We start from the raw sequence: 68,467 nt of genomic DNA on the forward strand, positions 1-68,467 counted from the left end.
CAGGTATTGAATAAAAACTGTTCAGGTATAAATAAAGAAATGTTTAGGTAACATCTTTAGCCGTAAAACAGACGGTTTGCAGAAAAGAGACCGTTTTTCACGTATCGAAGGAAACAAACGCATCTTACAGCTAAATGTTCTGGTATTTAAAATACATTTCGCAGGTCCATCCATCCATCCATCTTCTCCCGCTTATCCGTGGTCGGGTCGCGGGGGTAGCAGTTCCAGCAGAGAGCCCCAAACTTTCTTTTCCCTGGCGACATCAACCAGCTCTGACTGGGGGATCCCAAGGCGCTCCCAGGCCAGCGAAGAGATATAATCCCTCCACCTGGTCCTAGGTCTACCCCTTGGTCTCTTCCCAGCTGGACGTGCCTGGAACACCTCCCTAGGGAGGCGCCCAGGTGGCATCCTAACTAGGTGCCCGAACCACCTCAACTGGCTCCTTTCGACGCGAAGGAGGAGCGGCTCAACTCCGAGTCCCTCCCTGATGACCGAACTTCTCACCTTATCCCTAAGGGAGACACCAGCCACCCTGCGGAGAAAACCCATCTCGGCCGCTTGTATCCGCGATCTCGTTCTTTCGGTCATGACCCATCCTTCATGACCATAGGTGAGGGTAGGAACGAAAATGGCCCGGTAGACAGAGACCTTTGCCTTCTGGCTCAGCTCCCTTTTCGTCACAACGGTGCGGTAAAGCGACTGCAGTACCGCTCCCGCTGCTCCGATTCTCCGGCCCATCTCACGCTCCATTGTTCCCTCACTCGAGAACAAGACCCCGAGATACTTGAACTCCTTCACTTGGGGTAAGGACTCATTCCCTACTTGAAGTGGACAGTCCATCGGTTTCCTGCTGAGAACCATGGCCTCAGATTTGGAGGTGCTGATCCTCATCCCAGCCGCTTCACACTCGGTTGCGAACCGATCCAGTGAGTGCTGAAGGTCGCAGACCGATGAAGCCATTAGAACCACATCATCTGCAAAAAGCAGTGGTGCAATCCTTAGTCCACCGAACTGCAGACCCCCTCCCCCATGACTACGCCTCGAAATCCGATCCATGTATATTACAAACAGGATTGGTGACAAAGCGCAGCCCTGGCGGAGGCCAACCCTCACCGGAAATGGGTCCGACTTACTGCCGAGGACCCGGACACAGCTCTCGCTTTGGGAGTACAGAGATTGGATGGCCCTGAGTAGAGACCCCCTCACCCCATACTCCCGCAGCACCTCCCACAGTAACTCCCTGGGAACTCGGTCATACGCCTTCTCCAAGTCTACAAAACACATGTAGACCGGATAAGCGTACTCCCAGGCCCCCTCCAGGATCCTTGCGAGAGTAAAAAGCTGATCCGTCGTTCCACGACCAGGACGGAATCCGCATTGTTCCTCCTCAATCTGAGGTTCGACAATCGGCCTGACCCTCCTTTCGAGTAGCTTAGAGTAAACTTTCCCGGGGAGGCTGAGTAGTGTGATGCCTCTGTAATTGGCACACACCCTCTGATCCCCCTTTTTAAAAAGGGGAGCCACCACCCCGGTCTGCCACTCCTTCTGTACTGTTTCCGACTTCCACGCAACGTTGATGAGACGTGTCAACCATGACAGTCCCTCAACACCCAGAGCCTTCAGCATTTCCGGGCGGATCTCATCCACCCCCGGGGCTTTGCCACTGTGGAGTTGTTTGACGACCTCAGTGACCTCCCCCCGGGAGATTGGTGTTGATCCCCCGTCATACTCCAGCTCTGCCTCTAACATAGAGGGCGGAGTTGTCGGGGTCAGGAGTTCCTCAAAGTGTTCCTTCCAACGCCCTAACACTCCATCAATTGAGGTCAACAACGTCCCATCCTTACTGTACACAGCTTGGATGGTTCCCTGCTTCCCCCTCCTGAGGTGTCGGACAGTTTTCCAGAACAACTTTGGTGCCGCCCGAAAGTCCTTCTCCATGTCTTCTCCGAACTTCTCCCACACCCGCTGCTTTGCCTCGGCCACGGATGAGGCTGCTGCCCTTCGCGCCTGTCATTTTGCAGGTATTGAATAAAAACTGTTCAGGTATAAATTACGACATTTTTAGGCATTTAAATAAACATTTTTAGGTATAAAAGAGGCAGTTTGCATGTATTAAATAAATACTGTTCAGGTATAAATAAAGACATTTCTAAGCATTACATTTGTATGTATTTTAGAGACAGTTCATGTATTAAATTGGCCGTTTTGAGGTATAAATAAAGAAATGTCTATAGGCACAAAAGAGACAGGTGTCAAAGGGACATTCATTTCATTTCATTTCAAACCTTTATTTAGGTAGGTCCCTTGAGATCACGGATCTCTTTTACAAGGGAGACCTGCATCAATTTAGTTCCACATGAAACATAAAAACAACATCAAAACAAACAATAGAGGACATCATATTTACCAACACTTACAAACACCCATAGTGTCAGAAAGCATCTCGTGCAGACGTGCCTTAAAAACATTCAGAGAAATAAAATTGCTCAAATTCAATTTGGACTGTAGGCTGTTCCAAGCAAGTGGAGCTGCGCACATAAAAGCTGTCTTACCTAAAACAGTCCTTACTCTTGGTACATCTAACAAGACTACATCCTGCGATCTCAGACAATAGCTGCCTGCAACTTTCTGCTTTACCAGAGAACAGATGTAATACGGGAGTTTGCCCAACATAGCTTTATAAACAGAAGCATCTGACAGCTGCACTTTCTGGTATTTAAAATATGGCATCCTGTATTAAACATCCACTCGTCCTGCATGAGAGATGTGTTTCTCCTGCTCTCCTGGTTTTTACAGATTAGGGTGGAAGCTGTCATCGTAATGGTAATTCATAGCTGGGTCTCCATGGTGAAGCCCCCCCCCCTCTCCCTCTCTCCCTGCTGAATGCATTAGTCTAATGAGAATCTGCAGCCGGAGAGCAGCGGAGGATGGCTGTCTGCAGGAAAGCAGCTCTGTAGTTTCTGTGTCATCCACACTAAAGGGCTTGGCTCTTTGCTTTCACTACAGAAGACAGCAGGTACAACAAGAAAGAGAAATAACCCTCCTTCTCTTCATCATCATCCTCTTCCTCCTCCTCATGGCTGCCTTTGTGTTGTGATGCTGCTCTGCTAAATGCTGCATTGCTCCTCTCTGTAAAGGATGCTGTGTTGCTGACAGGAGGAGAGGGCATTGTTCTGTAGCATCTGTCTGTCTGCACATGATGCTCTGCGAGGAGGAGTGTGCATTACTGCTTAGCATGTATGTAGCTTAGTTCCCTTTAAACATGGTGCTAATGCATGGTGTGTTATAGAGGAGCACCAGGGGCATTGTGTTTGAGTATGTCTGTCTTTAAAGTAAGCTAATGCATGGTGTGGTATATACAGAGGAGGAGCATCAGGGTGCATTATTGTTTAGCATGTATGTAGCTCAGTTCCCTTTCTAAATGATGCTAAAGCATGCTGTGTTAGAGGAGGGGGATCACTGTAGCATTTCTACAGCTCAGTGTCCTCAACAAATGAAGCGAATGCATGCTGTGTTTTATAGAGGAGCATCAGTGGTGCTTCAGGATTCCGGTCTGTAAATGAAGCTAATTGCTGCTGTGTAACATATGGAGGAGGAGCATCATTATTGTTTAGCATGTGTGTAGCTCAGTTCCCTCTGTGTGTGAAGCTAATGCATGCTATGATGAAGCTAATAGCTGTGTGTGTGTGATATCGCGGAGTAGCATGGTGTGTTCTGCAGCTCTGCTCTTTGTCTCCAGATGAGTGTTCCTGCAGCAGCGGCTCAGAACCCAGACGACAGAGAGATGCAATCGGCTGCAGTGTCTCCCTCCTTCCTCCCCAGCCTGGGGGGCAAGATCCCGGGCAGAAAGAGAGGCCGACCCCCCCTCCGGAACAACGCCAAGATGGACTTCACAACAAGCCGCTACCCCGAGTCGCTGCCTCCACTCAAAGTGCCCAAAAAGAGGGGCAGAAAACCGGGATTCAAGGTGGGATACGCGAGGGGGAAGTGTGTGTGTGTGTGTGTGTGTGTGTGTGTGTGTGTGTGTGTGTGTGTGTGTGTGTGTGTGTGTGTGTGTGTGTGTGTGTGTGTGTGTGTGTGTGTGTGTGTGTGTGTGTGTGTGTGTGTGTGTGTGTGTGTGTGTGTGAGAGAGAGTGGGGGGGGGGGTGCAGTGTGTTTAAAAATGCATGTGTTGTACATAGGATCATGCCCTGCACATGTTGTGTTGTGTCAGAGAGATTGGGATCCAAAGGGATTTAATAATGTAAATATAGTCTGTTTTTGTACATAATATGCATGCTTCATTCTGCAGAAGGCTGTTTAAATGACATTATCTTAATACAGGATAATAGTGGCTACAGAAAGTCCACTCACATTACTAAGATATCTGTAGATGTGATAAATGTTATTGACATAAGTCGCTGCCTCACTGGTGCCCCAAAAGAGGGGGAAGAGTGAGGGGGAAGAGTGAGAGTGTGTGTGTGTGTGTGTGTGTGTGTGTGTGTGTGTTTAATAATGCATGTGTACATAGGATCATGCCCTGCACATGTTGTGTCAGAGAGGGGTCACATCTGCAGGCTTTGTTCAGATTTTAGGTTTTTTTTTAAAGCCCAAAAGGGATTTAATAATGTGAAGTCTGTTTTTGTACATAAAATGCATGTTAACTTCTACAGGATAAAGAAGGCCACTTATATTACCAAGACATCTGTCATAAAAGGTCCTTTCCTGCATGTTTTAATGATAAAGTGTGTGTAAATGAAAGGGTTACAAACAGAATCAATTCAAAGGTGTTATCATCAGATGCTCAGCAGAGCGGATACATGGCAATGACATCCTTCTGACCTGAGCTCCCACAATGCAACCTATATCATAAAATACAAAATAAAAATTGTCAGTAGAATATGGGATATGTACGGAGCCCCGGAGGGTTCATAGAGAAGAATAAATAAATTGCCGATTATTACGCCATATTATTAGTTTTATGAAGAAGATGTCCGGTCGCCAGGACGTGTGTGTGTGTGTGTGTTTGTGTGTGTATGTTTGTGTGCGTGTATGTGTGTTCTATTTCGTATATGGCTTCGCCCTGTAAGGCTATCGCTATTGGGTAATCCCCCTGCGCCCCCGCGCAGCACTGAAACACTTGTAGTCCACGGCACGCCCACCCGCAAGGTGGGCCCACCCTCGGGCCTCCTTCCGGTATAAATAGGAAGGAGGCCCGGCAATCTGCTCCCTCTTTTCTTCAGCAAACCAGCAGTTACTGAAGCACAGGAATTGAGTCATGAGCAACAACTGCGTCCGTGATTGTCCCTCATGTAAAACGGGTTATATCACGAGCTATGACCTACACGCGATATGCGAATCCTGCCTGGGGCCAGAGCACTCGGCTCTCAGCCAGCAGGTCGCTTGCTCGCATTGTGCCCGTCTCCCATCAGCCGACAGGAAGCGAAGAGCGGACGCTCTAGCGGCCGAGGAGGACGATTGGCCCGTCCAGGAGCACAGGGACGGCAGCCTGTCTCGGACGACTCCTACCCCGTCTCCCTCCATGGCTCGCCATGCGGCTCTCCCCTCCCCCTCTCCCCCGGACGGGGAGACGGAGTCGGTGCGGGTTTGGCGGCCGAGCACGCGGTCACCTTCTCCGTTGCCACGGCGCTGCCGGCGTTGGGTGGCATCATGCTGGAGATCCCGGGTTCAGACGGGCAGGAGTGACCCGGTCTGGCCGCGCTTCCCCGCCATTAGGAGGTACCAGGAGGGGGCGGCGGCAAACCCGAGGACCCTGAGGGCTCCGGTGGCCACCTTTGTTCCCTTCACTAAGGTGGAGGGATTCACGGAGGATGGTTTCCCAACCACCCCTGCTCTGGAGCCGAGCCTGACGGCGTTCTTTGGGGTTAGGCAGGCCAACTTGATCGCCGGACGACGCCCTACGTTGGCCTCCCCCAGGGACCAGTATGTCGCCTGCCAGGCTGACCGGGCGCACCAATGTGCGTTTCAGGCGTCGGCGGCGGCAAACAACATCGCGTTGCTGTCCAACTCGGTGGTTACGCTGGTGGAGCGGTCCACCACAGTGGCTCCAGAGGAGGCGGAGGAGATCGGCAAGGCGGCCAGCACGGCACTCACGCTGTGCGCATCCGTGGCTGTCTCCCAGGCGAGGATCGCTGCGTGGATGACGCAGATCCAGCGCCACCTATGGCTGCAACAGGCGGCTGTTACAGAGCCAGCCAGGAAGGTCTTGCTGGACGCTCCGATCAGCCCGGACGGGCTGTTTGGACCCCAGTTCCTAGCCATGGTGGAGTCCATGAAGGCGGCGGCGGAGCAGGCGGACGATATCCGCCAGCACGTTGGCTGGCTCCAGCCTGCAGCGAAGCCTCAGCGGCACCAGCGGCAGGCGAGGCGTCAGATTCGTCCGTCGGCAGGGGCACCGTCCCGCCCCTCCGCCCCCCCACCAGTGGGTGGTCAACGACGAGCGAGGTATTCCCGCTCGTCGTCTGCTCCACGAGAGCCGCCGAGGAAGCAGAGCCGGCCTTGACGGTTTGGGGGGGATTGTGAGGGAAATAAAGAGGAAGAAAGCTCATTTCCCAACCTTTTGTCTGAGTCATCAGTTTCAAATGTGTCTCACATATCCCCCACTCTGGGTGAACCAGCTGCCTATGACCTATCGGTTAATAGCCAGCAGGGTTCGTTACAAAAGACTGCAGGTTTTAATCTATCGGTTAATAAACTGCAGAGCGCGGTAACTACGCCAGCTGCCTCCAATCTGTTGATGAGTAGGCAGCAGGGTTCGCTGCAGAGGCCTGGTGGTTATAACTTTTTGGTTAATAACCTGCAGAGCTCGCGGCATTCCTCTGTCCGAGATACGCAGAGAGCTGCTGTTCCCCCTCTATGATCGCAGGGCAAGGTGGGACCTTCGTCTCTACTTTCTCACAGCGGTCGGTATGTATTGTTCCCAGCCTTCACCCCGTCGGGAAGACAGGCATGTTTTGCTATGTTCCAGGGACGGTGATGCGCCATTACGCATGGCACAACAGGCAGGGGGTGTTATTGAGCAGGTGTGTCTGTGCTTCTAGTGCTGGACGGACCCAGTGGGGCGCAGACTACATCATGCTTCGCCCTTAACCCAATAGCGATAGCCTTAGAGGGCGAAGCCATATACGAAATAGAACTGAGGTTACCTACTGTAACCCAGCTTCTATGAGTAAATGGCGCAGCCCTCTAAGCGCTGGGCCGCACTGGCTCTACGAATAGCTGAAGAAAAGTTATTTTGTATGGGAGCAGATTGCCGGGCCTCCTTCCTATTTATACCGGAAGGAGGCCCGAGGGTGGGGCCCACCTAGCGGGTGGGCGTGGACTACAAGTGTTTCAGTGCTGCGCGGGGCGCAGGGGGATTACCCAATAGCAATAGCCTTAGAGGGCGAAGCCATTTACTCATAGAAGCTGGGGTTACAGTAGGTAACGTGTGTGTGTGTGTGTGTGTGTGTGTGTGTGTGTGTGTGTGTGTGTGTGTGTGTGTGTGTGTGTGTGTGTGTGTGTGTGTGTGTGTGTGTGTGTGTGTGTGTGGTGTGTGTGTGTGTGTGTGTGTGTGTGTGTGTGTGTGTGTGTGTGTGTGTGTGTGTGTGTGTGTGTGTGTGTGTGTGTGTGTGTGTGTGTGTGTGTGTGTGTGTGTGTGTGTGTGTGTGTGTGTGTGTGTGTGCGCATGTGCGCACGTGTGCATTTGTTTTCAGAAGACATTATGATAGTGGCGTTCGTTCCGTTGCACTCCGACAGCATTTAGCACTCTAGCCTACATCGAGATTAAGAGTAAACGAACTTCTTTCACTTGGGAACACACAGATGGAGTTAGCCAGATGTGTGTAAATTACTGTTCATGGTCATTTGAAAACAAATGCCGGTGTCGGACACACACATACACCGAACACAACACACATCATGTAGCATTTCACGTTTCCATAGCAACAACAACTTCCTGTCAATATCGTAAACTCGCCTTCAAAATAAAAGCATCTAAATAAAACAGGAAGTTAACCTAAATTACATTTAAGATACAACTGCAACGAAAGTAACAAAAACAAAGTAATATCCTTGTCAGTTTTACAGAACACAAATTGGTTATTTACACATCACGCGCCCTGGAGACCGGACATCTCCTTCATAAAACGAGTAATAGGGGGAATAATGTGTGTGTTGTGTGTGTGTGTGTGTGTGTGTGTGTGTGTGTGTGTGTGTGTGTGTGTGTGTGTGTGTGTGTGTGTGTGTGTGTGTGTGTGTGTGTGTGTGTGTGTGTGTGTGTGTGTGTGTGTGTGTGTGTGTGTGTGTGTGTGTGTGTGTGTGTGTGTGTGTGTGTGTGTGTGTGTGTGTGTGTGTGTGTGTGTGTGTGTGTGTGTGTGTGTGTGTGTGTGTGTGTGTGTGTGTGTGTGTGTGTGTGTGTGTGTGTGTGTGTGTGTGTGTGTGTGTGTGTGTGTGTGTGTGTGTGTGTGTGTGTGTGTGTGTGTGTGTGTGTGTGTGTGTGTGTGTGTGGCTAAAACGTAGCAGCCTCGATCTCTGTTCTGAAGGTAAACACGATGAAGACACAGCTCTCTGCGCGCTGACAGCAGATACTGAGAGAGTCACGGACATGAATTCATAGATCAAGGCAGACTGGTTTACTCTCCTGTTTTGCGAATCCGGTGCTTGAACAAATAGCTCTACACCCCTGGCCGAAATGTCCCTAAAATGAAGTCGAGTTTGAAATATATCTCAAATAATGTATGCACTGCCATTTCCCACGTAAACATAACAGTCTGCAATGAAGGGTTGTCTCCTGTGCTCCTCTTCCTACTTGGCGCACCGGTAATCTCGTGCGCACAAAAAAGTATATCATGTGCACAAATGAATGAAACATGGCCTCGTTTTATTTATTTCTCTCTATGAACCCTCCAGGGCTCCGTAGATATGTACAAGAACAGAATATGAAATGAAATAATGTAAATGAAGACGATACGTTTGTGGATTTATCAATAATACGCCTGAAATACCAACAACAATGCGTACCCTTCTCTCCTGCAGCTGAAACCCCGGATGGTGATGACCCCACTGGCCGTCTCCCCCCCCAGCAGCACCCCCGAGCCCGACATGAGCTCCATCCCCCAGGACGCTGCCACCGTGCCGCACTCTGCCACCCCCCAGGTGCTCACAGGTAACAGGAACACACCAAATACACCTTTAATGCTGATCAGCAGTACCCTGTACCCAAGTGTATGTTTTTAAAATCAGAATCAGGTTTATCACCAGGTGGGTTGACACATACGAGAGATTTGACTTGATGTTGTGGTGCATACATCAAAAATAAAAACTCAGATAAATAACTATTTGAAGAAAATAACATTAAAAAACGATATTCCCTTTCCTGCGTTTACTCCTGGAACATAGTGACATCACTACAGAACACTCCTGCTCCATTTAAAACTGTTCAGGTTTAAATAAATACATTTTTAGGTTTTAGGTCTGCAGAGGCTAAAATCCCTGTTCCCTCCAAAGGGACTTCCCCCCCCCCCCCCTGCCTGAAACACCTCCATTGGACTCCTTTGTTAACTCCCGGAACATAGTGACATCACTAACGCTGGCGCTCCTATTGGCTAGCGCTCCAACACATTGTCTGTGATAGGCTAAGAGGCGGGACATCTCTAACGGCCCGTCCACACGGCGGCGTGCGTTGAAGCTTGCCGGCGGGCGTGTCTGAAACTCGACCAACAACCAATCACTTTAATCTCCCTGACACACAAGCAGCGGTTTGATTGGCTAGAGCTCGTACTGGCATATGATTCGACTGGCTGACGCTTCTGCCGAGGCTTCAAAAGTTGAACATTGCTCAACTTTTGCCGCGAGCTTCCCACAATGCAGTTCGGCTCAAAGTGACGTCACCCATTCAAAGTGAATGGTAAAGCTTTCAACGCACGCCGCTGTGTGGACGGGCCGTAAGAGGTTGACCAATCACAGCTAAGTTTTGATTTCACCCTGCTAGCACAACAGATATAGTGTACACTGATGTTCAAAGGACCCATAGGCTGTTTTGTAAGTCTTAGGCTCCTGCACCAAGGCTACATACAACATAAAAAGAAAAAAGTGCATCAAATATTGCAATAAAATTGTGCAAAAGCGTCCGCAGCAGAACATTGCTTAACATCACACACTTACAATTAACCTCATACAACTCCCTCAGAACATCCAACTGTTCCCATTAAGATCATTAAAGTAGTTCTCGGGTTCTACTCCAACCTGCGGACCCTAGCTGCATGTCTTTCTATCTCTTACCCTAAACTATAATCAAGTATCTCTTTCCCCTGTGTGTCCCTGCTCCAGTCTGCATCTACATCAACAAGCAAGCCAACACGGGTCCTAACTTGGACCGGAAGAAGATCCTCCAGCTGCCGGATCACTTCGGGCCGGACCGACCCTCCGTGGTGCTCCAGCAGGCCGTGCAGGGCTGCATCGACAGCGCCTTCCTGCAGAAAACCGTCTTCACGCTGCTCACCCAGGGCTACGGGGGAGAAAAGATATCAGGTGTTGTACAAAGACCTCCCTCAGGTGTTGCTTTCTATTCGTCCAACATCGTCTACCCCTTTGTTTACCACTGTACCTGAAAAGGCACTCATAGAGAATGAGGAGTTTGAGATATATAGTAAATTATGTAAAAAAAAAAAATCAACATTCACAAAAATAATACAGTTCTGATAAAAAGTCAAAATTCAAAAAATAAATCTGAATGAGAAAAAGTCACAAAAACAAATCAGAAAAAGTTACAATTCTGAGAAAAATATATAATGCTCACAAAGTTTGGAGGAGATTGCCCACTGAGACTCGAGGATAAACTGAGATTTTAGTGGTTTGATTCCATTTCCTCCCCAATATATGAAGAACGCCTTGAAATGACTTCAGACTTTGCACAAATCTTTACCTGGACATCAGGATGAACTGATAGGATTTCTATAGTGAAATATCTTTGTGACTTCTTCTTATTCTTGTAATATCCCAAAAATCCTTAAAATATTGGCACAAATTTCCACTTGGACTCGTCGGTGAACTTATGATTCAAGATTCAAAGGTCTTAATGTCAGCTTGCACATAAGCTACCGTGCTCTTCTGACCAGAGCTCCTTCAACGATACAACATGTATAATAAAATACAAATACAAAATAGTGCCAGAAGTCTATACATGTAAATAGAATATGATATGTACAAGAACAGAATGTAAAATGAAATATTGTACAGCAAGATTAAATGAAATACAGTTTATTAAGGTGATAACTATTTAGATAAATAAGTACATTGAAAGAGGACAAACAGATGAATGTTTATCGAGGCGCTTAACAGAGCTTATGCGTCAAGATGTGTTTACCGACTGTGTCAATTTGTTTTAAAGGTCCCATGTCATGCTTTTCCGGTTAGTACCCGTCCCCTTGTTGTTATGAAGGTTTTTATGCATGTAAACGGTGTGCAGAGTCAAAACCTTCAAAGTACACCCTGTAGCGAGTAAAACTCTAACACAGAAAATACCTCCCCAAAACGCCTCGTTGGAGATACGTCACTGTCCATTTGATTCTTCCGGGTACGCATGACGTCAACCGTACCTGGAACGAAATGGACCAATCCGTGGAACCGTTACGTTACGTCCGCGGAGCCGTTACGTTAAGCCCCCGCTGATTGGTCCAAATTGACCAATCCACGGACTTCCTCACACACTCAGTGCAGGCAGCTCTGCTGATCTCTCCTCCCTGGCTGCAGGCTGATAACAGACAGTTGGGATCGCGGCGAAATTCTCTCTGCAGACCCGTTCTCTCTGCAGACCCGTTCTCTCTGCAGACCCATTCTCTCTGCAGACCCATTCTCTCTACAGACCCATTCTCTCTACAGACCCGTTCTCTCTGCAGACCCGTTCTCTCTACAGACCCGTTCTCTCTGCAGACCCATTCTCTCTGCAGACCCATTCTCTCTGCAGACCCATTCTCTCTACAGACCCATTCTCTCTGCAGACCCATTCTCTCTACAGACCCATTCTCTCTCTCTGCAGACCCATTCTCTCTACAGACCCATTCTCTCTACAGACCCATTCTCTCTACAGACCCGTTCTCTCTGCAGACCCATTCTCTCTACAGACCCCATTCTCTCTACAGACCCATTCTCTCTGCAGACCCATTCTCTCTACAGACCCATTCTCTCTGCAGACCCATTCTCTCTACAGACCCATTCTCTCTACAGACCCATTCTCTCTACAGACCCATTCTCTCTCCAGACCCATTCTCTCTACAGACCCATTCTCTCTGCAGACCCATTCTCTCTACAGACCCGTTCTCTCTGCAGACCCATTCTCTCTGCAGACCCATTCTCTCTACAGACCCATTCTCTCTACAGACCCGTTCTCTCTGCAGACCCATTCTCTCTACAGACCCATTCTCTCTACAGACCCATTCTCTCTGCAGACCCATTCTCTCTACAGACCCATTCTCTCTGCAGACCCATTCTCTCTACAGACCCATTCTCTCTACAGACCCATTCTCTCTACAGACCCATTCTCTCTCACCGCAGACCCATTCTCTCTACAGACCCATTCTCTCTGCAGACCCATTCTCTCTACAGACCCGTTCTCTCTGCAGACCCATTCTCTCTGCAGACCCATTCTCACTGCAGACCCATTCTCTCTTCAGACCCATTCTCTCTGCAGACCCATTCTCTCTGCAGACCCGTTCTCTCTGCAGACCCATTCTCTCTACAGACCCATTCTCTCTGCAGACCCATTCTCTCTGCAGACCCATTCTCTCTACAGACCCATTCTCTCTACAGACCCATTCTCTCTGCAGATCCGTTCTCTCTGCAGACCCATTCTCTCTGCAGACCCATTCTCTCTGCAGACCCATTCTCTCTACAGACCCATTCTCTCTGCAGACCCGTTCTCTCTGCAGACCCATTCTCTCTGCAGACCCATTCTCTCTGCAGACCCATTCTCTCTGCAGACCCATTCTCTCTGCAAACCCATTCTCTCTGCAGACCCATTCTCTCTGCAAACCCATTCTCTCTGCAGACCCATTCTCTCTGCAGACCCGTTCTCTCTGCAGACCCATTCTCTCTGCAGACCCATTCTCTCTGCAGACCCATTCTCTCTGCAGACCCATTCTCTCTGCAGACCCATTCTCTCTGCAGACCCATTCTCTCTGCAGACCCATTCTCTCTGCAGACCCATTCTCTCTGCAGACCCATTCTCACAGCGTTTATCAACCCTTTTCTTTCTCAATATCAAGCCACACTTATTGTTTTTACTTCGGCTGTGACTTTGTGTGTGCTCAGGGTGAGTTTGGCTGTGTTTCGCTAAACAAGGAAACAACACCTCCACGGAGCTCAGCGCGATTCACAACGTCCCGACCAATCAGAGCACACTGTGCTCACAGGGAGGGTGGGGGCTGGAGCTATTGGAGCTACAACGAGCCGTTAAAGGCAGAGAGTGAAATTCAGTGAATACACGTAGTTTACAGAGATTCTGAGAAACCAATGTGAGTTTGGAAAATTGCACAATATAAATCTATTCTAGTAGAGCTCAACAATGGAACTATGATCAGTGGAAATGGCCATGACATGGGACCTTTAATTGTCATATTAAGCGTATTCATTCTTGTGTTATGGCCCAAAACGATTGTAGGGTTTTGCGAGGTCACACTGACCTCAGACCATAAACTATATCAGTTCAGCCTCGGGTCCAGGCTGACTTTCTGGCCAAATTTGAAGAAATTCCATTAATGAGTTCCCAAGATATTACCGTCACACGGATTGGGATGGATGTAACCTTTGACCTTCAAATTATAACAACTTCATCCTTAAGTCCAAGTCATTGGTGGTGCCCAATTATAAGAGATTCCGTCAAGGCGTTTCTGTCCTATTGGGTTAACGAGAAATGTAGTAGGGACAATTGGAGAATATAAACATGTACCACGGTTTTTGTTTGGTTTTGTCATGATGTTGTTGTTGTTGTTGTTGTTGTTGTTGTGTAGCATTAATGGACTAGGCAACAACTAATGATAATTGTTAGAATATTTTGTTGTTGTTGTTGTTATGCTATTGTACCTTCAGGGTTACAGACTACACCTCCAACTTCCTACAATCGCTTTTTGAGGGGTTTTCATTATCCAAAAAAAAGCATTGATGAAAGATTAACATAGAAGCGACACATTTTCAAACCTGCAAATATCGTGATGAAATCTTTTGGCCACATTTATCATATTTGTGATGTTGTTTAAAGTGTGTTTGTTTGTTTGCAGCCACGTTTGACGGGAAGCAGCACCTGCTCAGCCTCCCGGTGGTGAACAGCATCGACTACGTGCTGCGCTTCCTGAAGAAACTCTGCCGCTCTCTGCACTGCGAAAACCTGTTCAGCGATCAGCCAATCAGCACGGGCGCCTACGCCTCCGACGGTAGAGAGGATTCTGAAATTAAGAGAAACTTCATGAGGAAAATATTCAGACGTTAGGACAAATGTCAACATTCGGAAAAAGAATACCAATCTGATAAAAAACATTTAATTCAGAAGCAAAAAAGTCACATTTCTGAAAGAAAGTCAAAATTCTGAATTCTGAGAAAAGTAAAAATATTTTTTGGACAAATGAGTAAAAATTCGGAGAAAATATATAGTTCTGACAAAATGTTCAAATTCTAATAAAAAAAGACAGGATTCTGTAAACAAATCATAATTCTGAGAAAGATCCTTTCTTCAAAACCGATTCTTTGGATGGAAATTATTTCTAATGGTCTTTAATGTTTTAGTCTTATAAAAAAACTCCCATTCCCAATCTTTTGGCGCGTTCACACCGGAGTACTTTTCCCACAATAGTTCATCAGAACTCAGATATATTTGCTTTCACACCAAAAAGAGCCGGAACTAAATGAGTTCATCAGAACCATTTTTACCCCCTTTTCCGTCCCTGCTAGAGAGCAGGTACTTTCGTGGGAGAAAAAGGTTCCTATGCCTGATTGGCTGGGCGGATTGCAAACCACGCCCCGTAAAACTCCCAAAAAGTTTTGTGAAGCCGCCATTTTATTATCCTTGCATTAGCATTATTAGCATTAGCATTAGCCCAGCGCAGTAGAAGCATGGATGAGTACAGTCTGAAGCCAGTCCCCAACTCCGGGGACTTCCGGCCGGGGACTCCGGGTGGCAGTATACGCCGTGAAGTTGTTTGCGGCCTGCCAGTAAACCCAAAGCAGAAGAAGAAGAAGTGACGTCAGCGGCTTCATTTGCCTAATCCACCCCCAGGGACTTATTCCGGTGTGAACGCGATCTGTACTTAGTTCATGAGAACTAAAGAGTTCTCCTGACCTATTGTGGGAAAAGAACTTGGTGTGAACGCCCTAATAGTTTTTGAGGGAGTTCTGGCTAGGAGGAACTTCAATTAAGAAAACATGTCTTAATAATAATAATAATACATGATACTTGTTTTGCGCTTTTCTAGACACTCAAAGGCGCTTTGAGAGAGAATAAAAAACAACAACAAAAACAAAGAAAAATGCAAAAAGAGATTAACAGAAAATAGGGGGGGGGGGGGGTCAGTGGTTGAATGCAGTGTTGAACAGGTGGGTTTTGAGTGATGTTTTGAATGCTGTGAGGGAGGAAGAGTCTCTGATGGATTGGGGTAGTGAGCTCCAGAGGGTGGGTGCAGCAATGGAGAAGGCTCTGTCGCCCCAGGACTTGAGGTCGGTCCGGGTGGGGGGAGGGGGCAGGAGGTTGGCAGCAGCAGAGCGGAGGGAGCGAGTGGGAGTGTGTCTGTGGAGGAGGCCAGTCAGGTGGGGGGGCCAGGTTATGGAGGGCTTTGTACGTCATCAGGAGGATTTGGTACTGGATTATCTGGGGATGGGGAGCCAGTGGAGCTTGATGAGGATGGGGTGATGTGTTCACGGATTCGGGTGTGGGTGAGTAGACGGGCGGCGGAGTTCTGGATGTATTGAAGTTTGTTGAGGATTTCTGCAGGTGAACCGTAGAGGAGGCTGTTGCAGTGGTCCAGACGGGAGGTGATGAAGGCGTGGATGAGGGTTTCTGCAGGTGAACCGTAGAGGAGGCTGTTGCAGTGGTTCAGACGGGAGGTGATGAAGGCGTGGATGAGGGTTTCTGCAGGTGAACCGTAGAGGAGGCTGTTGCAGTAGTCCAGGCGGGAGGTGATGAAGGCGTGGATGAGGGTTTCTGCAGGTGAACCGTAGAGGAGGCTGTTGCAGTAATCCAGGCGGGAGGTGATGAAGGCGTGGATGAGGGTTTCTGCAGGTGAACCGTAGAGGAGGCTGTTGCAGTGGTTCAGACGGGAGGTGATGAAGGCGTGGATGAGGGTTTCTGCAGGTGAACCGTAGAGGAGGCTGTTGCAGTGGTTCAGACGGGAGGTGATGAAGGCGTGGATGAGGGTTTCTGCAGGTGAACCGTAGAGGAGGCTGTTGCAGTAATCCAGACGGGAGGTGATGAAGGCGTGGATGAGGGTTTCTGCAGGTGAACCGTAGAGGAGGCTGTTGCAGTAATCCAGACGGGAGGTGATGAAGGCGTGGATGAGGGTTTCTGCAGGTGAACCGTAGAGGAGGCTGTTGCAGTAGTCCAGGCGGGAGGGGATGAAGGCGTGGATGAGGGTTTCTGCAGGTGAACCGTAGAGGAGGCTGTTGCAGTAGTCCAGGCGGGAGGTGATGAAGGCGTGGATGAGGGTTTCTGCAGGTGAACCGTAGAGGAGGCTGTTGCAGTAATCCAGACGGGAGGTGATGAAGGCGTGGATGAGGGTTTCTGCAGGTGAACCGTAGAGGAGGCTGTTGCAGTAGTCCAGGCGGGAGGTGATGAAGGCGTGGATGAGGGTTTCTGCAGGTGAACCGTAGAGGAGGCTGTTGCAGTAGTCCAGGCGGGAGGTGATGAAGGCGTGGATGAGGGTTTCTGCAGGTGAACCGTAGAGGAGGCTGTTGCAGTAATCCAGGCGGGAGGTGATGAAGGCGTGGATGAGGGTTTCTGCAGGTGAACCGTAGAGGAGGCTGTTGCAGTAATCCAGGCGGGAGGTGATGAAGGCGTGGATGAGGGTTTCTGCAGGTGAACCGTAGAGGAGGCTGTTGCAGTGGTCCAGGCGGGAGGTGATGAAGGCGTGGATGAGGGTTTCTGCAGGTGAACCGTAGAGGAGGCTGTTGCAGTAATCCAGGCGGGAGGTGATGAAGGCGTGGATGAGGGTTTCTGCAGGTGAACCGTAGAGGAGGCTGTTGCAGTAATCCAGACGGGAGGTGATGAAGGCGTGGATGAGGGTTTCTGCAGGTGAACCGTAGAGGAGGCTGTTGCAGTAGTCCAGGCGGGAGGTGATGAAGGCGTGGATGAGGGTTTCTGCAGGTGAACCGTAGAGGAGGCTGTTGCAGTAGTCCAGGCGGGAGGGGATGAAGGCGTGGATGAGGGTTTCTGCAGGTGAACCGTAGAGGAGGCTGTTGCAGTAATCCAGACGGGAGGTGATGAAGGCGTGGATGAGGGTTTCTGCAGGTGAACCGTAGAGGAGGCTGTTGCAGTAATCCAGACGGGAGGTGATGAAGGCGTGGATGAGGGTTTCTGCAGCAGTGGGGGAGAGGGATGGACGTAGACGGGCAATGTTATTGAGGTTGAAGAGGGCTGTCTTGGTGATCTGTTTGATGTGTCGGTTGAAGGAGAGGGTTTGGGCAGATATGATGCCTAGGTTCCGGATGTGAGGGGAGGTTCGGACTGGGAAGCCGTCTATAGTGAGGGTGAAGTTATGGAGAGGTGTCGTGATAAAAGGTTCAGCAGCAAAGAGTTCTGGGTAGAACCTCAGCCCTTTAGCAAGATCCCTTACTATAAGCTTTTATAACGGACATGTTCTTTGATCTAACTTTCTGATCTCGTCTCTGAAACGGCCGATGATTTCCATTTAGACAGTCTGAGGGTAAAAGGTACATTTCGGAAAGAAAGTCAGAACTCTAAAAAAAAATCTGAATACTGGAAAAAGTCAAAATTATCTTTTAAAGAGTCCTCTCCTGATGATGTTCAGGTGTATATCAGTATGTAGTGTCTACTTTAAAGAGTCCTCTCCTGATGATGTTCAGGTGTATATCAGTATGTAGTGTCTCTACTTTAAAGAGTCCTCTCCTGCTGATGTTCAGGTGTATATCAGTATGTAGTGTCTCTACTTTAAAGAGTCCTCTCCTGCTGATGTTCAGGTGTATATCAGTATGTAGTGTCTCTACTTTAAAGAGTCCTCTCCTGCTGATGTTCAGGTATATCAGTATGTAGTGTCTCTACTTTAAAGAGTTCTCTCCTGCTGATGTTCAGGTATATCAGTACGTAGTGTCTCTACTTTAAAGAGTCCTCTCCTGCTGATGTTCAGGTATATCAGTATGTAGTGTCTCTACTTTAAAGAGTCCTCTCCTGATGATGTTCAGGTGTATATCAGTATGTAGTGTCTCTACTTTAAAGAGTCCTCTCCTGCTGATGTTCAGGTATATCAGTATGTAGTGTCTCTACTTTAAAGAGTCCTCTCCTGCTGATGTTCAGGTGTATATCAGTATGTAGTGTCTCTACTTTAAAGAGTCCTCTCCTGCTGATGTTCAGGTGTATATCAGTATGTAGTGTCTCTACTTTAAAGAGTCCTCTCCTGCTGATGTTCAGGTGTATATCAGTATGTAGTGTCTCTACTTTAAAGAGTCCTCTCCTGCTGATGTTCAGGTGTATATCAGTATGTAGTGTCTCTACTTTAAAGAGTCCTCTCCTGCTGATGTTCAGGTATATCAGTACGTAGTGTCTCTACTTAAAGAGTCCTCTCCTGCTGATGTTCAGGTATATCAGTATGTAGTGTCTCTACTTTAAAGAGTTCTCTCCTGCTGATGTTCAGGTATATCAGTACGTAGTGTCTCTACTTTAAAGAGTCCTCTCCTGCTGATGTTCAGGTATATCAGTATGTAGTGTCTCTACTTTAAAGAGTTCTCTCCTGCTGATGTTCAGGTGTGTATCAGTATGTAGTGTCTCTACTTTAAAGAGTTCTCTCCTGCTGATGTTCAGGTGTATATCAGTACGTAGTGTCTCTACTTTAAAGAGTCCTCTCCTGCTGATGTTCAGGTATATCAGTACGTAGTGTCTCTACTTTAAAGAGTCCTCTCCTGCTGATGTTCAGGTATATCAGTATGTAGTGTCTCTACTTTAAAGAGTTCTCTCCTGCTGATGTTCAGGTGTGTATCAGTATGTAGTGTCTCTACTTTAAAGAGTCCTCTCCTGCTGATGTTCAGGTGTATATCAGTATGTAGTGTCTCTACTTTAAAGAGTCCTCTCCTGCTGATGTTCAGTGTATATCAGTATGTAGTGTCTCTACTTTAAAGAGTCCTCTCCTGCTGATGTTCAGGTGTATATCAGTATGCAGTGTCTCTACTTTAAAGAGTCCTCTCCTGCTGATGTTCAGGTGTATATCAGTATGTAGTGTCTCTACTTTAAAGAGTCCTCTCCTGCTGATGTTCAGGTGTATATCAGTATGTAGTGTCTCTACTTTAAAGAGTCCTCTCCTGCTGATGTTCAGGTATATCAGTACGTAGTGTCTCTACTTTAAAGAGTCCTCTCCTGCTGATGTTCAGGTATATCAGTATGTAGTGTCTCTACTTTAAAGAGTTCTCTCCTGCTGATGTTCAGGTGTGTATCAGTATGTAGTGTCTCTACTTTAAAGAGTCCTCTCCTGCTGATGTTCAGGTATATATCAGTATGTAGTGTCTCTACTTTAAAGAGTCCTCTCCTGCTGATGTTCAGGTGTGTATCAGTATGTAGTGTCTCTACTTTAAAGAGTCCTGTCCTGCTGATGTTCAGTGTATATCAGTATGTAGTGTCTCTACTTTAAAGAGTCCTCTCCTGCTGATGTTCAGGTGTATATCAGTATGCAGTGTCTCTACTTTAAAGAGTCCTCTCCTGCTGATGTTCAGGTGTATATCAGTATGTAGTGTCTCTACTTTAAAGAGTCCTCTCCTGCTGATGTTCAGGTGTATATCAGTATGTAGTGTCTATACTTTAAAGAGTCCTCTCCTGGTGATGTTCAGGTGTATATCAGTATGTAGTGTCTCTACTTTAAAGAGTCCTCTCCTGCTGATGTTCAGGTGTATATCAGTATGTAGTGTCTATACTTTAAAGAGTCCTCTCCTGCTGATGTTCAGGTGTATATCAGTATGTAGTGTCTATACTTTAAAGAGTCCTCTCCTGCTGATGTTCAGGTGTATATCAGTATGTAGTGTCTCTACTATAAAGAGTCCTCTCCTGCTGATGTTCAGGTGTATATCAGTATGTAGAGTCTCTACTTTAAAGAGTCCTCTCCTGCTGATGTTCAGGTGTATATCAGTATGTAGAGTCTCTACTTTAAAGAGTCCTCTCAGTATCTTGTATTACGAACAATGGCCATATCCTCTGATCTAATTCTGCTTCTGATCTCGTCTCCAGCTGAAACGGCCGATGATTACCATCTCGATCAGTCCGATGGTAAACGGTACTCCATGGATCTCGGGGATTTCGGCTCCATCAGCTCTTCGTATTCTCCAAAGTCTTCGTACGGGTTTCGATCGTCGCAGCAGTTCTCCGGCGGCTCGATGAGCGTCTGCCGGCCGGCGTCAAGCAGCCCGAACTCTTTCATAGAGAGCAACCGCACAGGTGAGAGGAGAAACACGAAATAAAGATTACTACCAGTTACTAGAGATGGCAAAAGTACACACATCCTTTACTCAAGAAGAAGTACAGATACTTGTGTTTAAACATACTCTTCCAACATGAGAGTCACATGATAACAAAGGTACCCCAACTGTAGCTGTGAACATGACAGGATGTGTGATTACCTAGAAGAGCATCAGGACTGTTTGAGGCAGATGATAGCTATGTGATTAACATGATGATTCAGCCTCTATGGAGAGAGACATCAAGCATGCTCATTTCTGACGTGGAGCTAATCTGAAGTAAACATTGAATACTGCTTTCTACTCCTCCATCTTGTGACTGTGTAACTCCCTCTCTTGGATATCAGCATGTGAAGGACACTGTTCAGGAACTAGTCTCTGTATGGAGAGGATCACAGATGGATCCTGAGGCTGAAGCTCAAGCCGGGGACCAGGGAGAGTTTCCTAACGGTTCCTCTGATGGTTAATCTTTGTGTTGGTCTTACAGGAGGTTATAATGCATCTTCAGAACCACAGGAGTCCAAAGCCCCGCAGAATAAAGACCCCTCCTCCTGGTCTGTGGACGATGTGGTCTGGTTCATCAGAGACGCAGACCCTCAGGCCCTCGGACCGCACGCTGACGTCTTCAGGAAACACGTAAGGGGATTGTTTATTGTTTTCCATTCAACTTTTACTACAGATGTAATGAATATCCAGTGGAAACCACGTTGGAGGATCCATTAAAGCTCTCCTATTGTGCAAAATGCACTTCCTGATGTCTTCTCTACATCACCATGTGTCCCCGGTGTGTCCCCCCGGAGTGTCCCCGGAGTGTCCCGGTGTGTCCCCGTGTGTCCCTGTGTGTCCCCGGTGTGTCCCCGGTGTGTCCCCGTGTGTCCCCGGTGTGTCCCCGTGTGTCCCCTGTGTGTCCCCGTGTGTCCCGGTGTGTCCCCGTGTGTCCCCGTGTGTCCCCCCGGAGTGTCCCGGTGTGTCCCCGGTGTGTCCCCGGTGTGTCCCCGGTGTGTCCCGGTGTGTCCCCGTGTGTCCCCGTGTGTCCCCGTGTGTCCCCGGTGTGTCCCCGTGTGTCCCCGGTGTGTCAGGAAATAAACCCCTCTCTCTTTTCCTCCGTACCCACATCTCCAGATTTGCTGCGTCATGACCACATTACTAAAATGTGGGCGGGCTTTAGACCCACGGGCCAATCAGAAAGGTTGCTGTCAGAAACAATGAGACGTGTTCTGGAAGTGATCTGGTCTGTGTTCAAGCAAACATTCAATGTCAGCTTTCCAAAGACACTTATGATGTTTGGAAATGAAGTGGTGCGTCTTTTAGGCAAATGTGCATTTTTTCATAGACTTCCATAAAATCTGAGGTAGTAAATCAAGACAGTAGTCGGGCCAGTTCCTCAAAGACTTCGATACAACATGTGGTAATACATTAGGAAAGAGGTTAGAACATTTTAAATGTACGAAAGAGGACATCGCTTGTTGAAAGTAGTTATCAGGCAGAGATAATAAACCTGCTCATAATGTCTCTGAGATGGTTTATATTAATCAACAGTGATCGTTGTTGAATTAAATGGTTCCTTATAGCAGTGGTTCTCACATGGGGGTACGCGGACCCCTAGGGGTACGTTGGAGTACTGCAGGGGGTACGTGAGATTTATTTTTATGTTAATGAAGAAAAAAAATACCAATTTTAGGAAATGTAAGGAAGTTTGAGCAGAGTGGGTTTTATATTAACAGAGTTACACATATTTCAAAACGCGAAGTGTAATAACTGCAGTGGCCTTCCTGTCACTGAGAATAACAAAGATCCTCAGTGAAGCTCAAGCCATGTTTCACTATATTAAGTACAACTTATTAAACAGATCAGTTCAATGCAACTAATGTCGTCTCTGTGTTATTGCATGATGTTAAAATTGGTTTGCCATGAATTTAGTGATGGATTGTAAACATTTGAAATGTAGCATTTAAGTGTTTCTCAGTTACTGTTGTTGTTTTAATAACTCAGACACCGATGGTGCAGCGCTGTGCTGTACCTCTTTATATAGGCATTTCTTCCCTAACTAATAGTTTTTGTGCTGGGGGGTACGTGGCTGCATTTCTTTTTCAAAGGGGGAACATGATTGAAAAAAGTTTGAGAATCACTGCCTTATAGCCTACTATAGTATAATCTGTACTTTTCCACTCTTACTTCCAGTCTAACTTTACATTATCAAATATAAATGTATCCAGAATATCAGTGATTGGATCTGACACATCTTGTCTGCTCACCTATTTCCTGTTGATCTAACTTCTTCTCCTTCGTCTTCCTCCTCTTGTTCTTCCTCCTCCTCCTCTTCCTCCAGGAGATCGATGGAAACGCCTTGTTGCTCCTGAAGAGCGATATGATCATGAAGTATCTGGGTCTGAAGCTCGGCCCGGCGCTGAAGCTCTGTTTCCACATCGACAAACTAAAGAACAACAAGTTCTGAAAACACATTTATCCTCGTCTGTAAATCCACATCTGAGAAGAGAAGAGGATCAACGAAGACTTCCAGAGTTGTACATTTCACTTTAGGACAGATTTTTGAATTAAGAAAACATCAGATGGTGGAAAAATAAATCCTGCACACGTTAATGTAATCGGTCAGGCTGGCGTCACGCTGTCCCGACATCGACACCAGATGGACACGAATATGGAATTGTGAATTTCGCACGAAGATGGCCCCGAACTCGGTCAACAGCCGAAGCAAGTACGATGCCTACAGAAGGCCACACGATGGCACCCGAACCTCATGTTGTTTCCATAGCAACTACAACTTCCTGTCAACAGCGTAAACTCGCCTTCAAAATAAAAGCATCTAAATAAAACAGGAAGTTAACCTAAATTACATTTGAGACATACAACTGCAACGAAAGTAACAAAAACAAAGTGATATCCTTTTCAGTTTCACAGAACTCAAATCGTACTATGATACGATGGCTACACGACGGCATCGCGAGGGCTTCACGTAGTCGTGTTGCCTTCCTAAGACAATCGGGCAGCTTCTTGTTTCCTTCGTATTGTCTTCGTGACGCGAAAAATGCCCGATGGCATCGATGATCACACGAAGTAACGACGAAGATGACACGATTTGACAGGATGCCCTCACGATGGCCTCACGGAGGGCAAAATGGACAAACGAATTCAACACGAAAATGAACCTTCGCAAGGTCTTTCTGCAATTTGTTGGCATGCCAAAGATTTTGCCACCGCTCACGAAGTTGCTGCCGGAGCCTGAGAAACTCCACCGGCGGTCATACGACGGCTTAGATGCCTCACGAATGGCCCGATGTTGTTCCGATCAGAGCCGAATTTGAACGTTTCCTTTATCGTTTATCCATCTGGTATCAATTTCGGGACAGGGGCTTTAAAGAAGGCACATTCAGATTCATTATAAATATATATATATATTCATCATCCGACCGATAACAGTGAACACTTTCCACAACTCATTACTGAGAAACGGTGCATTTAGAAAATCATTTTGACGCTATTTCTTGACATTATTGTCCAACAAAGAGGGTAAGGTTCCCATTTGATTTGTCATTATTTTGTATTATAATTTATTTAAAAATCACTCTAGCCAAAAGACAGTAGCTCTCTTATTAGTATATATATTTAAAAAATGAGAGCACATAGAAATATTTATGTTTTAATAAGCCAATTATCTCCATTGGCTCTTTATGTAAACTTATTTTGTATTATTTTCCATCAGTGTCAAAACGCCGTTAATATCACACTGAGAATCTGCCATGTAAATGAGTATAATATAATATATTCATAATAATATATAGTATTGCTTTTGTACGCCACTTTAGGTGTACAGTATGCATCCTTTTTTAATTAATTAACTTTGTAATTGAATGCTGCTGTAAAGATGTCTCATGTGAGCCTAGTGAGAACGAGCTGAGGGCTTTTATTCAGAAAATCACTACGAATATCAGGCTGGGTTGCACCGACAAGGATTCATTGAGAAAACACTTAAGGTCTCCTATCATCCTCCTCTTCATCAATACATCACAGGTCTCAGATATATCCAGAGCCTGTCTCTGATTGGCTGAAACACCAAACGGATCATTGCAGCATTACCCATAATCCCCTCTGTTTCAGCCCTGTTTCCAAAGTGCTGATTCTCTGTCTGTTACTTTAGATGAAAACCAGGAGCCCCTCCCCACGCCCCTCTGAGAGACATTTGGTTACAAAGAACTCAATGGTGCTCTAGGAGGAGATTCAGGTGATAAGGGGGGGGGGGGGTTGCCTTGGTTGCTGATTGGCTAATGGTTACACAAGACAACACATCGTTATGACATCATCAAGTGACCAAAATCTGATCAGCTCATTTTCAGACAGGTTTTTATAGAAATGGATCAAAAAGAGAGAGAATCTTTGTTCCTGAAACTTTCAGAGTCTCTTTCCACAGAGGGGACACATGTTGATGTAGAAGAGACATGAAGAAGAGGGGACACATGTTGATGTAGAAGAGACATGAAGAAGAGGGGACACATGTTGATGTAGAGGAGACATGAAGAAGAGGGGACACATGTTGATGTAGAAGAGACATGGAGAAGAGGGGACACATGTTGATGTAGAAGAGACATGAAGAAGAGGGGACACATGTTGATGTAGAAGAGACATGAAGAAGAGGGGACACATGTTGATGTAGAAGAGACATGAAGAAGAGGGGACACATGTTGATGTAGAAGAGACATGAAGAAGAGGGGACACATGTTGATGTAGAAGAGACATGAAGAAGAGGGGACACATGTTGATGAAGAAGAGACATGAAGAAGAGGGGACACATGTTGATGTAGAAGAGACATGAAGAAGAGGGGACACATGTTGATGAAGAAGAGAGATGAAGAAGAGGGGACACATGTTGATGTAGAAGAGACATGAAGAAGAGGGGACACATGTTGATGTAGAAGAGACATGAAGAAGAGGGGACACATGTTGATGTAGAAGAGAGATGAAGAAGAGGGGACACATGTTGATGTAGAAGAGACATGAAGAAGAGGGGACACATGTTGATATAGAAGAGACATGAAGAAGAGGGGACACATGTTGATGTAGAAGAGACACGAAGAAGAGGGGACACATGTTGATGTAGAAGAGACATGAAGAAGAGGGGACACATGTTGATGTAGAAGAGACATGAAGAAGAGACGACACATGTTGATGTAGAAGAGACATGAAGAAGAGGGGACACATGTTGATGTAGAAGAGTCATGAAGAAGAGGGGACACATGTTGATGTAGAAGAGACATGAAGAAGAGGGGACACATGTTGATGTAGAAGAGACATGAAGAAGAGGGGACACATGTTGATGTAGAAGAGACATGAAGAAGAGGGGACACATGTTGATGTAGAAGAGACATGAAGAAGAGGGGACACATGTTGATGTAGAAGAGACATGAAGAAGAAGGGACACATGTTGATGAAGAAGAGACATGAAGAAGAGGGGACACATGTTGATGTAGAAGAGACATGGAGAAGAGGGGACACATGTTGATGTAGAAGAGACATGAAGAAGAGGGGACACATGTTGATGTAGAAGAGACATGAAGAAGAGGGGACACATGTTGATGTAGAAGAGACGTGAAGAAGAAGGGACACATGTTGATGTAGAAGAGACACGAAGAAGAGGGGACACATGTTGATGTAGAAGAGACATGAAGAAGAGGGGACACATGTTGATGTAGAAGAGACATGGAGAAGAGGGGACACATGTTGATGTAGAAGAGACATGAGGAAGAGGGGACACATGTTGATGTAGAAGACACATGAAGAATAGGGGACACATGTTGATGTAGAATAGACATGGAGAAGAGGGGACACATGTTGATGTAGAAGAGACATGAGGAAGAGGGGACACATGTTGATGTAGAAGACACATGAAGAATAGGGGACACATGTTGATGTAGAATAGACATGGAGAAGAGGGGACACATGTTGATGTAGAAGAGACATGGAGAAGAGGGGACACATGTTGATGTAGAAGAGACATGAGGAAGAGGGGACACATGTTGATGTAGAAGACACATGAAGAATAGGGGACACATGTTGATGTAGAATAGACATGAAGCAGAGGGGACACATGTTGATGTAGAAGAGGCATGAAGAAGAGGGGACACATGTTGATGTAGAAGAGACATGAGGAAGAGGGGACACATGTTGATGTAGAAGAGACATGAAGAAGAGGGGACACATGTTGATGTAGAAGAGACATGAAGAAGAGGGGACACATGTTGATGTAGAAGAGACACGAAGAAGAAGAAGGGACACATGTTGATGTAGAAGAGACATGAAGAAGAGGGGACACATGTTGATGTAGAAGAGACATGAAGAAGAGGGGACACATGTTGATGTAGAAGAGACATGAAGAAGAGGGGACACGTGTTGATGTAGAAGAGACATGAGGAAGAGGGGACACATGTTGATGTAGAAGAGACATGAAGAAGAGGGGACACGTGTTGATGTAGAAGAGACATGAAGAAGAGGGGACACGTGTTGATGTAGAAGAGACATGAGGAAGAGGGGACACGTGTTGATGTAGAAGAGACATGAAGAAGAGGGGACACGTGTTGATGTAGAAGAGACATGAAGAAGAGGGGACACTTGTTGATGTAGAAGAGACATGAGGAAGAGGGGACACGTGTTGATGTAGAAAAGACATGAAGAAGAGGGGACACATGTTGACGTAGAAGAGACATGAAGGAGAGGGGACACATGTTGATGTAGAAGAGACATGAAGAAGAGGGGACACATGTTGATGTAGAAGAGACATGAGGAAGAGGGGACACATGTTGATGTAGAAGACACATGAAGAATAGGGGACACATGTTGATGTAGAATAGACATGGAGAAGAGGGGACACATGTTGATGTAGAAGAGACATGAGGAAGAGGGGACACATGTTGATGTAGAAGACACATGAAGAATAGGGGACACATGTTGATGTAGAATAGACATGGAGAAGAGGGGACACATGTTGATGTAGAAGAGACATGGAGAAGAGGGGACACATGTTGATGTAGAAGAGACATGAGGAAGAGGGGACACATGTTGATGTAGAAGACACATGAAGAATAGGGGACACATGTTGATGTAGAATAGACATGAAGCAGAGGGGACACATGTTGATGTAGAAGAGGCATGAAGAAGAGGGGACACATGTTGATGTAGAAGAGACATGAGGAAGAGGGGACACATGTTGATGTAGAAGAGACATGAAGAAGAGGGGACACATGTTGATGTAGAAGAGACATGAAGAAGAGGGGACACATGTTGATGTAGAAGAGACACGAAGAAGAAGAAGGGACACATGTTGATGTAGAAGAGACATGAAGAAGAGGGGACACATGTTGATGTAGAAGAGACATGAAGAAGAGGGGACACATGTTGATGTAGAAGAGACATGAAGAAGAGGGGACACGTGTTGATGTAGAAGAGACATGAGGAAGAGGGGACACATGTTGATGTAGAAGAGACATGAAGAAGAGGGGACACGTGTTGATGTAGAAGAGACATGAAGAAGAGGGGACACGTGTTGATGTAGAAGAGACATGAGGAAGAGGGGACACGTGTTGATGTAGAAGAGACATGAAGAAGAGGGGACACGTGTTGATGTAGAAGAGACATGAAGAAGAGGGGACACATGTTGATGTAGAAGAGACATGAGGAAGAGGGGACACGTGTTGATGTAGAAAAGACATGAAGAAGAGGGGACACATGTTGACGTAGAAGAGACATGAAGGAGAGGGGACACATGTTGATGTAGAAGAGACATGAAGAAGAGGGGACACATGTTGATGTAGAAGAGACATGAAGAAGAGGGGACACATGTTGATGTAGAAGAGACATGAAGAAGAGGGGACACATGTTGATGTAGAAGAGACATGGAGAAGAGGGGACACATGTTGATGTGGAAGAGACATGAAGAAGAGAGGACACATGTTGATGTAGAAGAGACATGAAGGAGAGGGGACACATGTTGATGTAGAAGAGACATGGAGAAGAGGGGACACATGTTGATGTAGAAGAGACATGAAGAAGAGGGGACACATGTTGATGTAGAAGAGACATGAAGAAGAGGGGACACATGTTGATGTAGAAGAGACATGATGAAGAGGATTTTAAATAATAGGTGACCTGTAAACAAACTGTAAATCAGGTGTTTTTAAATGTAAATTATTAATCTGGATTTATTGTTATTCTGTCCCAATAAGATTACATTTAAATCTGTTATTTTTTACTTTAATTAATTTTGTAGCTGCCCCAAAAGTAAAAAAATAAGAATGTCATTTAATTACATTCTTATCTTTAAATCTGGATTTGCTGAAATTCAACCGTAGTGTTGCTGAACTCTAATATATGAAATGCTTCCGGTTGGTGCAGCCGAGCCTTAAGGGTGTTAGTCTGCTGGTGCTAAACTTATCTGTAATGTATGTAATGTTTGCTTTGTGTCTGTAAAGGAACCCATGTGTATATTGTACTGTATGTGAACATTAAATTAAGAAATCAAGTCATCGCAGAGGGTTTTTACAGTGTCACTTTTCTTTGGAGGTTTCTGAATCAAGAGCGAGAGAAGTAGGAACATTTCGCCCCCTGCTGGATATTAGAGAGAATGCAGCTTTTTAAGGTATTGCAGCATTACAATGAATCACGTGTTTAATTAAATAATTGAATTGATTTAGAAGCAACAAGAAGTACAGCTGTAAAAAGATCAATATTATGTAAGAATTTCCTACATTTAGTCAGAAAATAGTTAAATGCAAGTTTATTTTCTGAACTTTTTGAGTCACTTCATTTTCACGTAGTTTGGATTTGCTCCAATGTTTTTGAATCAAAACTACAATTTGAAATCTCTTTATTTTCGGATATTTATATACTTATTTCATTTAATAAATATGTTCTTAACTGTAACTGTGATTTTCTTTTTTTATTCTTTTGGGAGGTCAGGTGGAATACATTCTGTTTCTCAAGAAAAGTAAAATATTTCCATCTGAGACGTAAAGTTTCATCAAATGGAAATACTCAAGCACAAGTATTGTAGATTGTATTTTGTGTTTTCTTTTTATAAAAAACTATACATATCCCTCAGGTAAAATTGTTCTTGAGTAAATCTACTTCACACCACTTGGGTTGTTTTGTCCAGCCTTGCATTTTTCTTTAACAACCACACCTTTAAATGACAACACACAGGGCCGTCTCAAGTTATATGATGAGGCCCTCTGTTTCGCGAGCGTCAACGCGGTGGGGGGGGGGGGGGGGGGGCTAGTGGAGCAGCCGTGCCGCGCCACACTAATTGCGCCGCATAAGCGCATATAGGTGCGCCGCATTTTCGGCTCAGGCTCGGCCCCCTCCGCAAGGTGAGGGAGGGATGGCCCTGACAACACATCACTTAATATAATTCCTGATTGTTTTATAACTCCGCCAGGGTGTTATAAATCCCAAATGTTGTCCTCCCTGATGATGACACGAGGGTCTGGGCTCCAGCAAGTTCACTTATTTGTTATTATAATTGTTTGGGTGGGGGTCTATTTTGTGTACTTACTCTGATGCTGCTGCTTCTTTCCATTATTTATTTGAACGTTTGCTTCCCTTTTCTTTAAATAGCCTTTTATCTGCACTGTCCCTGTGGGATTTCTGAATCTGAAGGATCTTCTTTAATGAACAAAATGCCATTAAAATACATGCAATGTGCTTCTATGTTTTAGTGGAGAACAATGGGAATACTCAAGGAGTAAATCTACTTTCCACCACTGGGGCTTTTTCTGTCTATGGTTTTTTTTTAATTCTTCTTTAAAAATCACACCTTTAAATGACAACACATCACCTAATATAATTCCTGATTGTTTAATAGCTCCATCAGGGTGTTATAAATCCCAAATGTTGTCCTCCCTGATGATGTAATGAGCTCCAGAAGCAGAAAGTTGCACACGGCTCCTGTAGACGCATCAGACTGGCGCGTGGGATCGGTCCCTGCTGCGCCGCATCTGGAACAATAACGTCGGGAAAAGATCCACACACTTCATTAGCAGACTGTGTTTTTTATAAGCAGCAGTGTTGAGAATAAGAGAATCCCCTTTTGGGCTCACGTCTCCATCGGAAGGGGCTTTTTTCGGTTTTTCTGGAGCACACGTTCATCCATTGAGAATCACCGAACGGGCAGAAATCAGGTGAGAAGATCCGCCTGCAGAGAGGCCGACATGTCGTGTTTTCACATTATACAAGCAGCTGGTGTTCATGTCGGCTTACATATCTGGGTATCTCGCGTTTGCATGAATGCCGTCGAGCTGTGCATCCTTTAAGAGGAAACACCGGCGCTTTTGAGCAGATGAACATTTGCGCATTTTAATTGGCGTTTTATTTTTTTATTTTACAACGTGTTTCTGCAGCAGCACCGAGGGAGCTGTCCTGGTTTTTTATATATATATATAAATAGATCTGCTCGGTTATGAAATGTTGCTTTCCTGGTATCGATGCGCAGAGGAAGATGTCATTAGGATGGAGATCATCTGAAAAAAACGCGCTCACTGCGTCGTTTCCATCGGAATGCAGCAGCTTAGCTTTAATAGCATGAACTCGGATGTCATCGCTCAAAGCTGGAATAAAGCAGCATCTGTTATTAAAACCTGTGGCCTGTTTGCATCGCGAGGTGTTTATCTGGGGGGGGGGGGGGGGCGCCGCAGTTACTCGATGGCCACACGGTTTGTCAGTGCAAAGAAACACAATCCTGCACAAAAAATGTCTCAAGGTCATTCAGTGCAGCCTCTTCTGCACATCAAGCACAACATTAATACTGCTCGTGCTGCTCGGGGGGGGGGGGGTCTGACATGCATTATACGCAGGATTTGTCAAATAAGCCGGTGCTTTACCCTGTGCGCATGGTGTGAAGGATGAGAGCAGACACAGCTTCGTATACCAGTTAACAAATCATAATTCTACTCTGATTTGAATTGTTTGGTAGGATTTTGTGGTTGAGAACCAAATAAACCAACGTTTATAGTGCTGTGATTTCCTTTTTCTGGGGAGGGGGCTTGTCAATATACGTCTTGTGTTGGAAAAATCTCCCAAAAATGTACAATATTCCCCGTTGAGAGAGTGAGAGACACATTACACGCAGAATATGCCAAATAAGTCGGCGCTTTACCCTGAAGGATGTGAGCAGCTTCGCATCCAGTTAGAAAATATACATATTCAATTGTTTGATTTTTTTGGGTAGGATTTTGATTGTTTTTATATGTGAGTGCTGGGATTTGTATTGTATTTCTTTCTGGGGAGGGGGCTTGTCAATATACGTCTTGTGTTGGAAAAATCCCCCCCAAAATGTACAATATTCCCCGTTGAGAGTAGAGCAAAGAGTCGCAGTGCTTTGCGTTGATTTGAACGCACATTGTGCGCGTTGTTGTGGAGGCCTGATGTGCTGCTGCTGCAGATCCAGATGTTTCTCCAGCAGCAGCATCACATGTTCTCATGTGCAGAAAACAGATCTTTTTCATACACGTGTGCAGGATTGACGCATTTCTCGGCCATTTGATGTCATCTGCCACATCATGGGTGAATAATTAATAATGTGGCTGCTGCTGGTGCCGAGGAGACTCATAATGCAGAACAGTGTGCGGTTACCCAACAGTGGATTAAACACGCTATTAAATACACATGATGCATTATGTTCAACTCACTCCATTACAAGGTAGATTCACGTATACAGAGGGCTGTTTGAGGAATACATCAAGAGAGAGAAGGAACATGTCCTCATAGACTTCTTTACAATCTGAGGTAATACAGAGAGAGAAGTAACCCAACACTGGATTATTAAATACAGCACATTGATCATATATAACCTCCTCCACTATATCCATCATTTTTGTAGATTTAAGGCACACTATCTTTGAGAGTTTTCGTTTACTTTCAGCTATCCTCTCAAGGCCAAATGGTATAAAACAGTGTAATGTAAATATTGTTATTTTATGTACAGTATACAGGTTGCCGTATTATGTATATGCGAGAGAGAGTATCTGCCATTACTTTGCATAGCATTGTCATTAATATCAACCTTTACTCAACAGTTATTAAGCTTTTGAATCAAAGTCAACTTTAATGTCAATTGTTCTGTGTGTTTGTACATCGAAATAAAGTTTCCAACAATCCCGAATACAATAATACAAATATACAAATAAGTATAAATATGTATATCCTCTATTTATAAAACAGACAAGTCAAATCAAGCAATCTGATTGGTTCTTAGCCGTGATATAATGAGCGTATATCACGGGTAGAATTGTAGTTCTATTTCGTCCCTACTGACCGCCAGAGGCGGTGCTTTAGCACTGGATAGGTCCATCGCGCGCATGCGCAGCTCGAGTACCAATAACAATAAAGTCACCTGTGCCCCACGTGACACCGGCTATATCAGCCGGTGTCCTCAGAGGATCTGTTCCTTTCATCTTCTCGCTGCGCGAGAGTACCGTGGCTACATTTTTGTAGCCTACAGCGTTCGTTCGGTTGTCAAGGATTCTCTGCAAGCAGCTGGCTGCGTGCAGCTTCGCGACTCATCCAGTCGGGGCCGCGGGCTTACCCGTCCTCCAGGAGCTGTGGCTGCGCAGAGACTTTGTTCGGACAGGTTGGTGTCGGCTTGGTTGGTGACGGTGGCGTTTCCGCTCCCTCTCCCAGGAGTTGCCCTTGCTGTGCTTTTGTACTCGTTCTGACCGCGGCGTTGTGCCAAGCTATTATTAGCATTTTGAGTTTCCAGCTTTAGCTGTGTTTCTTGTTTGGCTAGTTAGCAGTAGCGGCTGCAGCCACTCGGCTGACGCCGGGATAAGCACCGGAGTTTCCTGTGCTGTTTTTTCTTTAGAAGTCAGTTTCTGGTCTTAGCTTTGTGTAAAAGCTTCTTTATTTTACCCAGCCAGGTGAAGGCAGTGCTCTCGCTCCCGCTCCCTCTGCCGGTAGCGTTACATCCCTCTTTCTGTTTGGCGAGTAGCAGTAACGACACCTCTCCTTGTCCCATCCTCCTCCAGATCAGTTCGGCCGTTCCCGGCGACTTGAGGGAGTGATGGCTATGGGTGCACCCCCCAATAGGAGGACTAGAAACAGGCTGTCCTCTAAAGTGGATCAGCTAGCTGCCGACATGGACACGATGAAGTCGCTCCTCTTGGCTCTTCAGCCAGGGCTGCTAGCGTGCCGCCTGCCCCTCCTTCGGTTGCCGCACCTCTGTATGAGGATGCCTTGTCGCTAGCGGCTTCGGCTAACCTCTTCAATGAAGAGATGGAGGACGAGGTCCCGCTCGAGGAGGCTTCCCTCTCTTCTGCTCAGGGGTCTCTGCAGGGCGTGGAGGACGACTCCATGGCGGCCATTATTCATACGGCCCTGGCGCACCTGCAGATTCCGGTTCCGCAGGCCCACTTGGCTCAGGTTAGCGCCTTCTTCAGGCGTAGCCCTGCCCCTGTCCCCCTCACCGTTCCTCCTTCAGAGGAGTACCTGAGGGGGCTCCATGCATGCTGGAGGGACACCAGGGCCCTCGGCCACACTGGCGCTGATGTCCGGGCCTTGGCTGCCATGCAGGACCCGGCGAGGGTGGGGCTGGGTAGCATGCCACCCATTGAGCCTGCCATCGCCTCCCTGATTCTGGCTCCTGACGAGGCTCTAAGGCCTGAGGTCAGATGCACTCGGCCTCAGTGCAGGGTCACAGACGGGCTGCTCTGTAGGGCCTACGACGCAGCGGCACGCATGGGTAGTATCGGGAACTCCCTCTCCCATTCTAATGCTGACTGTCTCCACCTCTCTGCAGCAGGCTCCGGCCGAGCCTTCTTTGCTGGGCCTCAGTGATGCATCACTGCAGGCCTTTGCCCTAATGACTAGGGAATTGGGACGAGTTATGTCCTTTCTGGTACAGACTCGTCGCCAGGTTCGGCTTGCCCAGTCACCACTAACGGAGACATGTAGGAGAGTCCATAGCGTGCCAGTCGAGCCAGGGGAGCTGTTTGGGTCAGCTGCCCTGGAGGCACTGGAGCGTGCTGCCCAAGCTAGGCAGTCCCAGGCAGCAGCTCTCGGGTCATCGCAGACCTGTGCCCACTCCCAGCAGGCCCAGGGGCCACTCTAGCAGCCGCACTCAGCCACCGGTTTACAGGGGTGGTCTGCAGAGGTCCCAGCGGCCCACTCAACCGCCTCCCAGGTCGCCTGCCTTCCAGGCGGCCTCGTGCCTCCAGGGCACCAGGGGCTTCGCGGATGCGCTCGGCTCCTCTCGACTGCTGCTCGGTCAGCTTCCGGATGAGGAGGCATTCGTTCGACCAATTTACAGTAGATAACATTACAAACATTTTTAACAGGGGCCATAATAGTGTAAATAATGTTTGTTTTGGCGGTTATAACTGAATGTAATGTTTTCTACTTTTGTCCATCTGGAAGGCATCTGCCTTCGTCAGATGGAAAGTGTCTTCACCAACATCTTAAGTATTTCTTATAGCTATGCAGGGCATGCAAGCGAGCAAACACAAACAAGAACAAACAAACAAGTGAAATGAAGAATACAATTGAAATTGTACTATATAATATTGTGGTGGTTCATCTTATAATTCAGTCTAGAGAACCAGACAGCATCTAAGACCTGCAAAAATCTAAATGTTCTAGGGGGAGGCCCCCCAAACCCTTCGTGCGTAATTTCGTCCACGCGCATTTTTCAGGGCAATCTCTATTGGGCTCAGGGCCATCTGTAAATTAGCTTAGATGGCCCACAGGCCCATATCCCAACATCCTTAATGTCATGCACTGCCTACCTGACACCTCGTCGTGTGGACGACATTTCCCACCATCTTCCCATCTTCAGACTGGGCAAGAGGGTGCCTTACATCCAGTTCCTTGGGCTCTTAGGCAGACTGACGGATGCCTCAGCCGCTGGGCCCTTAGGCCTGCTGTCACTGCGCCCCATGCAGATGTGGCTGAACAGCCTTCGCTTGGACGCCAAGTGGCACAGTCACAAGAGAGTCAGGGTGTCTCAGCGGTGCCTCCACTCTCTGTCCCGCTGGAGCGATGGGGCCTATCTTCTGATGGGTGTGCCCATGGGCGCCATCCCTTCCCGCCGGGAGACTGTCACTGTGGATGCGTGTCTCTCGGGGTGGGGTGCGGCGTGGCAGGGCAGGTCTGTTCAGCGTCAGTGGTCTGCCCAGGAAGGTGCACACCATATCAATGTGCTGGAGCTTCGGGCTGTGTTGCTCGCACTCATGCACTTTTTACACCAACTGGCGGGCAGGCATGTGCTCGTTCGTTCGGACAACATGTCCGCCGTTGCCCAAATCAACCACCAGGGGGGCACCAGGTCCGCACAGCTTCTCCGGGTTTCACAGAGCCTCTTGCCTTGGGCGCTCCCCCGCCTTGCCAGTCTGCGGGCAGTCTTTCTGCCAGGAGACCTGAATCAGGTCGCAGATTTCCTCTCACGACACAAACCTCCACCAGGGGAGTGGAGGCTTCATCCAGAGGTGGTGGAGACCATTTGGAGCCTTTTCGGCAGGGCCGAGGTGGACGTCTTTGCCTCGGAAGAGTCGAGGCACTGCCCCCTCTGGTTCTCCTGGACAGAGGTGACCAGCCCGTTGGGTCAGGACGCTCTGGCGCACGACTGGCCGGACACTCTCCTGTATGCCTTCCCGTGCACTGCCTCTGATACTTCAGATGCTTCAAAGGATCCCAACCCACTGTTGAGTGGTTTCATGGCATCTGTCAGGGAAACTATCCTGAATGCCAGAGCTCCATCCACTCGAGCACAGTATGAGTGCAAATGGAAGCTCTTCTCCCACTGGTGTTTGAGTAAAGCTGAGAATCCGGGGCATTGCTCCGTGGCCACCATTTTAGAGTTCCTGCAGTCCCTTCTGGATAGTGGACGTTCTCGCTACACTTTGAAGGTGTATATGGCTGCTATCTCTGCCCGACATGTCGGAGTCGATGGCGCCACAGTGGGGCACCACAGGTTGGTGTCCCTCTTTCTGAGAGGGGCTCTACGGCAGCGTCCCCCTAGCACCCCAAGGGCCCCGGCTTGGGACCTGCCCCTAGTGCTGGATGCCAAATCATCTCCTCCCTTCGAGCCCCTGGCCCAGGTCGGGCTTAAGTGGCTGTCCCTGAAGGCAGCATTTCTGCTTGCCATAACCTCAGTGAAGTGGGTCGGAGAGCTTCATTCCCTCTCCGTAAGCAATACATGCCTGAGGTGGAACTCCGATGGCTCGGGTGTTGCCCTCTGGCAGAATGTGGCGTTCCTGCCCAAGGTGCTTCCACTAGCCCACTCCAATCGGCCTATCCAGCTGGCACGCTGTAACATTAGCGCGCCTGAGTTGCTGTGCCCTGTGCGTGCCCTAAGGGCGTATATTGATGCTACGGCCACGGGCTACGGCCTGTATACGGCAGTCAGAGCAGCCCTTCGTTTGCCATGGCGGCACTAGGAAGGGTTGTGCTCTCTATAAGCAGCGGCTGTCCCACTGGGTGGTTGATACCATCACACATGCCTATGGGGCCAGCGGCCGCCCCCCGCCATCAGGGGTGAGATGCCACTCTGCAAGAAGCATCTCAACATCGTGGGCTGCCCTAAGAGGGGTGCCTCTGCAGACCATCTGGGCCGCAGGTCGTGGGCGTCTTCTGGCACATTCTCCAGGTTCTACCGGGTCAATGTCGCCACTCCTCATCCTCTGGGTGTGGTCTTGTTGCAAAGCTCCGCTGCCTCCAGCTAGGTGAGTAAGTGCTTGAATTCTTCATGACATGGTTGGTATAAGTCATCCAGTGCTAAAGCACCGCCTCTGGCGGTCAGTAGGGACGAAGTAGAACGATAGTTACGGCTGTAACTACGGTTCTATGAGTCCCGGATGACCGCCAGAGTTTCCTGTCACTCAGAATTCTTGTGTGCTCGCGAGAAGATTCTGGGAACAGATCCTCTGAGGACACCGGCTGATATAGCCGGTGTCACGTGGGTCACAGGTGACTTTGTTGTTATTGGTACTCGAGCTGCGCATGCGCGCGATGGACATATCCAGTGCTAAAGCACCGCCTCAGGCGGTCATCCGGGACTCATAGAACCGTAGTTACAGCCGTAACTATCGTTACTCTTCACCAGTAGCGTTTTTATATGTACAAAAGTGGTGGGGCACAAAAAACTTAGATGTCTATATATAAGCTTCTGCAGTGACGTTCAGGGCTGGTGAGGCACTGACTCTTCAGGTTTACAAATATTATATTTTGACCTAAATCAAAATATAATATTATTTTCAAAAGCTTTTTTTGTCTGATGCTTCAATTAATTTTAAATACACAGTTCAACAAAAGGATACCCAAAAAATGTAATTTTTTTTATTTATTAATTGTTCTCTCTTAGTAAGATCCCATTTTCAATAAAATGGTGGTCTTACCTTGACTTGAAGATGAAGTCCATTTGCCTATCCTTCTGGACAAAATTCTCTATTACTTTTTTAAAAAGTCCTCCTTATCTTCTTGTAGTTTCAAAAGTCTATCATAAATCTAATCGATACATTTATGATTCGAAAATTATAAAAGTAGGGTAGACATGTGGATATTATCCGGCTAAACAAAACGTGCATTTATCTAACAGCTACGTTTCCCACAGACCTTATTTGGAGCTATTTTCTAAAATCCTATGGAGAAATCTCATTGCTTTTTTGTCGAGGGAAGCCATGCGCAGCTTACTTCCGGGTTTTAGGAATGCGTCACTGCACCTCTCTCGTCTCCTCTACACACTAAACTTTTCACAGCACACGTACTTACAGCCAATCAGCTCTGAATGATGTGAGATGACGTATGGTGGGGATGGCAGCTCTATGCCCCTATGGTCATTATTTTTTAGCCACACACATTCAATTGAAAAATACTCTGAGCATGCGCAGTGTAGTTTTTACAGTCACCGTTCACTTAGACAGTGAGAGGGAGGGGCAGGATCGGGTTTTGTCCCACATGGCTCCAAACAGCTCAATAGGCACACACTGTAGACACTAACTAGAAGAACACAGACTAAAACAGCAATGAGACGAATCGGATGATTAAACATGATCTTAAAATATATTTGATATATGTTTTTTTTTTGTTGTTGTTGTAATCATTATTTGTAATACTTTCTGCTGACACTAGGTGGGTCTGTGCCCCACCTGCCCCTAATGACCAGTCGCCACTGCTCTTCACAACAAGTCAGTATCCCTCCACGTCTGAGAAAAGCTACAACCGTTACAGCTGCTATGTTACGTCCGTTACCAAACTAACTAACTAACAAAGCTTGAGATGGAAGCATGTAGGGGATAATGTGCAGCAAGGACTTATTGACCGTTGTTAAGGACGCTCACATCTGCAGAAAGAAGTCCGGTCGATTTAACTGTATACAGTTGGGCTGAAAAGCAAACAGCATGTAGTTTGCTTTTCAAACTGGAACAAGAAAACAGCGGAGAGGTAACGGGCAGAACCCATCCTTGTTACGCAGCGGTCCAGACATAGACATCAAACGGCGACACATATTCAGGGTGCAGTTCCTTTGGCATTGGGGCAGGGATATCTAGATACTTATTTTGACATAATGAATTGTGCTACTAAACTTTAAAGCAAGCAACGATGTTTTCAAATCTGTAATCAAAAAGCTCCTCAAAAACGCTATCGAAGCAGTTCCTGCCGTTGCTACGTTAGTTCAAACGGTAACAACGGACTATTTTTGATCTGCCTGCTTCGAGTCGGGCCGAATCCCCTTAACTGTGATATAATGAACATATTATAGGGCGGTTTTGGCGCAGTGGTTAGAGCGTTGATCATCAGATCAAGGGGGCGTTGGTGAACTCCAGTTCGAAACCTGCCTCGGCCGCCACTGCGTCAGGCCGTTGTGTCCTTGGGCAAGACACTTTACCCGCATTTGCTCCTGTGGGTAATATCCACAGCACTGGCGGCACATATCAGACCCGGGCCGGGGGGCGGGGCCACATGACCGGGCCCTTTCAACCCAATAAAGCTTGACAAAAATATCGGGAGTCCGGGGTGGTAATCTGACGCTCGTGCGTAAAAAGTCGCTCAGTCAGTAAGATTACAATTTAAAACAATGTTTGAAAGAAAAGTAACTAAAGAAAAGGTGTAATATTTAAGATTTCGTTTCTACAAAGGGTATAGAAACGAAATATAAATATATATCAGAGATAATAATGATATAAGATGACATAAAGTCCAACAAACCACAAGGACAACGAAAACATAGCCTAATAAAATGATTTTCTGACACACCATTCACCATGGACAGCCAGCAGCCACCATGAGAGCAGAGCAGTGTAAAATTGGCACGGCGGCCCATACGTTCACGTACAAGTAGGCTACTGTACAAATTAAATTTGAAGTGTACTCACCACTACTTGAAGGGTACTCGGCGAGCCTTGCGCTCCGCGAACTCGTCCACAATCTGCTGTATGTCCAATTTCTTGGCTCGGTCACTTTCGATGGACAGCAAGGCCAGTCCACTCAGTCTCTCCTGTCCCATCGTGCTCCTCAAATAGTTTTTGATGAGTTTTAATTTGGAGAAAGAGCGCTCGGCGGTTGCCACGGTGACAGGAAGAGTCAGAAATAAGATGAAGGCTGTGCAAACCTCACTGAATGTAGATGTTACTGCTGGGTTGTAAACAATGAGCATTTTTACCAGATCCGCGACAGATTTTAGTTTTTGTATTTGGTCCCTGAAACAGGTTCTGAAAGAAAGCAGCTGGCCAGGGAAGCTGGCGGCGATGTCCCGACTGTAGTGCTCTCTAAGCCGCTGGGCAGCTTGGTGTAAATCCTCATCCTTTGCTTGCAGTAGTGTGTTGGGGTGAATTACCTCAAACATGTTCACAGTTGCATTTAAGCTGGTGAATCTTTGGGACAGTTGCTGGATGATTATATCGAGACATGCATTGAAAACGGTCACCCGAAAGTTGCTCTCTGCGTCAGTGAGGCGGCTGTCTTCAGAAAGTTCATCAAAGTGTCTCTTAACTTTCCTGGCCCTGGTTGTTTCAAACTGTGTTTGACTTCCCCATTTAGTAGCCAGGGCAAGAGTGGCGGACTTCGCCTCATCAAATTGTCCCCGATACTCCACCAAAACACTGATGGCATTTTGCAGTAGAGTAGATGCTTTGAGAATATCCGCGTCTTTTGCTTGCAGTAACTGTGAAGCACAATATGCTTTCCAAAATCTTGGTCTGCATGTTGACCAAAAATAGAAAGCGAAATTTGCTTATGGCATTCTTGAGTGCACTTGCTTCATTGCGCTCATCCTTTTTGTCACTGGTAAGGGATATTTTGACGAGGGCTTTTATAATGTCTCCATATCTGTGCCTTAACGCAACAAGCGCATCATGGCGAGATGACCAGCGAGTGGGACATAAGCGTTTTAATGTGATCTGCTCTCTGGCGTCATTAACTCACTGAGCAATGCCCATCGTTTGATACTGTGACCAAAAAAGTTGTAGAGCGTCTCTACAGTGTCATAGAACTGCTTCACTCCAGGGACATTTTTAACAGAGTCGTTGAGTGCTATGTTGAGATTATGAGCAGCGCAATGAACATAGTGAGCAAGGGGCTCCTTCTCGGCTATTCTTGCTTGCACGCCTGAATACACACCACTCATATTAGCCGCCCCATCATAGCCCTGTCCGCGACATTTAGACAGATCTAATCCGTTTTTCTCTATAGAACCAAGGATTTTGTTTTCAAGCTCTGAAGCTGATGAACCTTCAGTCACTTCAAAACCCCAAAAGACTTCATTGATCTGTATATCTGTTGCAATATCCATGTCGTTCTTAACAACAGTGATGTAACGGTAAACCTGACTCAATTGGTCTATCTTTGACACATCTTGCGTTGTGTCCATGATGACGGAATAAAATGGGGCTTCGTTTATTTCATCATTGATGTCAGCTTTCACATGTCGAGATAATATGTAAATAATCTCATCTTGAATCTGGTGACTGAGGTATTTCACTGACCCTTCTGGTCGGTTGATTAGCTCTTTCAAAACAGGGTCGTAGCGAGCCAATAATTATATTATTGACAAAAAGTTGCCAGCTTTTCCCTGACCTAGAACCTCTCGATGGCCCCTGAATGCCAAGTTGCTTGAAGCTAGAGTGAGAGTTACATTAACAATGCGCTCCACGACCTGTCTCCAAAATTGGGCGGCATTACGCACATTCCTCTCCATGTCAGCGTCTATTGTGCCGTTGGTTTTCCACTGCTCATATACTACGCATGCACCAAGGTGTATTTGAGTGGATTCATGTCTTTTATTCCGTTTACCCATGCATTGTTGTAGAACAGTGCCTTTCGGTTGGCAAAAAGCCAGCAAGGCTCACAGTAGCAGCAGTCACATTTTGGGGAATAGCACATCCAGCTGCGTGGAGATGTCATCCCAACTTTAGTGGTGGAGGTGTAATAGCTTTCTGAAAAGCAACGGTTATCCTTGTCTTTGGGAAATGGACCTTTGGGTTTGCATGGGCCCATTTTAAGGATATATCTTTTGATATTGGCGTCCTCAATGTTTTCAAAATAGTTTGCCCGATCAGTCGGAAAACGCTCCAGAGGATAATTGCAGGACACATCATGATCCGTGGTCTGAGTTTCACCCGTAGGCGTAGCGTGAGGAGGAGACCTGTTGCTGCTTTCATTCCCAGTGTCCGGTACTTCTTCACCTTGCGGCGCAGCAGGTAAGGAGCCGGAGGGGGAGGGGTGCGGCTGGTCAAGCGTCAGGCCTGGCTCTCCTCTAGACGAGCAGCTAGCAGCTGCTGAGTCGTCCCTATTATTATTATTATTATTATTATTATTATTATCATCATCACTACAGCCGAGAGACAGAAAAGGAAATAAGCTAGGCGGCCGAGCTACACGAAGTAACAACAACCATATGATATCAACATTTACCACAAACTCACATTTTCTTGTTGACAGTGTGTGTCCGTGATTGTAGCCTACCTGTAAATCTGGCTAACCCCCACTAACGTTGTTGGCGGGCTCGGGGATGAAACACGGCTGGCAGTGGCAACAACTTCAGGTTCATCTCCCGCAGGAGGAGGAGTAGGGCGAAAGAAATATCCATCTAGCTTGGACAATTTGACCTTTTGGTCCTCCTTTTTATCTTTTTCTTTGCGTTTTGTAGCTCCACTTTTGTGTTTATAACTGCTCATGCTTAGGCAGTGCTCTGTTGAATGACAAGTGATTGATGATGACGTTGAAGTTCATTTACGTATGATGTTGATGGACGGCTGTTGATGACGATTTTACCCAAAATACATTTGGAGACAATAGAAGGGTATCACTTGCAATTTTTCATGTTTTAATGTTAAATATGAGTGTGAAAATAGCAGCACAAGTTCAACTCATATTATAGGCTACAATGCTTTATACCTAATATAACCACGAACGTCAGTGCACTCAGTGGCGCGAGGCAGCAGGGCCCGCCGGCGAATATCTCGGGGGCGGAGCCTGCTGCCTCGGCGACGGGCCCCCATTGGGTCCCGACCGTCCCGGGCCCGGGGAGCCCTGCCCCTACAGCCCCCCCTGAAGCCCCGCCCCTGATCCACAGTAATGACTCTTACATGTGTAATGTGTAAAGCGCTTTGAGCACCTGTAAAAGCGCTCTAATTAAAAATGTAATGCATTATTATTATTATTATATACCATGGCCTGTTGTGAGCTATTGCTTGAATATACAATCAACAGACACATTTACACATTATGCCACATTAAGATAAAACACAATAATCAATAAATACAAAATAACAGTCACTTCAATATCTTTGGAAACTGCTATCAAATCAAATCAAAATCAAATCAAGTTTTATTTGTAGAGCACATTTAAAAACGATGTTGGTCGAGCCAAAGTGCTGTACATGTAATTTAAACACATAAAAACACATTACATCACAATAAATCACAACAGATAAAAACAACACATGGAACAGTCAGGAGTCGAGACCCCACTCTAACTAGAAGGCCAGAGAGAAGTAGTGTGTCTTCAGTGTGGATTTAAAAGCCCCTAGGGTCTGGGCCGACCTCACATGGAGGGGAAGAGTGTTCCAGAGCCTAGGGCTCGGTGCCCTCGGGTTTTGAGCCTGGTCTTAGGCACTACCAGCAGCAGCTGGTCAGCAGACCTTAAAGCTCTGCCTGGGGTGTAGCGCTGGAGCAGTTCAGCTATATAGGAGGAGCCCATTTAGTGCTTTAAATACAAATAAAAGGATTTTACAATCAATTCTGAACCGGACTGGAAGCCAGTGCAGTGAGGCCAGAATTGGGGTGATGTGGTCACGCTTTTTGTGGCCAGTCAGGAGACGTGCAGCTGCGTTTTGGACTAGCTGCAGGCGTTTAATTGATGCCTGGTCCATACCCACATACAGAGCGTTACAATAGTCCAGTCTTGAGGTCACAAAGGCGTTAATAACCCTTTCCAGGTCTTTAAAAGATAAATGCGACTTGGTTATGAGCTGCTTGCAACATTCTCTTGCACTATTTTATTTCTATTCTGTTATTTCTTGCACTATTTGTATTGGTTTTATGTGTTTTATGTCCTATATATATATTCATGTTGCATTGTTGGAGGAGCCTGGGACTTCAGTTTTTCATTGCCATTTCTACACTACGCCTTGAACCTGAATGTGAATCTTAAGTTATGACTGTTGTCCAGGTGAGAAACTAACTATTAAGATTATCAATACGAGATTTCTTTCTCAGGGTATGTGCAGGAATCCTGAAGTCAGATGTAAGATCTTTTAAGACCTTTTTTAAGACCCTTCATACGTTTTAAGACCTCATCGCCACTTTGAGTTCTAACCGGTTACCTTGGCGACACACTTCACCTCACATTGACTATATACAGTATTGATTGTCCTTCCTCCTTATCTTCCAACCATTTGGACGCAGACTTGCATTTCCCCATAACGATGTTGTTTAACAACCGGCGTAAACGGACCTTCGCGCTATCAAGCAGTGAGCGTGCGATGTCCTGTTCAGATGACGTCAAACCCAACGGGATGCCATCAATAAACTACACAGAATCACACGACACACCTACGCCATGACTACATTCAGGCAGACTGTAGAATACAACCTCTTTGGACCATTTAGATACTTATTGAAAACAAGCTACAACATGTGACACCTTGGGAAATGCCCTTTAACACTTTTGAATACTTTTTAAGACCCCGCGGACACCCTGTTCATCCAAAGAATGCATTTGAGAGAATCTAGGGCAATGTTTTGAAGAACTGCGGCCCAGTCTGCTTGAAAAAACACATCAACAATGTTTTAATAATGACTCACTGCCTCAATGAGCTTTTTGTGTTTCATTCAACGGCCAAGACTTCTTTCTGCTGTTCTGATACCAATGGAGAGCTCGTTCCACCATTTTGGAGACAGAATAGCAAACAGGCTGTTAGGGAATAATTTGCTTAGGTATTCAACCTTCGTCACAGTTCATAATTTTCTCCTCTCACCGTCTCCTTTCCCACGGCATAGTTCTAGGAGCTTGTGTTCTGCTGCTATCTCTCTTGAGGAGGGGCAGCTTGGGTGCATTGTTGTTGCCAGTCTATGACAGAGCACAAGCCGCCATGAGGTAGTTTACTCAGAGCTCCAGCTCTCCTTGTGTCTCTCTGAGTCCTGACTCCATCAAAGCTCCAGCTCTGCTCGTGTCTCTCTGAGTCCTGACTCCATCAAAGCTCCAGCTCTGCTCGTGTCTCTCTGAGTCCTGACTCCATCAGAGCTCCAGCTCTTCTCGTGTCTCTCTGAGTCCTGACTCCATCAAAGCTCCAGCTCTCCTCGTGTCTCTCTGAGTCCTGACTCCATCAAAGCTCCAGCTCTCCTCGTGTCTCTCTGAGTCCTGACTCCATCAGAGCTCCAGCTCTCCTCGTGTCTCTCTGAGTCCTGACTCCATCAAAGCTCCAGCTCTGCTCGTGTCTCTCTGAGTCCTGACTCCATCAAAGCTCCAGCTCTCCTCGTGTCTCTCTGAGTCCTGACTCCATCAGAGCTCCAGCTCTCCTCGTGTCTCTCTGAGTCCTGACTCCATCAAATCTCCAGCTCTCCTCGTGTCTCTTTGAGTCCTGACTCCATCAGAGCTCCAGCTCTCCTCGTGTCTCTCTGAGTCCTGACTCCATCAGAGCTCCAGCTCTCCTCGTGTCTCTCTGAGTCCTGACTCCATCAAAGCTCCAGCTCTCCTCGTGTCTCTTTGAGTCCTGACTCCATCAGAGCTCCAGCTCTCCTCGTGTCTCTTTGAGTCCTGACTCCATCAGTGCTCCAGCTCTCCTCGTGTCTCTCTGAGTCCTGACTCCATCAGAGCTCCAGCTCTCCTCGTGTCTCTCTGAGTCCTGACTCCATCAGAGCTCCAGCTCTCCTCGTGTCTCTTTGAGTCCTGACTCCATCAGTGCTCCAGCTCTCCTCGTGTCTCTCTGAGTCCTGACTCCATCAGAGCTCCAGCTCTCCTCGTGTCTCTCTGAGTCCTGACTCCATCAAAGCTCCAGCTCTGCTCGTCTCTCTGAGTCCTGACTCATCAAAGCTCCAGCTCTCCTCGTGTCTCTCTGAGTCCTGACTCCATCAGAGCTCCAGCTCTCCTCGTGTCTCTCTGAGTCCTGACTCCATCAGAGCTCCAGCTCTCCTCGTGTCTCTCTGAGTCCTGACTCCATCAAAGCTCCAGCTCTCCTCGTGTCTCTGAGTCCTGACTCCATCAAAGCTCCAGCTCTCCTCGTGTCTCTCTGAGTCCTGACTCCATCAAAGCTCCAGCTCTCCTCGTGTCTCTGAGTCCTGACTCCATCAAAGCTCCAGCTCTCCTCGTGTCTCTCTGAGTCCTGACTCCATCAAAGCTCCAGCTCTCCTCGTGTCTCTGAGTCCTGACTCCATCAAAGCTCCAGCTCTCCTCGTGTCTCTCTGAGTCCTGACTCCATCAGAGCTCCAGCTCTCCCAGCTGTGTGCGTCACTCTTTAGTGTCCCCTGGTCTCCCAGCTGTGTGCGTCACTCTTTAGTGTCCCCTGGTCTGTCAGCTGTGTGCGTCACTCTTTAGTGTCCCCTGGTCTGTCAGCTGTGTGCGTCACTCTTTAGTGTCCCCTGGTCTCCCAGCTGTGTGCGTCACTCTTTAGTGTCCCCTGGTCTGTCAGCTGTGTGCGTCACTCTTTAGTGTCCCCTGGTCTCCCAGCTGTGTGCCTCACTCTTTAGTGTCCCCTGGTCTGTCAGCTGTGTGCGTCACTCTTTAGTGTCCCCTGGTCTCCCAGCTGTGTGCGTCACTCTTTAGTGTCCCCTGGTCTCCCAGCTGTGTGCGTCACTCTTTAGTGTCCCCTGGTCTCCCAGCTGTGTGCATCACTCTTTAGTGTCCCCTGGTCTCCCAGCTGTGTGCGTCACTCTTTAGTGTCCCCTGGTCTCCCAGCTGTGTGCGTCACTCTTTAGTGTCCCCTGGTCTCCAGCTGTGTGCATCACTCTTTAGTGTCCCCTGGTCTCCCAGCTGTGTGAGTCACTCTTTAGTGTCCCCTGGTCTCCCAGCTGTGTGCGCCACTCTATAGTGTCCCCTGGTCTCTCAGCTGTGTGCGTCACTCTTTAGTGTCCCCTGGTCTCCCAGATGTGTGCGTCACTCTATAGTGTCCCCTGGTCTCTCAGCTGTGTGCGTCACTCTTTAGTGTCCCCTGGTCTCCCATCTGTGTGCGTCCCTCTATAGTGTCCCCTGGTGTCTCAGCTGTGTGCGTCACTCTTTAGTGTCCCCTGGTCTCCCAGCTGTGTGCGTCACTCTATAGTGTCCCCTGGTCTCCCAGCTGTGTGCATCACTCTTTAGTGTCCCCTGGTCTCTCAGCTGTGTGTGTCACTCTTTAGTGTCCCCTGGTCTCCCAGCTGTGTGCATCACTCTTTAGTGTCCCCTGATCTTCCAGCTGTGTGCGTCACTCTTTAGTGTCCCCTGGTCTCCCAGCTGTGTGCATCACTCTTTAGTGTCCCCTGGTCTCCCAGCTGTGTGCGTCTCTCTTTAGTGTCCCCTGGTCTCCCAGCTGTGTGCGTCACTCTTTAGTGTCCCCTGGTCTCCCAGCTGTGTGCGTCACTCTTTAGTGTCCCCTGGTCTCCCAGCTGTGTGCGTCACTCTTTAGTGTCCCCTGGTCTCCAGCTGTGTGCGTCACTCTTTAGTGTCCCCTGATCTTCCAGCTGTGTGCGTCACTCTTTAGTGGCCCCTGGTCTCCCAGCTGTGTGCATCACTCTTTAGTGTCCCCTGGTCTCCCAGCTGTGTGTGTCACTCTTTAGTGTCCCCTGGTCTCCCAGCTGTGTGCATCACTCTTTAGTGTCCCCTGGTCTCCCAGCTGTGTGCGTCACTCTTTAGTGTCCCCTGGTCTCCCAGCTGTGTGCGCGTCACTCTTTAGTGTCCCCTGGTCTCCAGCTGTGTGCGTCACTCTTTAGTGTCCCCTGGTCTCCCAGCTGTGTGCGTCACTCTTTAGTGTCCCCTGGTCTCCAGCTGTGTGCTTCACTCTTTAGTGTCCCCTGGTCTCCAGCTGTGTGCGTCACTCTTTAGTGTCCCCTGGTCTCCCAGCTGTGTGCGTCACTCTTTAGTGTCCCCTGGTCTCCCAGCTATCTGCGTTACTCTTTAGTGTCCCCTGGTCTCCCAGCTATCTGCGTCACTCTTTAGTGTCCCCTGGTCTCCCAGCTGTGTGCGTCACTCTTTAGTGTCCCCTGGTCTCCCAGCTATCTGCGTCACTCTTTAGTGTCCCCTGGTCTTCCTGCTGTGTGCGTCACTCTTTAGTGTCCCCTGGTCTCCCAGCTGTCTGCGTCACTCTTTAGTGTCCCCTGGTCTTCCTGCTGTGTGCGTCACTCTTTAGTGACCCCTGGTCTCCCAGCTGTGTGCATCACTCTTTAGTGTCCCCTGGTCTCTCAGCTGTGTGCGTCACTCTTTAGTGTCCCCTGGTCTCCCAGCTGTGTGCATCACTCTTTAGTGTCCCCTGGTCTCCCAGCTGTGTGCTTCACTCTATAGTGTCCCCTGGTCTCCCAGCTGTGTGCGTCACTCTATAGTGTCCCCTGGTCTGTCAGCTGTGTGCGTCACTCTTTAGTGTCCCCTGGTCTCCCAGCTGTGTGCATCACTCTTTAGTGTCCCCTGGTCTCCCAGCTGTGTGCTTCACTCTATAGTGTCCCCTGGTCTCCCAGCTGTGTGCGTCACTCTATAGTGTCCCCTGGTCTCCCAGCTGTGTGCGTCACTCTATAGTGTCCCCTGGTCTCTCAGCTGTGTGCGTCACTCTTTAGTGTCCCCTGGTCTCCCAGCTGTGTGCTTCACTCTTTAGTGTCCCCTGGTCTCCCAGCTGTGTGCGTCACTCTATAGTGTCCCCTGGTCTCTCAGCTGTGTGCGTCACTCTTTAGTGTCCCCTGGTCTCTCAGCTGTGTGCGTCACTCTTTAGTGTCCCCTGGTCTCCCAGCTGTGTGCTTCACTCTTTAGTGTCCCCTGGTCTCTCAGCTGTGTGCGTCACTCTATAGTGTCCCCTGGTCTCTCAGCTGTGTGCGTCACTCTATAGTGTCCCCTGGTCTCTCAGCTGTGTGCGTCACTCTTTAGTGTCCCCTGGTCTCCCAGCTGTGTGCATCACTCTTTAGTGTCCCCTGGTCTCCCAGCTGCCTGTGTCACTCTTTAGTGTCCCCTGGTCTCCAGCTGTGTGTGTCACTCTTTAGTGTCCCCTGGTCTCTCAGCTGTGTGCGTCACTCTTTAGTGTCCCCTGGTCTCCCAGCTGTGTGCGTCACTCTTTAGTGTCCCCTGGTCTCCCAGCTGTCTGCGTCACTCTTTAGTGTCCCCTGGTCTCCAGCTGTGTGTGTCACTTTTTAGTGTCCCCTGGTCTCTCAGCTGTGTGCGTCACTCTTTAGTGTCCCCTGGTTTCTCAGCTGTGTGCGTCACTCTTTAGTGTCCCCTGGTTTCTCAGCTGTGTGCGTCACTCTTTAGTGTCCCCTGGTCTCCAGCTGTGTGCGTCACTCTTTAGTGTCCCCTGGTCTCCCAGCTGTGTGCGTCACTCTTTAGTGTCCCCTGGTCTCCCAGCTATCTGCGTCACTCTTTAGTGTCCCCTGGTCTCCCAGCTATCTGCGTCACTCTTTAGTGTCCCCTGGTCTCCCAGCTGTGTGCGTCACTCTTTAGTGTCCCCTGGTCTCCCAGCTGTGTGCATCACTCTTTAGTGTCCCCTGGTCTCCCAGCTATCTGCGTCACTCTTTAGTGTCCCCTGGTCTTCCTGCTGTGTGCGTCACTCTTTAGTGTCCCCTGGTCTCCCAGCTGTGTGCGTCACTCTTTAGTGTCCCCTGGTCTCCCAGCTGTCTGCGCCACTCTTTAGTGTCCCCTGGTCTTCCTGCTGTGTGCGTCACTCTTTAGTGACCCCTGGTCTCCCAGCTGTGTGCATCACTCTTTAGTGTCCCCTGGTCTCTCAGCTGTGTGCGTCACTCTTTAGTGTCTCCTGGTCTCCCAGCTGTGTGCATCACTCTTTAGTGTCCCCTGGTCTCCCAGCTGTGTGCGTCACTCTATAGTGTCCCCTGGTCTCGCAGCTGTGTGCGTCACTCTTTAGTGTCCCCTGGTCTCCCAGCTGTGTGCATCACTCTTTAGTGTCCCCTGGTCTCCCAGCTGTGTGCTTCACTCTATAGTGTCCCCTGGTCTCCCAGCTGTGTGCGTCACTCTATAGTGTCCCCTGGTCTCCCAGCTGTGTGCGTCACTCTATAGTGTCCCCTGGTCTCTCAGCTGTGTGCGTCACTCTTTAGTGTCCCCTGGTCTCCCAGCTGTGTGCTTCACTCTTTAGTGTCCCCTGGTCTCCCAGCTGTGTGCGTCACTCTATAGTGTCCCCTGGTCTCTCAGCTGTGTGCGTCACTCTATAGTGTCCCCTGGTCTCTCAGCTGTGTGCGTCACTCTTTAGTGTCCCCTGGTCTCTCAGCTGTGTGCGTCACTCTTTAGTGTCCCCTGGTCTCCCAGCTGTGTGCTTCACTCTTTAGTGTCCCCTGGTCTCTCAGCTGTGTGCGTCACTCTATAGTGTCCCCTGGTCTCTCAGCTGTGTGCGTCACTCTATAGTGTCCCCTGGTCTCTCAGCTGTGTGCGTCACTCTTTACTGTCCCCTGGTCTCCCAGCTGTGTGCATCACTCTTTAGTGTCCCCTGGTCTCCCAGCTGCCTGCGTCACTCTTTAGTGTCCCCTGGTCTCCAGCTGTGTGTGTCACTCTTTAGTGTCCCCTGGTCTCTCAGCTGTGTGCGTCACTCTTTAGTGTCCCCTGGTCTCCCAGCTGTGTGCGTCACTCTTTAGTGTCCCCTGGTCTCCCAGCTGTCTGCGTCACTCTTTAGTGTCCCCTGGTCTCCAGCTGTGTGTGTCACTCTTTAGTGTCCCCTGGTCTCTCAGCTGTGTGCGTCACTCTTTAGTGTCCCCTGGTCTCTCAGCTGTGTGCGTCACTCTTTAGTGTCCCCTGGTCTCCCAGCTGTGTGCATCACTCTTTAGTGTCCCCTGGTCTCCCAGCTGTCTGCGTCACTCTTTAGTGTCCCCTGGTCTCCAGCTGTGTGTGTCACTCTTTAGTGTCCCCTGGTCTCTCAGCTGTGTGCGTCACTCTTTAGTGTCCCCTGGTCTCTCAGCTGTGTGCGTCACTCTTTAGTGTCCCCTGGTCTCCCAGCATGTCTCCTCAAGTTGCTGAATGTTCTCTAAACGCTGCATGTGTTGTCAAGTTGCTGAAGAAGTTCCTTCATGTGGAACCTTTGGGTTTTTATATCTGCATCGTTTCTGAAACGGCTGCGTGTTTCTCCTGATGGAAGAGATTTGAGTACACTTAGTCTGTAGGGAGTATAATACGTTTCTGGTATAAACACAAATAATATATGAATACATTTTCCTCCAATGATTTGATTTATCTTGTAAAGGCCTTGTGTTGGAATCGTTGCGATTGTGATATTAGTTGGAAGTGAATCTACAAGGTGTTTTAAGTGGAAGAGAGACAACATTTTTCTACATGGTAAAAGACGTCCCACCGAATGTTTGTGCTGAGCCTGGTATGTTTACCTGTCTGCCAACAAACACAACATACGAAGGTTTGTTGTGTTTGTTTGCAGTAACCTGATCTGAGCGATCGATTGATCGATGAACTGATCTGTCACAGGATCCGGGTCGGAGACAGAAATAGAACCAGAGCAGCGGGAAATATTCACTGCCGACTTACACGACTCCTAGAGAGAGAGAGACTCTGCGGTTTGAAGTTGAAATAGCTGTTTATAGGAGCCCTAATTCTGCTGTCTGTGGGTTTCCCTTTCCTATAGTGTGTTCTACAGGTTTTAGTGCATGTAAATGGTCTGCAGAGGCTAAAATCCCCGTGTTCCCTCAAGGGAAACAGTTTCAATATTTTCTGGATTTTTAGACAGTAAACCAGTAATCTAGAAAAATAATGTGTAATGAAAATAATATTCAGCTGCAGACCTGATACAGGTATGTTCATGAAGTGTTGCATACTGTGTGGATAATATGTTAAATACACGTGCAAAGATGTATCTATAGTCGTCAACTAATACATCCCCCAATATCTTGATAACCAATGTATCTGTTTGAGGGCTTTTTTAAGAGCTCCTAAAAGGTGAAGGCGTTCTGGTTTTTCTCATGCTTTATGACAGGAAACTGAAAATCTTTGAGTTTCAGATATTATATAATGAAAACAATCTTTAGTTGCCGCACTGAGGTTTAAAATCTCCATTCAAAGACAAACTCAGCTCTAAATCTGCAGAAAACCTCTGAACCTCTTTGCAGGCGGACTGTCTGAAGGTATTTTTCATGGCTCAGGCTTTAAAGGTCACCTATTGTGCAAAATCCTCTTCTTCATGTCTCTTCTACATCATGTGTCCCCTCTTCTCCATGTCTCTTCTACATCAACATGTGTCCCCTCTTCTTCATGTCTCTTCTACATCAACATGTGTCCCCTCTTCTTCATGTCTCTTCTACATCAACATGTGTCCCCTCTTCTTCATGTCTCCTCTACATCAACATGTGTCCCCTCTTCTTCATGTCTCTTCTACATCAACATGTGTCCCCTCTTCTTCATGTCTCCTCTACATCAACATGTGTCCCCTCTTCTTCATGTCTCTTCTACATCAACATGTGTCCCCTCTTCTTCATGTCTCCTCTACATCAACATGTGTCCCCTCTTCTTCATGTCTCTTCTACATCAACATGTGTCCCCTCTTCTTCATGTCTCTTCTACATCAACATGTGTCCCCAACCCAGTCTCACAAAAAAACCGTGTAATAACTACGTTGGTCCACAACGTAGGACGTAGTATATCTACAAAAACGCCTCTGAAATTGTAAGATGCCTACGTTTTTTTTCACCATTCATTCCAATGGCGGCGTCTATGTCACGTGATCTTCAAATTTCTCCCTGCAGAAAGAAAAACATGGCCGACCTTCGTTTTATTCTCGGTGTAAAATGCCTATTTTAAAGTTAGTTTGGCCATTAAAATGCGTTTTGATGTCATTTCATGCGAGAAATATGAGTTGTTATTTAAGATTATGTGTGCAGTGGATGTACATGATCTTTAGTTTGCTAGTTATTACGAAGATTACTTCAGGAAATTGTGTCCATTCAACGTTTTCATTGTTACCAAGATGGTTGCTAGGGACGCTGCTATCGATATTATTTCTGTTATGTTGTGTAAAATGGTGTTATCTTTATTGCTACCCCCTTCCCCGTCAATGTATAGTGTTGGTCCACAGTGCAAACGTATTAGTTATTAGCTAGACTTGTATTTAGCATCTCAAAACACATCGGACCGGGGGAGACAGGAAGTCCGGCTAACTCAAATGTCCGTGCAGAACAATACCCTGGCCCAGAGCCCTGGCCTAACCCATAGATCCGTGGGTGAATAATGTCAATCACCACAATAGATACGTTATTTTCCGTTACCAACACCGTTATTAGTGTTGGTCCACTGCTTTTCTCTTTGAAAGTCATCACACATGATGCTCCCCATTGACATCAGGACGGCAGATAGCTTGCACATCTTCCGGCGCAAACTGAAAACTCATCTCTTTCGACTCCACTTCGAGCGTTAGAACTATTAACGAAGCACTTTTATACTAATAAAGGACTGGCTTACCTAAAGCCAGTTGAGTAGCACTTGAAATGTTTGGCTCTATGAAACCTGATGTACTTATATGATTCTGTTTTCTTCAAGGTTGTGTCTTCCTGGTCGAATGTACTTATTGTAAGTCGCTTTGGATAAAAGCGTCAGCTAAATGCAATGTAATGTAACATACCGGCATTGTAATACACGGTTCGGCTGCATTAAATGTTACATATCTGCTGTAGTTCTCTATTTATAGAGCCTTGATGAGACAAACACGACGAACTGGAAACGTGACATGGATCATAAATATATCAGTAATTAAACAACATCTTACATTTATTTTCACACAATACATCTCCTTGCAGTATCAACACTAATTCGGCTGACTTTTATATTTGATCCAATTGGTAGATAGGCTGTATTTACACCATAAAGGTGCACAGCTGATATAAAGGGACACCTAGTGGTTAAAGCATGTTATTGCATTTCATTATTTTTATTATTAGATATTAATAGGATCCCTATAAAGTATATTCATTACTCGTTATTCTCTACTAATAGTTAATTAAAGACTGTATATAATGACTATTTTGCACATCCGTTTCAAGATTTCAAGAATTTCTAAGGTTTATTGACATATCCACAAACGGTGTAGTTATGCAATGAATGTAAAACTTTGTGCATACCTCCAGGAATGTTAACTATGTTGAAGCACTTATTTTAACTGATATTATACATATGTATTATACTCTTATAAGATGTAGATAGTATAAGAAATGTGCAGAATATGACAATTTAATGGTGGAGGTACACAAATATTGAAAGATGTCTTGTGATGCACTGTTGAGGAACCTGTGACCCAAGTTTTTCATCTCCGGCCTTGTCAGGTATTGAACAATCAATAAATAAAGAACAGAGAATTATTAAATATAAAACACAGAATTTGTGTGATTATACTAAATGATTTACAAATAAACACCACTGCATATGTACAACTATACACATGCTGATGTAACGCAAATGTTTCCAACTTGGGATCAATAAAGTATATCTTATCTTAAGCTGATCGATGGCTACTGCCAGATTTGCAAAATGTGCCTCACCTTGACAAGTACATGTTTCAGGCTTATCAATGAACAACAGGAGGGGTCACAGACATAAGACCAGCTGTTAAATAAAGCTCTTCTGACCTTAGCTGTCGTGTGGGTATATATTAATGCTGCCCATTGGGCACAAGCCATTTTCACCCATTTATTAATTATATATTTTTAATTTGAGTGTTTCCTATCCCCTAAACCTCCAAAATCAAATCCCGTTCAAATCCAGTTTTGGACAGTCTGCCGTGGTCCCATTCCATTTAATGGGTATTGTTCTGCACGGACATTTTAGTGAGCCGGACTGCCGGTCTTCGCCTCCCGGGCATGAAGCTGTTTACATGTGTTTTGAGATGCTAAATAAAAGTCTAGCTAATAACTAATACGTTTGCACTGTGGACCAACACTATACATTGACGGGGAAGGGGGTAGCAATAAAGACAACACCATTTTACACCACATAACAGAAATAATATCGATAGCAGCGTCCCTAGCAACCACCTTGGTAACAATGAAAACGTTGAATGGACACATGTAATCTTCGTAATAACTAGCAAACTAAAGATCATGTATACCCACTGCACACATAATCTTAAATAACAACTCATATTTCTCGCATGAAATGACATTAAAACGCATTTTAATGACCAAACTAACCTTAAAATAGGCATTTTACACCGAGAATAAAACGAAGGTCAGCCATGTTTTTTATTCTGCAGGGAGAAATTTGAAGATCACGTGACATAGAAGCCAGCCATTAGAATGAATGGTGAAAAAAAACGTAGGCATCTTACAATTTCAGAGGCGTTTTTGTAGAAATACTACGTCCTACGTTGTGGACCAACGTAGTTATTACACGTTTTTTTGTGAGACTGGGTTGGTGTCCCCTCTTCTTCATGTCTCTTCTACATCAACATGTGTCCCCTCTTCTTCATGTCTCTTCTACATCAACATGTGTCCCCTCTTCTTCATGTCTCTTCTACATCAACATGTGTCCCCTCTTCTTCATGTCTCTTCTACATCAACATGTGTCCCCTCTTCTTCAACAAAGATTCTCTCTCTTTTTGATCCATTTCTATAAAAACCTGTCTGAAAATGAGCTGATCAGATTTTGGCCACTTTATGATGTAATAACGATGTTTGTCTTGTGTAACCATTAGCCAATCAGCCCCCCCCCCCCCCCCCCCCCCCCCCCCCCCCCCTTATCACCTGAATCTCCTCCTAGAGCACCATTGAGTTCTTTGTAACCAAATGTCTCTCAGAGGGGCGTGGGGAGGGGCTCCTTATTTTCATCTAAAGTAACAGACAGAGAATCAGCACTTTGGAAACAGGGCTGAAACAGAGGGGGTTATGGGTAATGCTGCAATGATCTGTTTGGTGTTTCAGCCAATCAGAGACAGGCTCTGGATATATCTGAGACCTGTGATATATTGATGAAGGAGAGGATGATAGGAGACCTTTAATGAACGCATTGCTCTGGTGTGGTTGCAGGATCATGGGGAAGCAGAACAGCAAGCTGACTCCGGAGGTGATGGAGGACCTGGTGAAGAACACGGAGTTCAACGAGCACGAGCTGAAGCAGTGGTACAAAGGCTTCCTGAAGGACTGTCCCACCGGCCGGCTGAACCTCGACGAGTTCCAGCAGCTCTACGTCAAGGTGGGTCACCCATTAGTCTATTTATATATCCAGTCATTGATTCAGTGAATCATCCACTCAGTCATATATTCATCCATCGATCCTTCCATCTAGTCAAAGGCTTTCCTGAGAGACTGCCCCAACAACAGGCACACTTTGACTGAAACCAGTTGTTCTACATCAAGATTCAAGGCTTTTATTTTCATTGTCATAGCTACAGTGTAGTTATGACAATGGAAATCTTATGTCACAGGCTCCTCCAACAGTGCAACACAATACAACAGATAAAAGGTGGGTCATTTATCCATTCATTCATTTTTCCATTCAGTCATTCATACAAAGTGTAAGGGAAACTTCTGCAGCAATGGAGAGTCAGGACTCAGAGAGACACGAGGAGAGTTGGAGCTTTGATATCAAACACTGGTGTTTTATTACAAGTATCGGCCGGAGGATTTCACATCACAAGTCACAGCAGCCAGAGGTTCCGACTGCATGGGTGGGTTGCCACATCAACTCTGAATAGTCTCTCTCTCGATAGACCTTTTTAACTAGCTTACAGAGAGTTAATCAACATAGAGCACTGGAGATAGCCCCAACATCTGGAGACACTGAATCACCTGTCTGTGGTGCTTAGAAGCCAGCGTTCTCACAGTCATAAAACCCTCTGTGACCGATAGTTGCCGGGTCATAAAACTGGTAATATCAACAAAAGCTGAAGCCTCCCATCCCTTAAGACAGATAACAGACTCAGGGTTGGTCTTAAACATCAACACACAGAAAAGGTTAGACTCCTAGGAGTAAGGACAGAAATATTCTCTAACACAAAGATTCCTGAAGGACTGAACCACCATCAGGTTGAACCTTGACTAGTTCCAGCAGATCTACGTCAAGGTGGGTCATCCATTCATACGTTTATTAAACCACCCTCTATTCAGTCAAAGGCTTCTTGAGAGACTGCCCCAACAACAGGCAAAATTTGACTAGTTCCAGTTGTTCTACGTCAAGGTCACCCGTCCATTTATCCTTCCATCTATTCATTAAACAATTCAGTCCCATCTATCCATCCATCCATATGGCAGAACTTTGATGAGTTCCAGTAATCTGGTTGATAAATGTAAAACATGTCCCTCCTACCTTTGCAGTTCTTCCCGTACGGCGACGCCTCAAAGTTCGCCCAGCACGCCTTCAGGACCTTCGATAAGAACGGAGACGGGACCATCGACTTCAGAGAGTTTATCTGCGCTCTGTCCATCACGTCCCGCGGCAGCTTCGAGCAGAAACTCAACTGGGCCTTCAACATGTACGACCTGGACGGAGACGGCAAGATCACCCGGGTGGAGATGCTGGAGATCATCGAGGTGAGGGGGGGGGGTAAACTTATCAGGGGACCAATAACAGAACCCTGCACACCTGCTTTGAATGGAGACACAGATCCGTTACCGTAGAACACAACCTCTACGAAAAAGCCTTTAAATATAAAAACTGAATTTATGCCGCAGTGTTTTCTGTCTTCGTTGACTTGAAAAGTGACCGCTCAATCTTCATTCTAAGTGCCCTTATAAAGGCATGAACTTGAAGCCTGTTCTGCATACTACAAACTATATAAAGTGGGTATATTTAGGTACATTTCCTACCTATAAACCCAACCAGATTAAGTGCTTCTGCATGAGCTAGTTTAAACAGAGCGGAATATAATACGCAGCAGGGTCAGTCAAAGAGCTGTCTCCTTCAAAGGTCCAGAATGCATCATCAGTAAAGCTTTTTTCCTCATCAGTTATGTTTGGTATTCATAGTGAAATATCTAAATTCTCCCCCCAATGCTGGATGACATAACCCTCCTTTCCTTGTGTTCATTTCTCCACCAGGCAATCTACAAGATGGTGGGCACGGTGATCATGATGAAGATGAATGAGGACGGCCTGACACCGCAGCAGAGGGTGGACAAGATCTTCGGAAAGATGGATAAAAACAACGACGACCAGATCTCGTTGGACGAGTTCAAGGAGGCGGCGAAGAGCGACCCGTCCATCGTTCTTCTGCTGCAGTGTGACATGCAGAAGTGAGACCTCCATCTTCACTCGTTCACACTCATCTCCTTCCCCTCCCTCTGTAAACACACTCTCTGGACTGCAGCACATGTTTTAATGTCTTTAGGTTCTCTGCCATCCCCACAGGAAAACACAAAAAAAACAATGCTTGGACTACTTTTCAATGGACTCGCTTCTTGTGGTTGTATGCATGAGAATGTCAAAGCTGAATAATTTTGAATATAGCTGTAAAGATATCATACGTTTCTATCTCCAAACCCGTGATTTGTGCACAGTAAAACCCCTAAAACATGTAGCTTGTAAATGAGTGGAGCACTGCGTGATGTTCCTGCAGTGTTTAGGAAAACCCCAGTGTTCACCGCTGCTGCCGCTGTACGCTTTACATTATACTAACTAAACAATAACTCCTATGATAATTGTAACCGTCTCTACTATCCAGACGTGGAGAATAGAGAGGCTGTTTTCACACGGTGGAACCAGGAAGAGTAGGTTCTTTGCATGCATATAATATGTGTCAGAAAAATATGAATCTCTTACCTTTTGCATCTTTAGGTGGTTATAAAAGAGAAACCCTATGGATTCATTTAGTATTGTTGCATGGGATGTACAGTATGTGACCATCACAGCGTTTGTTCACCTCCAGTAACGTGGGAGCACGCTTTCGCCATCCGGAAACACCTGTACGTGTTCAGTTTACGGAAGGATTGCAGATGTGGGTTAAGAGTTTCACATTAAAACACACACACAGAGGGATTACTGAGCGGGGTCTCCCGGGCACAGAAAGCAGGGGCAACTCTCAAATATGACCTCAAACAGACGTAACGACGACAAAGAGAAAGAAAACGACGACAGTGAGACACAATGATTGCAAAGATACAACAAATGACGACAAAGAGACACTGCTACGACAACGAGATGCAGCATGACCAGACAAGCAACGGAAATCGACTACATAGAGACACAACATGACGAAAATGGGACAACAAACGACCACAAAGAGACATTAACAGAAACAATTGGCTGCTTACAGATGAGAAGTGACTACAAAAAGAGATGTAACACGACAAGAAAGAGACACAACTCAACTAAAAAGAGATGTACAATTATTGCAACGATACAACGAATGACAACAAAGGGACAAAGCTCCTGCAAACAGATGCAAAATGACGAAGCGACATGAATCAACTAGAAAGTGACACAAAAAGACTTCAAAGAAACGTAAAACAACTACAATAAAACCAAAATGACTTGAAAGAGACACTAAATGATTGCAAAGATACAATGAATGACTACAAATAGACTTAAAGTGACTACATAGAGACACACAATGACTACATAGAGACACACAATGACTACATAGAGACACACAATGACTACATAGAGACACACAATGACTTTATAAAGACACACAATGACTTTATAAAGACACACAATGACTTTATAAAGACACACAATGACTTTATAAAGACACACAATGACTTTATAAAGACACACAATGACTTTATAAAGACACACAATGACTTTATAAAGACTCACAATGACTACATAGAGACTCACAGTGACTACATAGAGACACACAATGACTACATAGAGACTCACAATGACTACATAGAGACTCACAATGACTACATAGAGACACACAATGACTACAAAGAGACACACAATGACTACATAGAGACACACAATGACTACATAGAGACTCACAATGACTACATAGAGACACACAATGACTACATAGAGACTCACAATGACTACATAGAGACTCACAATGACTACATAGAGACTCACAATGACTACATAGAGACACACAATGACTACATAGAGACTCACAATGACTACATAGAGACACACAATGACTACATAGAGACTCACAATGACTACATAGAGACTTAAAGTGACGACATAGAGACTTAAAGTGACTACATAGAGACTCACAATGACTACAAAGAGACTTAAAGTGACTACATAGAGACTCACAATGACTACAAAGAGACACACAATGACTACATAGAGACTCACAATGATTACATAGAGACTTAAAGTGACGACATAGAGACTTAAAGTGACTACATAGAGACTCACAATGACTACAAAGAGACTTAAAGTGACTACATAGAGACACACAATGACTACAAAGAGATGCAAAGACAAACAACAGGTCTGTGCCCAGGAGCCCATCGTCTCATATTCCATCCTTGTAAATGTCATATTTTTTTACGCTTCAGTGACTTATGTTGGCAGAAATATATATATTTATGGAGCAGTTTTTCCTTCTTCATGATCATTTCCTCGTACTGCTGCCGCTGAATCAAGAGATGCTAAAATGCAGAACTCGTGCATTATGAAATCACTCCTAAAATTGGCTTCTTGCTTTTTCCCAGGCTGCTTGTTTGATAGACTTCAGTAAAGTTAACTCAGTACATATCAACATGTTTACAGAAAGAAAAGAAAAACCCTTTTTTGCTGGGAGCTCGACTCCACTTCCAATGCAGCAAAAATAAATAAAAGATGGAGGAAAAACACCTCCTATATGTTTACTGGACACACTGCATTCCTGAAAACTGTTTTGTAAAAAAGGAGAAACTTTTGATTGAAAAGTCTTGAAATCTATTCTGTTTGCAACAATCATTCAAGACGCAGGACCCTCGAGAGAGGAGACCACGAAGCTCTTGAAAGAGGCGGAGGTTTAATTCAGAAATACTCTTTCAACAGTTCTTTGCTTCCCCATATTCAGTCTTTTTCTGCAGGCGTGGACCGAGAGTCTGCCTGCGGAGGATTTTCACCGTCCCTCGATATATATTTGTATTATTTAAGACATTTCAGTCCGGTCACTGTGTCCGATTCTTTGTCTCGTAAATGTTTATATCAAATATGGAAAAATCATAATACAAGTGACTGTATTCTTTTATACATGTGGCATGTGTTGCACCTGAAATGTATTCTATAGTGATTAAAATGAATAAACCATCACCAGGCTTTTTCAAAAGACTCGGCGTCAGGTGTGATTAATGGGAGATGAAATGTGTGGATGAATGTGTGGGAAAAGAAGAGTTTTTAGATCATCTGAATTTATTTTAACACTGATTTTGATTCTTCACATGGAGTTTACAGCAGGAGGAGTGTTTTAAGGGGGAAAACATGGAAAGTTCACATTTAGAGATCATTTATCAACTGTAAAGGGGTTTTCTCTGAAGAAATGTGTTTAAATGCCATTTCCAGCCTCTTAAATAGGTAGATGTGTTGCTTTTACATCACATTAAAGTACATTTATTTGGGATTTAGACAGAACGAAACTTGTAACATTAAAACAGGAAATATCACAGTATAATATTATGAATTTAAATGACTCGTGAACAATTGTTAAAAAGCTTTTAAAACCATTTCTTATTAACTTTTTAAACAATTAACAAACTGTTGGTTCCTTAAACCCACTACCCTTTAATACTGAATATTAGCAAATGCATTCTGTTTGAAACTGAACATGTAATACTGCTATTTACTCAACTAGGCCTGCGAGGGAACAGTTAAAGACTTAAAACCCTTTAGGACTAGCTAATTTTAGAATGTGTGACGAGTTTTTAAAAAGGTTCCCAAATCAAAATGTACATTGGATTGATTAGACTTCACAGGACCCTCACGGTGTTGGTCGCTGAGCTGGAAGCTAGCAGCTAACTAACGGGGCTAACAGCTAACAGCTAACGGGACTAACAGCAAACGGTGCTAGAAGCTAACGGGCTAATAGCTAATGGTGCTGACAGCTAACAGTGCTAGCCGCTAAGGGTGCAAGCAATTAATGTTGCTAGCAGCTAACGTTGTTAGCAGCTAAGGGTGCTAACGGGCTTTACAGTGAGTGGTAACAGCTAAGGGTGGTAGCAGCTAACGGTTCTAACAGCTTATGCTAAAAGCCAAGACACTCATGTACAGTAGGTGGCGGTAGTGATGACAGTTTGACACTGAAGCTTCGAACGGAGCTTCAACCCTGGACTTCCTATTTCATAGAAGCAGTGCTTCGAAGCTTGCTTCAAATCACGTGACATATGACGTCAGAAGCAGCAACTGCTTCAAATCACGTGACATGTGACGTCCGAACCAGCAACTGCTTCATTTCCTGAATGAATCACTTGACTGGTTCACGGTCCATTCACGCGATTCAATGTACTGCCTCGTGTCGATTCTGACAGGTTGAAACAGTTTTGAATTTGAGCGCTTCAACACTTTATGACCACTCTAAACAATGCGCAATGTGTGGGTTGTTGTCGTAGTTTGCATTTGAGTTGTTGTTGGTATTGCATTTGATATCATTATAGAGCAAGCCAGGAAGAAAGATAGGTCGTTCTGGCTCGGGAAACACTTCGAAATGTGGAGAAGTTCTGAACAAAAAGATAATTATCAGGAATATAAAAACAGTCCAATGTTTTAAGGAATAGATAGCCCAGTGGGTCGAGCCGGCTGCCCTGATGCGGCGATGTCCCCTGCTCAGCTGGTTCAAAGCCCGGAATGGATGTACTTTTAATCATTGCTTTTCAACTTTAATACTTTAATAACTGTTAAAAGGCCGTCTCCTCCCAAAAAAATGTCCAACACTCTCTAGTCTCTTCTCAATAACCCAATACACACAATTATCAATCTTTAATTGCAAATAGAACATGATATTCAGTCTTAGTGTCGAATATTTTTCAAGGCAAAGATACGTTAAACCCACTGCAGCCTTGCACTTCGTCAGGAGAGGTCGCTGTAACTGAAGCTTCGAGAAATGAACCTATTTCTGACACAATTGTCCAAGTGGTTCGACGCTTCATTCGAAGCTTCATTTTGCCATCACTAGCTAACGGTGGTAGCAGCTAACGGTTCTAACAGCTTATGGTGCTAAAAGCCAAGACACTCATGTACAGTAGGTGGCGGTATGCACCTTTCAAGTTGTTTGCAATCCACCAAAAACGAGAGAAGAAGAAGATGCACCTTTAAAATTATTTGCAATTCGCCAAAAACCGAGAGACGAAGGTGAAGACGAAGTGAGTGGATTAAACACCTACAGAGGTTTCATTAAGTGTATTTACACCTGTTAGCTTAGCTTACAGTTCATCACGAATCAGAAGTTATCTTATTCAACACAACAGCTGTAATCTTGGAAGAAAGAAACTCACAAAAAAACTTGAAATGTGCGCCAAAAATAGTCTCAAATTATCTTTAAATAAAGTCTAAAAGCCATCGGCTAACAGCTAAAGTCTACAAGCTATCGGCTAACAGCTAAAGTCTACAAGCTATCGGCTAACAGCTAAAGTCTACAAGCTATCGGCTAACAGCTACAGTTATTATTCCAGTTCGGCTCTGGGTGAGTAACAATTGATTTGTAATGCTCAGCTGACTTTGTTAGTTATTTATTACACCAGTTGTCTTTAAGACAGTTTGAGTTGTTGTGTTGGTGCTCTTTACCATAGATATGGTTTTAAATATATGCTAACTAGCTTATTAGCATCGCCATTGACCGTGACGTAGCATTTTTCCCATTGAAATGAATGGGGTTCTTCAGTTAGCAGCTAATGCTAAGTGACGGTTTAGCTCATTAGATAAATAGTTATACTTCATTTAAATAATGATTTATCTTAAACTGGGAAATGATTGTGTCACAGCAGAAGTGTTTTCAGGCATTACACGAGTTAAACATATTTAAAAGATGCAATAAGATATAATACAAATTGAGCATTAGCAGCAAGTTTACACACAGGACACATGTCACTAGAGTATCTAAAGAATACACAATATACAGAAAATACTGTATACATGGAGTACATTAAACAGTCTCTCTAGCTAATGTTTGCTTTCTGTGTTAACTTGGTGATAGGTAATGACACAGATAGAGTTATAACCATGGTTCAAACAACCATTAATGTCACTTTCTATGTGAATAAAGTCATTTTAATGAAATAAAAGTGAACAAGCTGTAAATTGCTACACAGATTACGATGAATTACATCTAAATATTTGTATTATATTAATAATAATAACTTGTTATCGTAATGGTTAAAGTCATTTGCATGTAACGTTAATAACTATCTGACCTTTCTATCATTTTCTCCTCTGCTTAGCATCACATTGACTAAATGGATCAATTTAAGAAGAAAGAGACCCCTGGAGCTCAGGTCAGTGTGCACTTCATCACAATATATTCCTAATTTCAGCGTTTCCGCCAGGCGGGCGTCTTGTATATGCTCCGACCGTCCACACTCACAACAACGGCCTCCAGACAGAAATAAAGCAGCGACTGTATTCTCCATGACACAGACAGTCTGTGGTTTGTACTTGTTTAACTTCTGTCTAGTTTCTGAACAGATATGAGGAGCTGTGAGCTCTGAGTGCTAACAGCTAACGGCTGATGTTGGTTTTGTGTTCAGTCATACTATCCAGAAAGGAGTAGTACACAGTACTCCTGAAGTATGCCTCCACAGACTCAAACTGAGCATCTACTTGAGACACTGTTGGGCCGTGTTGCAAACGCATTGGCACTTTCCGTTTCCTCTGACCAGGCACTTCAGTCGGTACTTCAATGTCGAGGCTCTCTGCCTTCTCTGATGCACATTTAAATATTTCCCCAAACCTCTCCTTAGATCTCATGGTTTGCAATGTGCGAAGCACACCATCAATCACCTTGTAGGCAGTGGAGTGGTCCAAGCCTTCTTCCTGCAGAGAATCTGATACCACAGCAGTGACTTTGAACACTGGCGTGGCAATTTCCAGGCAGAGAAGGAATAGGAAGTTGATCGCATGTCTGTACATCTGAGCATCACCTCGGGCCAGGTCAGGTGGATCGATGTCAATGATGTCATCAAGGAGCTTCAAAACAGCATTCAGATTTCTCTGAAGGGCCTTCAGTGCTGCCTCCCTGCATGCCCATCGGGTATCCGACAGCTGCTGGAGCTCCAGAACACGCTGTCCAGGATACAGAGACTGCTGGCACTTCACCAAGGCAGCATGGCGCTTTGGGGAGCCATTGCAAAAAGCATATAATTTCTCCACAATGTTGAAGAATGTGATAAAATGCTTGTTGGACTTTGAAGCTTCCACCAGGACCAGATTTAGGCAGTGTGCTTTGCAGTGCACATAGAGGGCTTTCTCATTGTGTGCGCGTATTCTGGCTTGAAGACCTTTATACATGCCACTCATGTTGGCTGCTCCATCGTGGCCTTGGCCATACACATTTTTCAGCTCTAGGCCATTCTTCTGGAGAAGTGAGAGCACAGTTTTCTCCAGCTCCTGACCTGTAGTTGTATCAACAGCAGTGCTTGAATTGGAATGAAAAAGGTGCCAGTACTCTAAAATCAGCAACTTTTTTCAAGTCAATTTTATATATACAGCCCACAAACAAGAATTTGGCTACTATAATGCTGGTGGGTTTGTCTCTTTACTACTGTATATTTTAGAAAGGTTCACTGTACTTAACATTTCTTATGATAGGCAGCGGATATGGCTAAAGCTCAGTAAGGTCAATATTAACTGAAAATATAGCAATCAAAGTCTAGATCTTCTGCTGAAGACACATGAAGCAGAGACCTTTCAGGTGAGAGCCCCTCTGGTGGTGTTCAACATTAATGACAAGGAAACAAAGCTCTGGTCAGAAGCATTTTTTATAAAAAGCTTTAACAAAATTAAGTATTTCTGTACATTTTGAATGCAATCTAACTTTCCAACTCAGAAAACGAAAAAGTGCCAAAAGTCTTCTCACATGGCTGAGCTGCTTTGCAATATACTTCACCACTGAAGAATACAAATATGTATAAAGTAAACTATGATGCAATCTAACTTTCCAACTCAGAAAAATGATAAAGAGCATGAACAAAGAACATCCATCCATCCATCTTCTCCCGCTTATCCGTGGTCGGGTCGCGGGGGTAGCAGTTCCAGCAGAGAGCCCCAAACTTTCTTTTCCCTGGCGACATCAACCAGCTCTGACTGGGGGATCCCAAGGCGCTCCCAGGCCAGCGAAGAGATATAATCCCTCCACCTGGTCCTAGGTCTACCCCTTGGTCTCTTCCCAGCTGGACGTGCCTGGAACACCTCCCTAGGGAGGCGCCCAGGTGGCATCCTAAACTAGGTGCCCGAACCACCTCAACTGGCTCCTTTCGACGCGAAGGAGGAGCGGCTCAACTCCGAGTCCCTCCCTGATGACCGAACTTCTCACCTTATCCCTAAGGGAGACACCAGCCACCCTGCGGAGAAAACCCATCTCGGCCGCTTGTATCCGCGAACAAAGAACATGTAAAAAGAAATGCAAAATTTGCACAATCTAAAATGAGAAACTGTAACTGCAAGTAACAAAGTCTGAGCCATGGTAAAGAGTTACATTGAACACCAAGCTGATCAGATAACTCCCTGGTTGGTCTGAAGTCCTTCTATCTCCAGGATCTGTACAAATCGGCACATTATGCCAAAAGTCTTCTCACTGGGTGAGCTGCTTTGCAATATACTTCACATTGTTAGAAAAGGCTCCAGAAGGCCTTGGGGACATCAGTATCAGGGGCTGGAGCTGGACAGGCTCTTTCATCAGCACTTCTCCTTCCCTTTGCCAGCCAGGACCTCACATACTGTTCCGGATTGAACTGTCCTAGTCCATTACATTTAATGAAAACCAGGCTGGACAGTCGGCTGACAGAGAGAGCATTCCTTTTTGCAGTAAGGATATCGTTCATGCAGCTGAATGCCCGCTCACACTCACTAGTGGAGACAGCGATGGTTCGGACTGCTTTCAGTAGAGGCTCCATGGCAGCAGGTGTACGGGATGCCCTGGTTTCCTTGTATTCGCGAAAGCCCTGAACAGTCTCTCTTCTGTCCACTTTCAGCACTTCGCACAAACGTAGCACCTCTACGTCCCCATACTGTACGTCTAACTCCTCTTCAGGCCAACTTCCAGGATGGATAACTTTCATGTCCTGGATTAGCTGATTGTCCCGGGCCTCCCGGCCATGTAATGGGATTTCTCTTGTGCTGACATGAGAGGAGGTTGTGGAAGTCATTCTGTGTCTCAGATTCTCTACCATACTGCGGAAAAACTGACCTGCATGAATCTGTACAAGCCTGCCATTCTCACGCAGGTCAACACCCTTGAAGGACTTCTCAGCTAGAGCTGTATGAACTGTAGTCATGTGTGGGCCAGGCATGGTGACCATGGATTCAAAAACTCGTATTTCTCGAGTTAAGAGCCTATCTGCTGTAGGCAGTGTCATCTCTCTTTTTTGGAGTTGCCGAGAGAGGTCGCTGAGCTCTGTGAGCGCATCGTACATCAGTCCCAGATTGCTGACAAACGTTGCAGATGTGAGCACATCATCCAGGCCCTTGTACTTTGCTCTGTCTCTGGAATCCCTGCTCGTGTCGTTTGCAGCATTTGTGAAGTGATCATGAAGCACTCGGTAGTTTTCCCAGACTGCTCTGACGCTCCTTTCACTTGAAGCCACCCAGCGGATGGACAAAACACGCCCTATCACCAGGAGACGCTGTCCGACTGCTTGCGCACACTGCGCTAACTGCCTCTGATTTTGGGGGAGGCATGGAACAAGGAATAGAGTTTGTCAAAAAAGATCTGGAAATGATTGAGCCCTGAGACCTCCTTGACCACATCCCCAACTGCCAGCTCGATGATTGGAGCAGTGCCACACAAACAGGCTTGGGAATTTACTACACAACTGGGTAGCAACGCCTGTTCTCTTCCCTAGCATGACTGAAGCCTCATCACATGCAAAAGAAACGAAACACTGACCTAAAAAGTCCTCGTTAAAATCTCTTCCAAGACACTCCATTAACGCCTTTGTGATGTCATCAGCCGTTGTTCCATCCAACTCGATCAGCTCCCAAAAAAACGTTTCGGGCTCAGCATCAGCTAATGCTGAGCGTAGACACACAACAAGCACCGTTTTACCACTAATAGTGGTAGATTCATCGACCAAAACACAGAGTTTTCTTTGGTTTTCTGTAATGTCTTTTGCCATTTTTTTTCTTCAGCTCATGAGCTATGTGGTCGATGATTTCGCCACAGGTTTTATTG

The 68,467-nt window shown here is 46.1% G+C and overlaps 2 protein-coding genes across 4 annotated transcripts; both read left to right on the top strand.

Annotated features, from left to right (window-relative positions):
- The first annotated feature begins 2,884 nt into the window (after positions 1-2,884).
- Positions 2,885-24,745, top strand: LOC117545163 (sex comb on midleg-like protein 4). Of its 3 annotated transcripts, none has more exons than XM_034214851.1 (8): positions 2,885-3,016; positions 3,740-3,967; positions 9,016-9,145; positions 10,309-10,509; positions 14,253-14,405; positions 20,405-20,611; positions 21,119-21,267; positions 22,961-24,745. In XM_034214851.1, the coding sequence occupies exons 1-8, from the start codon at positions 2,897-2,899 to the stop codon at positions 23,084-23,086; spliced, it is 1,314 nt and encodes a 437-aa protein (XP_034070742.1). In that variant the 5' UTR covers positions 2,885-2,896; the 3' UTR covers positions 23,087-24,745. The 3 variants fall into 3 exon arrangements, with proteins under 3 accessions (XP_034070742.1, XP_034070744.1, XP_034070743.1); XM_034214853.1 differs by lacking the exon at positions 2,885-3,016 and adding an exon at positions 3,053-3,237; XM_034214852.1 differs by lacking the exon at positions 2,885-3,016 and adding an exon at positions 3,303-3,332.
- A 5,804-nt stretch (positions 24,746-30,549) lies between these two features.
- LOC117545166 (visinin-like protein 1) lies at positions 30,550-59,828 on the top strand. The gene is made up of 4 exons (XM_034214855.1): positions 30,550-30,815; positions 56,242-56,407; positions 57,529-57,744; positions 58,252-59,828. Exons 2-4 carry the CDS (start codon positions 56,246-56,248, stop codon positions 58,447-58,449), a joined length of 576 nt encoding a protein of 191 aa, XP_034070746.1. The 5' UTR covers positions 30,550-30,815; positions 56,242-56,245; the 3' UTR covers positions 58,450-59,828.
- The last annotated feature ends 8,639 nt before the right edge of the window (positions 59,829-68,467 follow it).

The sequence above is a fragment of the Gymnodraco acuticeps genome, unplaced genomic scaffold (assembly GCF_902827175.1).
Source record: "Gymnodraco acuticeps unplaced genomic scaffold, fGymAcu1.1, whole genome shotgun sequence".
NCBI lineage: Eukaryota > Metazoa > Chordata > Actinopteri > Perciformes > Bathydraconidae > Gymnodraco > Gymnodraco acuticeps.

Coding starts and splice junctions, on each gene's coding strand:
- LOC117545163 (XM_034214851.1), top strand. CDS start 2,897: ATGAGAATCTGCAGCCGGAGAGCAGCGGAGGATGGCTGTCTGCAGGAA. Junction 10,510..14,252: donor CGGGGGAGAAAAGATATCAG/GTGTTGTACAAA, acceptor GTTTGTTTGCAG/CCACGTTTGACGGGAAGCAG. Junction 21,268..22,960: donor CTGACGTCTTCAGGAAACAC/GTAAGGGGATTG, acceptor CTCTTCCTCCAG/GAGATCGATGGAAACGCCTT.
- LOC117545166 (XM_034214855.1), top strand. CDS start 56,246: ATGGGGAAGCAGAACAGCAAGCTGACTCCGGAGGTGATGGAGGACCTG. Junction 56,408..57,528: donor TCCAGCAGCTCTACGTCAAG/GTGGGTCACCCA, acceptor CTACCTTTGCAG/TTCTTCCCGTACGGCGACGC. Junction 57,745..58,251: donor AGATGCTGGAGATCATCGAG/GTGAGGGGGGGG, acceptor TTTCTCCACCAG/GCAATCTACAAGATGGTGGG.